Consider the following 70,146-nt stretch of genomic DNA (forward strand, 5'->3'; position numbering starts at 1 on the left):
TTCTGATGCTGTGAAGGAGTTAAATACACTTTACTGAGTCTGTGAAGTGTTTTGTTTTCACCCCTGCAGCCAGGGGTGAAACCTGAAATCTTACCCTGCGCGGAGCTCCATGACCCTGGGTAGAAGGCGCGACTTCATCCCCTTGAAGCCTAACAACTACAAATGTCACAAGTATCAGTAAAACTGGTGCCAGGAGGCTGGATGTAGGCCCAAGGCCTTGCAGGCCTTATTCTGATACTGTAAAGGAGTTAAATACACTTTCCTGAGTATGTGATGTGTTTTATTTTCACTCCTCCAGCCTGGGGCGAAGCCTGAAATCTTACCCTGCGTGGAGCTCCATGACCCTGGGTAGAAGGTGCGACTTCATCCCCTTGAAGCCTAACACCTGCAAATGTCACAAATATCAGTAAAACTGGTGCCAGGAGGCTGGAAGTAGTCCCAAGGCCTTGCAGGCCTTATTCTGATACTGTAAAGCAGCTAAATACTCTTTCCTGAGTATGTGAAGTGTTTTATGTTCACACTTCCATCCAGGGGTGAACCCTGAAATCTCACCCTGCGCGGAGCTCCATAACCCTGGGTAGAAGGTGCGACTTCATCCCCATGATGCCTCACACCTGCAAATGTCACAAGTATCAGTAAATTGGTGCCTGGAGGCTGGAAACACACCCAAGACCTTGCAGGCCTTGTTTTGATGCTGTGAAGGAGTTAAATACACTTTACTGAGTCTGTGAAGTGTTTTGTTTTCACACCTGCAGCCGGGGGTGAAACCTGAAATCTTACCCTGCGCGGAGCTCCATAAACCTGGGTAGAAGGTGCGACTTCATCCCCTTGAAGCCTAACACCTGCAAATGTCACAAGTATCAGTAAAACTGGTGCCAGGAGTCTGGAAGTAGGCCCAAGGCCTTGCAGGCCTCATTCTGATACTGTAAAGGAGCTAAATACACTTTCCTGAGTATGTGAAGTGTTTTATTTTCCCACCTGCAGCCAGGGGTGAACCCTGAAATCTCACCCTGCGCGGAGCTCCATGACCCTGGGTAGAAGGTGCGACTTCATCCCCTTGATGCCTAACACCTGCAAATGTCACAAGTATCAGTAAAACTGGTGCCAGGAGGCTGGAAGTAGGCCCAAGGCCTTGCATGCCTTATTCTGATACTGTAAAGCAGCTACATACACTTTCCTGAGTATGTGAAGTGTTTTATGTTCACACTTCCATCCAGGGGTAAACCCTGAAATCTCACCCTGCGCGGAGCTCCATAACCCTGGGTAGAAGGTGCGACTTCATCCCCTTGAAGCCTAACCCCTGCAAATGTCACAAGTATCAGTAAACTGGTGCCAGGAGGCTGGAAACACACCCAAGACCTTGCAGGCCTTGTTTTGATGCTGTGAAGGAGTTAAATACACTTTACTGAGTCTGTGAAGTGTTTTGTTTTCACACCTGCAGCCGGGGGTGAAACCTGAAATCTTACCCTGCGCGGAGCTCCATAAACCTGGGTAGAAGGTGCGACTTCATCCCCTTGAAGCCTAACACCTGCAAATGTCACAAGTATCAGTAAAACTGGTGCCAGGAGTCTGGAAGTAGGCCCAAGGCCTTGCAGGCCTCATTCTGATACTGTAAAGGAGCTAAATACACTTTCCTGAGTATGTGAAGTGTTTTATTTTCCCACCTGCAGCCAGGGGTGAACCCTGAAATCTCACCCTGCGCGGAGCTCCATGACCCTGGGTAGAAGGTGCGACTTCATCCCCTTGATGCCTAACACCTGCAAATGTCACAAGTATCAGTAAAACTGGTGCCAGGAGGCTGGAAGTAGGCCCAAGGCCTTGCATGCCTTATTCTGATACTGTAAAGCAGCTACATACACTTTCCTGAGTATGTGAAGTGTTTTATGTTCACACTTCCATCCAGGGGTAAACCCTGAAATCTCACCCTGCGCGGAGCTCCATAACCCTGGGTAGAAGGTGCGACTTCATCCCCTTGAAGCCTAACCCCTGCAAATGTCACAAGTATCAGTAAACTGGTGCCAGGAGGCTGGAAGTAGGCCCAAGGCCTTGCAGGCCTTATTCTGATACTGTAAAGCACCTAATACACTTTCCTGAGTATGTGAAGTGTTTTATTTTCACACTTCCATCCAGGGGTAAACCCTGAAATCTCACCCTGCGCGGAGCTCCATAACCCTGGGTAGAAGGTGCGACTTCATCCCCTTGAAGCCTAACCCCTGCAAATGTCACAAGTATCAGTAAAACTGGTGCCAGGAGTCTGGAAGTAGGCCCAAGGCCTTGCAGGCCTCATTCTGATACTGTAAAGGAGCTAAATACACTTTCCTGAGTATGTGAAGTGTTTTATTTTCCCACCTGCAGCCAGGGGTGAACCCTGAAATCTCACCCTGCGCGGAGCTCCATGACCCTGGGTAGAAGGTGCGACTTCATCCCCTTGATGCCTAACACCTGCAAATGTCACAAGTATCAGTAAAACTGGTGCCAGGAGGCTGGAAGTAGGCCCAAGGCCTTGCATGCCTTATTCTGATACTGTAAAGCAGCTACATACACTTTCCTGAGTATGTGAAGTGTTTTATGTTCACACTTCCATCCAGGGGTAAACCCTGAAATCTCACTCTGCGCGGAGCTCCATAACCCTGGGTAGAAGGTGCGGCTTCATTCCCTTGAAGCCTAACCACTGCAAATGTCACAAGTATCAGTAAATTGGTGCCAGGAGGCTGGAAGTAGGCCCAAGGCCTTGCAGGCCTTGTTCTGATACTGTAAAGGAGTGAAATGCACTTTACTGAGTATGCGAAGTGTTTTGTTTTCACCCCTGCAGCCAGGGGTGAAACCTGAAATCTTACCCTGCGCGGAGCTCCATAACCCTGGGTAGAAGGTGCGACTTCATCCCCTTGATGCCTAACACCTGCAAATGTCACAAGTATCAGTAAATTGGTGCCTGGAGGCTGGAAACACACCCAAGGCCTCGCAGGCCTTGTTCTGATGCTGTGAAGGAGTTAAATACACTTTACTGAGTCTGTGAAGTGTTTTGTTTTCACCCCTGCAGCCAGGGGTGAAACCTGAAATCTTACCCTGCGCGGAGCTCCATGACCCTGGGTAGAAGGCGCGACTTCATCCCCTTGAAGCCTAACAACTACAAATGTCACAAGTATCAGTAAAACTGGTGCCAGGAGGCTGGATGTAGGCCCAAGACCTTGCAGGCCTTATTCTGATACTGTAAAGGAGTTAAATACACTTTCCTGAGTATGTGATGTGTTTTATTTTCACTCCTCCAGCCTGGGGCGAAGCCTGAAATCTTACCCTGCGTGGAGCTCCATGACCCTGGGTAGAAGGTGCGACTTCATCCCCTTGAAGCCTAACACCTGCAAATGTCACAAGTATCAGTAAAACTGGTGCCAGGAGGCTGGAAGTAGTCCCAAGGCCTTGCAGGCCTTATTCTGATACTGTAAAGCAGCTAAATACTCTTTCCTGAGTATGTGAAGTGTTTTATGTTCACACTTCCATCCAGGGGTGAACCCTGAAATCTCACCCTGCGCGGAGCTCCATAACCCTGGGTAGAAGGTGCGACTTCATCCCCTTGAAGCCTAACCCCTGCAAATGTCACAAGTATCAGTAAACTGGTGCCAGGAGGCTGGAAGTAGGCCCAAGGCCTTGCAGGCCTTATTCTGATACTGTAAAGCACCTAATACACTTTCCTGAGTATGTGAAGTGTTTTATTTTCACACTTCCATCCAGGGGTAAACCCTGAAATCTTACCCTGCGCGGAGCTCCATAACCCTGGGTAGAAGGTGCGACTTCATCCCCTTGATGCCTAACACCTGCAAATGTCACAAGTATCAGTAAATTGGTGCCAGGAGGCTGGAAGTAGGCCCAAGGCCTTGCAGGCCTTGTTCAGATACTGTAAAGGAGTGAAATGCACTTTACTGAGTATGCGAAGTGTTTTGTTTTCACCCCTGCAGCCAGGGGTGAAACCGGAAATCTTACCCTGCGCGGAGCTCCATAACCCTGGGTAGAAGGTGCGACTTCATCCCCTTGATGCCTAACACCTGCAAATGTCACAAGTATCAGTAAATTGGTGCCTGGAGTCTGGAAACACACCCAAGACCTTGCAGGCCTTGTTCTGATGCTGTGAAGGAGTTAAATACACTTTACTGAGTCTGTGAAGTGTTTTGTTTTCACCCCTGCAGCCAGGGGTGAAACCTGTAATCTTACCCTGCGCGGAGCTCCATAACCCTGGGTAGAAGGTGCGACTTCATCCCCTTGAAGCTTAACACCTTAAAATGTCACAAGTATCAGTAAATTGGTGCCTGGAGGCTGGAAACACACCCAAGACCTTGCAGGCCTTGTTCTGATGCTGTGAAGGAGTTAAATACACTTTCCTGAGTCTGTGAAGTGTTTTGTTTTCACCCCTGCAGCCAGGGGTGAAACCTGTAATCTTACCCTGCGCGGAGCTCCATAACCCTGGGTAGAAGGTGCGACTTCATCCCCTTGATGCCTAACACCTGCAAATGTCACAAGTATCAGTAAATTGGTGCCTGGAGGCTGGAAACACACCCAAGACCTTGCAGGCCTTGTTCTGATGCTGTGAAGGAGTTAAATACACTTTACTGAGTCTGTGAAGTGTTTTGTTTTCACCCCTGCAGCCAGGGGTGAAACATGAAATCTTACCCTGCGCGGAGCTCCATAACCCTGGGTAGAAGGTGCGACTTCATCCCCTCACAGCTTAACACCTTAAAATGTCACAAGTATCAGTAAATTGGTGCCTGGAGGCTGGAAACACACCCAAGACCTTGCAGGCCTTGTTCTGATGCTGTGAAGGAGTTAAATACACTTTCCTGAGTCTGTGAAGTGTTTTGTTTTCACCCCTGCAGCCAAGGGTGAAACATGTAATCTTACCCTGCGCGGAGCTCCATAACCCTGGGTAGAAGGTGCGACTTCATCCCCTTGATGCCTAACACCTGCAAAATGTCACAAGTATCAGTACAACTGGTGCCAGGAGGCTGAAAGTAGGCCCACGGCCTTGCAGGCCTTATTCTGATACTGTAAAGCAGCTAAATACACTTTCCTGAGTATGTGAAGTGTTTTATGTTCACACTTCCATCCAGGGGTAAACCCTGAAATCTCACCCTGCGCGGAGCTCCATAACCCTGGGTAGAAGGTGCGACTTCATCCCCATGATGCCTCACACCTGCAAATGTCACAAGTATCAGTAAATTGGTGCCTGGAGGCTGGAAACACACCCAAGACCTTGCAGGCCTTGTTTTGATGCTGTGAAGGAGTTAAATACACTTTACTGAGTCTGTGAAGTGTTTTGTTTTCACACCTGCAGCCGGGGGTGAAACCTGAAATCTTACCCTGCGCGGAGCTCCATAAACCTGGGTAGAAGGTGCGACTTCATCCCCTTGAAGCCTAACACCTGCAAATGTCACAAGTATCAGTAAAACGGGTGCCAGGAGTCTGGAAGTAGGCCCAAGGCCTTGCAGGCCTCATTCTGATACTGTAAAGGAGCTAAATACACTTTCCTGAGTATGTGAAGTGTTTTATGTTCACACTTCCATCCAGGGGTAAACCCTGAAATCTCACCCTGCGCGGAGCTCCATAACCCTGGGTAGAAGGTGCGACTTCATCCCCTTGAAGCCTAACCCCTGCAAATGTCACAAGTATCAGTAAAACTGGTGCCAGGAGGCTGGAAGTAGTCCCAAGGCCTTGCAGGCCTTATTCTGATACTGTAAAGCAGCTAAATACTTTTTCCTGAGTATGTGAAGTGTTTTATGTTCACACTTCCATCCAGGGCTGAACCCTGAAATCTCACCCTGCGCGGAGTTCCATAACCCTGGATAGAAGGTGCGACTTCATCCCCTTGAAGCCTAACCCTGCAAATGTCACAAGTATCAGTAAATTGGTGCCAGGAGGCTGGAAGTAGGCCCAAGGCCTTGCAGGCCTTGTTCTGATACTGTAAAGGAGTGAAATGCACTTTACTGAGTATGTGAAGTGTTTTGTTTTCACCCCTGCAGCCAGGGGTGAAACCTGAAATCTTACCCTGCGCGGAGCTCCATAACCCTGGGTAGAAGGTGCGACTTCATCCCCTTGATGCCTAACACCTGCAAATGTCACAAGTATCAGTAAATTGGTGCCTGGAGGCTGGAAACACACCCAAGACCTTGCAGGCCTTGTTCTGATGCTGTGAAGGAGTTAAATACACTTTACTGAGTCTGTGAAGTGTTTTGTTTTCACGCCTGCAGCCAGGGGTGAAACCTGAAATCTTACCCTGCGCGGAGCTCCATGACCCTGGGTAGAAGGCGCGACTTCATCCCCTTGAAGCCTAACAACTACAAATGTCACAAGTATCAGTAAAACTGGTGCCAGGAGGCTGGATGTAGGCCCAAGGCCTTGCAGGCCTTATTCTGATACTGTAAAGGAGTTAAATACACTTTCCTGAGTATGTGATGTGTTTTATTTTCACTCCTCCAGCCTGGGGCGAAGCCTGAAATCTTACCCTGCGTGGAGCTCCATGACCCTGGGTAGAAGGTGCGACTTCATCCCCTTGAAGCCTAACACCTGCAAATGTCACAAGTATCAGTAAAACTGGTGCCAGGAGGCTGGAAGTAGGCCCAAGGCCTTGCAGGCCTTGTTCTGATACTGTTAAGGGTTAAATAGACTTTACTGAGTATGTGAAGTGTTTTATTTTCGCACCACAGCCAGGGGTGAATCCTGAAATCTTACCCTGCGCGGAGCTCCATAACCCTGGGTAGAAGGTGCGACTTCATCCCCTTGAAGCCTAACCCCTGCAAATGTCACAAGTATCAGTAAAACTGGTGCCAGGAGGCTGGAAGTAGTCCCAAGGCCTTGCAGGCCTTATTCTGATACTCAGGAAAGAGTATTTAGCTGCTTTACAGTATGTGAAGTGTTTTATGTTCACACTTCCATCCAGGGGTGAACCCTGAAATCTCACCCTGCGCGGAGTTCCATAACCCTGGGTAGAAGGTGCGACTTCATCCCCTTGAAGCCTAACCCTGCAAATGTCACAAGTATCAGTAAATTGGTGCCAGGAGGCTGGAAGTAGGCCCAAGGCCTTGCAGGCCTTGTTCTGATACTGTAAAGGAGTGAAATGCACTTTACTGAGTATGTGAAGTGTTTTGTTTTCACCCCTGCAGCCAGGGGTGAAACCTGAAATCTTACCCTGCGCGGAGCTCCATAACCCTGGGTAGAAGGTGCGACTTCATCCCCTTGATGCCTAACACCTGCAAATGTCACAAGTATCAGTAAATTGGTGCCTGGAGGCTGGAAGTAGGCCCAAGGCCTTGCAGGCCTTATTCTGATACTGTAAAGCACCTAATACACTTTCCTGAGTATGTGAAGTGTTTTATTTTCACACTTCCATCCAGGGGTAAACCCTGAAATCTCACCCTGCGCGGAGCTCCATAACCCTGGGTAGAAGGTGCGACTTCATCCCCTTGAAGCCTAACCCCTGCAAATGTCACAAGTATCAGTAAAACTGGTGCCAGGAGTCTGGAAGTAGGCCCAAGGCCTTGCAGGCCTCTTTCTGATACTGTAAAGGAGCTAAATACACTTTCCTGAGTATGCGAAGTGTTTTATTTTCCCACCTGCAGCCAGGGGTGAACCCTGAAATCTCACCCTGCGCGGAGCTCCATGACCCTGGGTAGAAGGTGCGACTTCATCCCCTTGAAGCCTAACACCTGCAAATGTCACAAGTATCAGAAAAACTGGTGCCAGGAGGCTGGAAGTAGGCCCAAGGCCTTGCAGGCCCTATTCTGATACTGGAAAGGAGATAAAAACACTTTCCTGAGAATGTGAAGTGTTTTATTTTCTCAGCTCAAGCCTGGGGTGAACCCTGAAATCTTACCCTGCGCGGAGCTCCATAAACCTGGGTAGAAGGTGCGACTTCATCCCCTTGAAGCCTAAAACCTGCAAATGTCACAAGTATCAGTAAAACTGGTGCCAGGATGCTGGAAGTAGGCCCAAGGCCTTACAGGCCTTATTCTGATACTGTAAAGGAGCTAAATACACTTTCCTGAGTATGTGAAGTGTTTTATTTTCACACCTGCAGCCAGGGGTGAACCCTGAAATCTCACCCTGCGCGGAGCTCCATGACCCTGGGTAGAAGGTGCGACTTCATCCCCTTGAAGCCTAACACCTGCAAATGTCACACGTATCAGTAAAACTGGTGCCAGGAGGCTGGAAGTAGGCCCAAGGCCTTGCAGGCCTTATTCTGATACTGTAAAGGAGTTAAATACACTTTCCTGAGTATGTGAAGTGTTTTATGTTCACACCTGCAGCCAGGGTTGAACCCTGAAATCTCACCCTGCGCGGAGCTCCATGACCCTGGGTAGAAGGTGCGACTTCATCCCCTTGAAGCCTAACACCTACAAATGTCACAAGTATCAGTAAAACTGGTGCCAGGAGGCTGGCAGTAGGCCCAAGGCCTTGCAGGCCTTATTCTGATACTGTAAAGGAGTTAAATACACTTTCCGGAGTATGTGAAGTGTTTTATTGTCACACCTCAAGCCTGGGGTGAACCCAGAAATCTCACCCTGCTCGGAACTCCATGACCCTGGGTAGAAGGTGCGACTTCATCCCCTTGAAGCCTAACACCTGCAAATGTCACAAGTATCAGTAAAACTGGTGCCAGGAGGCTGGAAGTAGGCCCAAGGCCTTGCAGGCCTTATTCTGACACTGTAAAGCAGCTAAATACACTTTCCTGAGTATGTGAAGTGTTTTATTCTCACACTTCCATCCAGGGGTGAACCCTGAAATCTCACCCTGCGCGGAGCTCCATAACCCTGGGTAGAAGGTGCGACTTCATCCCCTTGAAGCCTAACACCTGCAAATGTCACAAGTATCAGTAAAACTGGTGCCAGGAGGCTGGAAGTAGGCCCAAGGCCTTGCAGGCCTTATTCTGATACTGTAAAGCAGCTAAATACACTTTCCTGAGTATGTGAAGTGTTTTATTCTCACACTTCCATCCAGGGGTGAACCCTGAAATCTCACCCTGCGCGGAGCTCCATAACCCTGGGTAGAAGGTGCGACTTCATCCCCTTGAAGCCTAACACCTGCAAATGTCACAAGTATCAGAAAAACTGGTGCCAGGAGGCTGGAAGTAGGCCCAAGGCCTTGCAGGCCCTATTCTGATACTGGAAAGGAGATAAAAACACTTTCCTGAGAATGTGAAGTGTTTTATTTTCTCAGCTCAAGCCTGGGGTGAACCCTGAAATCTTACCCTGCGCGGAGCTCCATAAACCTGGGTAGAAGGTGCGGCTTCATCCCCTTGAAGCCTAACCCCTGCAAATGTCACAAGTATCAGTAAATTGGTGCCAGGAGGCTGGAAGTAGGCCCAAGGCCTTGCAGGCCTTGTTCTGATACTGTAAAGGAGTGAAATGCACTTTACTGAGTATGCGAAGTGTTTTGTTTTCACCCCTGCAGCCAGGGGTGAAACCTGAAATCTTACCCTGCGCGGAGCTCCATAACCCTGGGTAGAAGGTGCGACTTCATCCCCTTGATGCCTAACACCTGCAAATGTCACAAGTATCAGTAAATTGGTGCCTGGAGGCTGGAAACACACCCAAGGCCTTGCAGGCCTTGTTCTGATGCTGTGAAGGAGTTAAATACACTTTACTGAGTCTGTGAAGTGTTTTGTTTTCACCCCTGCAGCCAGGGGTGAAACCTGAAATCTTACCCTGCGCGGAGCTCCATGACCCTGGGTAGAAGGCGCGACTTCATCCCCTTGAAGCCTAACAACTACAAATGTCACAAGTATCAGTAAAACTGGTGCCAGGAGGCTGGATGTAGGCCCAAGGCCTTGCAGGCCTTATTCTGATACTGTAAAGGAGTTAAATACACTTTCCTGAGTATGTGATGTGTTTTATTTTCACTCCTCCAGCCTGGGGCGAAGCCTGAAATCTTACCCTGCGTGGAGCTCCATGACCCTGGGTAGAAGGTGCGACTTCATCCCCTTGAAGCCTAACACCTGCAAATGTCACAAATATCAGTAAAACTGGTGCCAGGAGGCTGGAAGTAGTCCCAAGGCCTTGCAGGCCTTATTCTGATACTGTAAAGCAGCTAAATACTCTTTCCTGAGTATGTGAAGTGTTTTATGTTCACACTTCCATCCAGGGGTGAACCCTGAAATCTCACCCTGCGCGGAGCTCCATAACCCTGGGTAGAAGGTGCGACTTCATCCCCATGATGCCTCACACCTGCAAATGTCACAAGTATCAGTAAATTGGTGCCTGGAGGCTGGAAACACACCCAAGACCTTGCAGGCCTTGTTTTGATGCTGTGAAGGAGTTAAATACACTTTACTGAGTCTGTGAAGTGTTTTGTTTTCACACCTGCAGCCGGGGGTGAAACCTGAAATCTTACCCTGCGCGGAGCTCCATAAACCTGGGTAGAAGGTGCGACTTCATCCCCTTGAAGCCTAACACCTGCAAATGTCACAAGTATCAGTAAAACTGGTGCCAGGAGTCTGGAAGTAGGCCCAAGGCCTTGCAGGCCTCATTCTGATACTGTAAAGGAGCTAAATACACTTTCCTGAGTATGTGAAGTGTTTTATTTTCCCACCTGCAGCCAGGGGTGAACCCTGAAATCTCACCCTGCGCGGAGCTCCATGACCCTGGGTAGAAGGTGCGACTTCATCCCCTTGATGCCTAACACCTGCAAATGTCACAAGTATCAGTAAAACTGGTGCCAGGAGGCTGGAAGTAGGCCCAAGGCCTTGCATGCCTTATTCTGATACTGTAAAGCAGCTACATACACTTTCCTGAGTATGTGAAGTGTTTTATGTTCACACTTCCATCCAGGGGTAAACCCTGAAATCTCACCCTGCGCGGAGCTCCATAACCCTGGGTAGAAGGTGCGACTTCATCCCCTTGAAGCCTAACCCCTGCAAATGTCACAAGTATCAGTAAACTGGTGCCAGGAGGCTGGAAGTAGGCCCAAGGCCTTGCAGGCCTTATTCTGATACTGTAAAGCACCTAATACACTTTCCTGAGAATGTGAAGTGTTTTATTTTCTCAGCTCAAGCCTGGGGTGAACCCTGAAATCTTACCCTGCGCGGAGCTCCATAAACCTGGGTAGAAGGTGCGGCTTCATCCCCTTGAAGCCTAACCCCTGCAAATGTCACAAGTATCAGTAAATTGGTGCCAGGAGGCTGGAAGTAGGCCCAAGGCCTTGCAGGCCTTGTTCTGATACTGTAAAGGAGTGAAATGCACTTTACTGAGTATGCGAAGTGTTTTGTTTTCACCCCTGCAGCCAGGGGTGAAACCTGAAATCTTACCCTGCGCGGAGCTCCATAACCCTGGGTAGAAGGTGCGACTTCATCCCCTTGATGCCTAACACCTGCAAATGTCACAAGTATCAGTAAATTGGTGCCTGGAGGCTGGAAACACACCCAAGGCCTTGCAGGCCTTGTTCTGATGCTGTGAAGGAGTTAAATACACTTTACTGAGTCTGTGAAGTGTTTTGTTTTCACCCCTGCAGCCAGGGGTGAAACCTGAAATCTTACCCTGCGCGGAGCTCCATGACCCTGGGTAGAAGGCGCGACTTCATCCCCTTGAAGCCTAACAACTACAAATGTCACAAGTATCAGTAAAACTGGTGCCAGGAGGCTGGATGTAGGCCCAAGGCCTTGCAGGCCTTATTCTGATACTGTAAAGGAGTTAAATACACTTTCCTGAGTATGTGATGTGTTTTATTTTCACTCCTCCAGCCTGGGGCGAAGCCTGAAATCTTACCCTGCGTGGAGCTCCATGACCCTGGGTAGAAGGTGCGACTTCATCCCCTTGAAGCCTAACACCTGCAAATGTCACAAATATCAGTAAAACTGGTGCCAGGAGGCTGGAAGTAGTCCCAAGGCCTTGCAGGCCTTATTCTGATACTGTAAAGCAGCTAAATACTCTTTCCTGAGTATGTGAAGTGTTTTATGTTCACACTTCCATCCAGGGGTGAACCCTGAAATCTCACCCTGCGCGGAGCTCCATAACCCTGGGTAGAAGGTGCGACTTCATCCCCATGATGCCTCACACCTGCAAATGTCACAAGTATCAGTAAATTGGTGCCTGGAGGCTGGAAACACACCCAAGACCTTGCAGGCCTTGTTTTGATGCTGTGAAGGAGTTAAATACACTTTACTGAGTCTGTGAAGTGTTTTGTTTTCACACCTGCAGCCGGGGGTGAAACCTGAAATCTTACCCTGCGCGGAGCTCCATAAACCTGGGTAGAAGGTGCGACTTCATCCCCTTGAAGCCTAACACCTGCAAATGTCACAAGTATCAGTAAAACTGGTGCCAGGAGTCTGGAAGTAGGCCCAAGGCCTTGCAGGCCTCATTCTGATACTGTAAAGGAGCTAAATACACTTTCCTGAGTATGTGAAGTGTTTTATTTTCCCACCTGCAGCCAGGGGTGAACCCTGAAATCTCACCCTGCGCGGAGCTCCATGACCCTGGGTAGAAGGTGCGACTTCATCCCCTTGATGCCTAACACCTGCAAATGTCACAAGTATCAGTAAAACTGGTGCCAGGAGGCTGGAAGTAGGCCCAAGGCCTTGCATGCCTTATTCTGATACTGTAAAGCAGCTACATACACTTTCCTGAGTATGTGAAGTGTTTTATGTTCACACTTCCATCCAGGGGTAAACCCTGAAATCTCACCCTGCGCGGAGCTCCATAACCCTGGGTAGAAGGTGCGACTTCATCCCCTTGAAGCCTAACCCCTGCAAATGTCACAAGTATCAGTAAACTGGTGCCAGGAGGCTGGAAGTAGGCCCAAGGCCTTGCAGGCCTTATTCTGATACTGTAAAGCACCTAATACACTTTCCTGAGTATGTGAAGTGTTTTATTTTCACACTTCCATCCAGGGGTAAACCCTGAAATCTCACCCTGCGCGGAGCTCCATAACCCTGGGTAGAAGGTGCGACTTCATCCCCTTGAAGCCTAACCCCTGCAAATGTCACAAGTATCAGTAAAACTGGTGCCAGGAGTCTGGAAGTAGGCCCAAGGCCTTGCAGGCCTCATTCTGATACTGTAAAGGAGCTAAATACACTTTCCTGAGTATGTGAAGTGTTTTATTTTCCCACCTGCAGCCAGGGGTGAACCCTGAAATCTCACCCTGCGCGGAGCTCCATGACCCTGGGTAGAAGGTGCGACTTCATCCCCTTGATGCCTAACACCTGCAAATGTCACAAGTATCAGTAAAACTGGTGCCAGGAGGCTGGAAGTAGGCCCAAGGCCTTGCATGCCTTATTCTGATACTGTAAAGCAGCTACATACACTTTCCTGAGTATGTGAAGTGTTTTATGTTCACACTTCCATCCAGGGGTAAACCCTGAAATCTCACTCTGCGCGGAGCTCCATAACCCTGGGTAGAAGGTGCGGCTTCATTCCCTTGAAGCCTAACCACTGCAAATGTCACAAGTATCAGTAAATTGGTGCCAGGAGGCTGGAAGTAGGCCCAAGGCCTTGCAGGCCTTGTTCTGATACTGTAAAGGAGTGAAATGCACTTTACTGAGTATGCGAAGTGTTTTGTTTTCACCCCTGCAGCCAGGGGTGAAACCTGAAATCTTACCCTGCGCGGAGCTCCATAACCCTGGGTAGAAGGTGCGACTTCATCCCCTTGATGCCTAACACCTGCAAATGTCACAAGTATCAGTAAATTGGTGCCTGGAGGCTGGAAACACACCCAAGGCCTTGCAGGCCTTGTTCTGATGCTGTGAAGGAGTTAAATACACTTTACTGAGTCTGTGAAGTGTTTTGTTTTCACCCCTGCAGCCAGGGGTGAAACCTGAAATCTTACCCTGCGCGGAGCTCCATGACCCTGGGTAGAAGGCGCGACTTCATCCCCGTGAAGCCTAACAACTACAAATGTCACAAGTATCAGTAAAACTGGTGCCAGGAGGCTGGATGTAGGCCCAAGACCTTGCAGGCCTTATTCTGATACTGTAAAGGAGTTAAATACACTTTCCTGAGTATGTGATGTGTTTTATTTTCACTCCTCCAGCCTGGGGCGAAGCCTGAAATCTTACCCTGCGTGGAGCTCCATGACCCTGGGTAGAAGGTGCGACTTCATCCCCTTGAAGCCTAACACCTGCAAATGTCACAAGTATCAGTAAAACTGGTGCCAGGAGGCTGGAAGTAGTCCCAAGGCCTTGCGGGCCTTATTCTGATACTGTAAAGCAGCTAAATACTCTTTCCTGAGTATGTGAAGTGTTTTATGTTCACACTTCCATCCAGGGGTGAACCCTGAAATCTCACCCTGCGCGGAGCTCCATAACCCTGGGTAGAAGGTGCGACTTCATCCCCTTGAAGCCTAACCCCTGCAAATGTCACAAGTATCAGTAAACTGGTGCCAGGAGGCTGGAAGTAGGCCCAAGGCCTTGCAGGCCTTATTCTGATACTGTAAAGCACCTAATACACTTTCCTGAGTATGTGAAGTGTTTTATTTTCACACTTCCATCCAGGGGTAAACCCTGAAATCTTACCCTGCGCGGAGCTCCATAACCCTGGGTAGAAGGTGCGACTTCATCCCCTTGATGCCTAACACCTGCAAATGTCACAAGTATCAGTAAATTGGTGCCAGGAGGCTGGAAGTAGGCCCAAGGCCTTGCAGGCCTTGTTCAGATACTGTAAAGGAGTGAAATGCACTTTACTGAGTATGCGAAGTGTTTTGTTTTCACCCCTGCAGCCAGGGGTGAAACCGGAAATCTTACCCTGCGCGGAGCTCCATAACCCTGGGTAGAAGGTGCGACTTCATCCCCTTGATGCCTAACACCTGCAAATGTCACAAGTATCAGTAAATTGGTGCCTGGAGTCTGGAAACACACCCAAGACCTTGCAGGCCTTGTTCTGATGCTGTGAAGGAGTTAAATACACTTTACTGAGTCTGTGAAGTGTTTTGTTTTCACCCCTGCAGCCAGGGGTGAAACCTGTAATCTTACCCTGCGCGGAGCTCCATAACCCTGGGTAGAAGGTGCGACTTCATCCCCTTGAAGCTTAACACCTTAAAATGTCACAAGTATCAGTAAATTGGTGCCTGGAGGCTGGAAACACACCCAAGACCTTGCAGGCCTTGTTCTGATGCTGTGAAGGAGTTAAATACACTTTCCTGAGTCTGTGAAGTGTTTTGTTTTCACCCCTGCAGCCAGGGGTGAAACCTGTAATCTTACCCTGCGCGGAGCTCCATAACCCTGGGTAGAAGGTGCGACTTCATCCCCTTGATGCCTAACACCTGCAAATGTCACAAGTATCAGTAAATTGGTGCCTGGAGGCTGGAAACACACCCAAGACCTTGCAGGCCTTGTTCTGATGCTGTGAAGGAGTTAAATACACTTTACTGAGTCTGTGAAGTGTTTTGTTTTCACCCCTGCAGCCAGGGGTGAAACATGAAATCTTACCCTGCGCGGAGCTCCATAACCCTGGGTAGAAGGTGCGACTTCATCCCCTCACAGCTTAACACCTTAAAATGTCACAAGTATCAGTAAATTGGTGCCTGGAGGCTGGAAACACACCCAAGACCTTGCAGGCCTTGTTCTGATGCTGTGAAGGAGTTAAATACACTTTCCTGAGTCTGTGAAGTGTTTTGTTTTCACCCCTGCAGCCAAGGGTGAAACATGTAATCTTACCCTGCGCGGAGCTCCATAACCCTGGGTAGAAGGTGCGACTTCATCCCCTTGATGCCTAACACCTGCAAAATGTCACAAGTATCAGTACAACTGGTGCCAGGAGGCTGAAAGTAGGCCCACGGCCTTGCAGGCCTTATTCTGATACTGTAAAGCAGCTAAATACACTTTCCTGAGTATGTGAAGTGTTTTATGTTCACACTTCCATCCAGGGGTAAACCCTGAAATCTCACCCTGCGCGGAGCTCCATAACCCTGGGTAGAAGGTGCGACTTCATCCCCATGATGCCTCACACCTGCAAATGTCACAAGTATCAGTAAATTGGTGCCTGGAGGCTGGAAACACACCCAAGACCTTGCAGGCCTTGTTTTGATGCTGTGAAGGAGTTAAATACACTTTACTGAGTCTGTGAAGTGTTTTGTTTTCACACCTGCAGCCGGGGGTGAAACCTGAAATCTTACCCTGCGCGGAGCTCCATAAACCTGGGTAGAAGGTGCGACTTCATCCCCTTGAAGCCTAACACCTGCAAATGTCACAAGTATCAGTAAAACGGGTGCCAGGAGTCTGGAAGTAGGCCCAAGGCCTTGCAGGCCTCATTCTGATACTGTAAAGGAGCTAAATACACTTTCCTGAGTATGTGAAGTGTTTTATGTTCACACTTCCATCCAGGGGTAAACCCTGAAATCTCACCCTGCGCGGAGCTCCATAACCCTGGGTAGAAGGTGCGACTTCATCCCCTTGAAGCCTAACCCCTGCAAATGTCACAAGTATCAGTAAAACTGGTGCCAGGAGGCTGGAAGTAGTCCCAAGGCCTTGCAGGCCTTATTCTGATACTGTAAAGCAGCTAAATACTTTTTCCTGAGTATGTGAAGTGTTTTATGTTCACACTTCCATCCAGGGGTGAACCCTGAAATCTCACCCTGCGCGGAGTTCCATAACCCTGGATAGAAGGTGCGACTTCATCCCCTTGAAGCCTAACCCTGCAAATGTCACAAGTATCAGTAAATTGGTGCCAGGAGGCTGGAAGTAGGCCCAAGGCCTTGCAGGCCTTGTTCTGATACTGTAAAGGAGTGAAATGCACTTTACTGAGTATGTGAAGTGTTTTGTTTTCACCCCTGCAGCCAGGGGTGAAACCTGAAATCTTACCCTGCGCGGAGCTCCATAACCCTGGGTAGAAGGTGCGACTTCATCCCCTTGATGCCTAACACCTGCAAATGTCACAAGTATCAGTAAATTGGTGCCTGGAGGCTGGAAACACACCCAAGACCTTGCAGGCCTTGTTCTGATGCTGTGAAGGAGTTAAATACACTTTACTGAGTCTGTGAAGTGTTTTGTTTTCACGCCTGCAGCCAGGGGTGAAACCTGAAATCTTACCCTGCGCGGAGCTCCATGACCCTGGGTAGAAGGCGCGACTTCATCCCCTTGAAGCCTAACAACTACAAATGTCACAAGTATCAGTAAAACTGGTGCCAGGAGGCTGGATGTAGGCCCAAGGCCTTGCAGGCCTTATTCTGATACTGTAAAGGAGTTAAATACACTTTCCTGAGTATGTGATGTGTTTTATTTTCACTCCTCCAGCCTGGGGCGAAGCCTGAAATCTTACCCTGCGTGGAGCTCCATGACCCTGGGTAGAAGGTGCGACTTCATCCCCTTGAAGCCTAACACCTGCAAATGTCACAAGTATCAGTAAAACTGGTGCCAGGAGGCTGGAAGTAGGCCCAAGGCCTTGCAGGCCTTGTTCTGATACTGTTAAGGGTTAAATAGACTTTACTGAGTATGTGAAGTGTTTTATTTTCGCACCACAGCCAGGGGTGAATCCTGAAATCTTACCCTGCGCGGAGCTCCATAACCCTGGGTAGAAGGTGCGACTTCATCCCCTTGAAGCCTAACCCCTGCAAATGTCACAAGTATCAGTAAAACTGGTGCCAGGAGGCTGGAAGTAGTCCCAAGGCCTTGCAGGCCTTATTCTGATACTCAGGAAAGAGTATTTAGCTGCTTTACAGTATGTGAAGTGTTTTATGTTCACACTTCCATCCAGGGGTGAACCCTGAAATCTCACCCTGCGCGGAGTTCCATAACCCTGGGTAGAAGGTGCGACTTCATCCCCTTGAAGCCTAACCCTGCAAATGTCACAAGTATCAGTAAATTGGTGCCAGGAGGCTGGAAGTAGGCCCAAGGCCTTGCAGGCCTTGTTCTGATACTGTAAAGGAGTGAAATGCACTTTACTGAGTATGTGAAGTGTTTTGTTTTCACCCCTGCAGCCAGGGGTGAAACCTGAAATCTTACCCTGCGCGGAGCTCCATAACCCTGGGTAGAAGGTGCGACTTCATCCCCTTGATGCCTAACACCTGCAAATGTCACAAGTATCAGTAAATTGGTGCCTGGAGGCTGGAAGTAGGCCCAAGGCCTTGCAGGCCTTATTCTGATACTGTAAAGCACCTAATACACTTTCCTGAGTATGTGAAGTGTTTTATTTTCACACTTCCATCCAGGGGTAAACCCTGAAATCTCACCCTGCGCGGAGCTCCATAACCCTGGGTAGAAGGTGCGACTTCATCCCCTTGAAGCCTAACCCCTGCAAATGTCACAAGTATCAGTAAAACTGGTGCCAGGAGTCTGGAAGTAGGCCCAAGGCCTTGCAGGCCTCATTCTGATACTGTAAAGGAGCTAAATACACTTTCCTGAGTATGCGAAGTGTTTTATTTTCCCACCTGCAGCCAGGGGTGAACCCTGAAATCTCACCCTGCGCGGAGCTCCATGACCCTGGGTAGAAGGTGCGACTTCATCCCCTTGAAGCCTAACACCTGCAAATGTCACAAGTATCAGAAAAACTGGTGCCAGGAGGCTGGAAGTAGGCCCAAGGCCTTGCAGGCCCTATTCTGATACTGGAAAGGAGATAAAAACACTTTCCTGAGAATGTGAAGTGTTTTATTTTCTCAGCTCAAGCCTGGGGTGAACCCTGAAATCTTACCCTGCGCGGAGCTCCATAAACCTGGGTAGAAGGTGCGACTTCATCCCCTTGAAGCCTAAAACCTGCAAATGTCACAAGTATCAGTAAAACTGGTGCCAGGATGCTGGAAGTAGGCCCAAGGCCTTACAGGCCTTATTCTGATACTGTAAAGGAGCTAAATACACTTTCCTGAGTATGTGAAGTGTTTTATTTTCACACCTGCAGCCAGGGGTGAACCCTGAAATCTCACCCTGCGCGGAGCTCCATGACCCTGGGTAGAAGGTGCGACTTCATCCCCTTGAAGCCTAACACCTGCAAATGTCACACGTATCAGTAAAACTGGTGCCAGGAGGCTGGAAGTAGGCCCAAGGCCTTGCAGGCCTTATTCTGATACTGTAAAGGAGTTAAATACACTTTCCTGAGTATGTGAAGTGTTTTATGTTCACACCTGCAGCCAGGGTTGAACCCTGAAATCTCACCCTGCGCGGAGCTCCATGACCCTGGGTAGAAGGTGCGACTTCATCCCCTTGAAGCCTAACACCTACAAATGTCACAAGTATCAGTAAAACTGGTGCCAGGAGGCTGGCAGTAGGCCCAAGGCCTTGCAGGCCTTATTCTGATACTGTAAAGGAGTTAAATACACTTTCCGGAGTATGTGAAGTGTTTTATTGTCACACCTCAAGCCTGGGGTGAACCCAGAAATCTCACCCTGCTCGGAACTCCATGACCCTGGGTAGAAGGTGCGACTTCATCCCCTTGAAGCCTAACACCTGCAAATGTCACAAGTATCAGTAAAACTGGTGCCAGGAGGCTGGAAGTAGGCCCAAGGCCTTGCAGGCCTTATTCTGACACTGTAAAGCAGCTAAATACACTTTCCTGAGTATGTGAAGTGTTTTATTCTCACACTTCCATCCAGGGGTGAACCCTGAAATCTCACCCTGCGCGGAGCTCCATAACCCTGGGTAGAAGGTGCGACTTCATCCCCTTGAAGCCTAACACCTGCAAATGTCACAAGTATCAGTAAAACTGGTGCCAGGAGGCTGGAAGTAGGCCCAAGGCCTTGCAGGCCTTATTCTGATACTGTAAAGCAGCTAAATACACTTTCCTGAGTATGTGAAGTGTTTTATTCTCACACTTCCATCCAGGGGTGAACCCTGAAATCTCACCCTGCGCGGAGCTCCATAACCCTGGGTAGAAGGTGCGACTTCATCCCCTTGAAGCCTAACACCTGCAAATGTCACAAGTATCAGAAAAACTGGTGCCAGGAGGCTGGAAGTAGGCCCAAGGCCTTGCAGGCCCTATTCTGATACTGGAAAGGAGATAAAAACACTTTCCTGAGAATGTGAAGTGTTTTATTTTCTCAGCTCAAGCCTGGGGTGAACCCTGAAATCTTACCCTGCGCGGAGCTCCATAAACCTGGGTAGAAGGTGCGGCTTCATCCCCTTGAAGCCTAACCCCTGCAAATGTCACAAGTATCAGTAAATTGGTGCCAGGAGGCTGGAAGTAGGCCCAAGGCCTTGCAGGCCTTGTTCTGATACTGTAAAGGAGTGAAATGCACTTTACTGAGTATGCGAAGTGTTTTGTTTTCACCCCTGCAGCCAGGGGTGAAACCTGAAATCTTACCCTGCGCGGAGCTCCATAACCCTGGGTAGAAGGTGCGACTTCATCCCCTTGATGCCTAACACCTGCAAATGTCACAAGTATCAGTAAATTGGTGCCTGGAGGCTGGAAACACACCCAAGGCCTTGCAGGCCTTGTTCTGATGCTGTGAAGGAGTTAAATACACTTTACTGAGTCTGTGAAGTGTTTTGTTTTCACCCCTGCAGCCAGGGGTGAAACCTGAAATCTTACCCTGCGCGGAGCTCCATGACCCTGGGTAGAAGGCGCGACTTCATCCCCTTGAAGCCTAACAACTACAAATGTCACAAGTATCAGTAAAACTGGTGCCAGGAGGCTGGATGTAGGCCCAAGGCCTTGCAGGCCTTATTCTGATACTGTAAAGGAGTTAAATACACTTTCCTGAGTATGTGAAGTGTTTTATTTTCCCACCTGCAGCCAGGGGTGAACCCTGAAATCTCACCCTGCGCGGAGCTCCATGACCCTGGGTAGAAGGTGCGACTTCATCCCCTTGAAGCCTAACACCTGCAAATGTCACAAGTATCAGTAAAACTGGTGCCAGGAGGCTGGAAGTAGGCCCAAGGCCTTGCATGCCTTATTCTGATACTGTAAAGCAGCTACATACACTTTCCTGAGTATGTGAAGTGTTTTATGTTCACACTTCCATCCAGGGGTGAACCCTGAAATCTCACCCTGCGCGGAGCTCCATAACCCTGGGTAGAAGGTGCGACTTCATCCCCTTGAAGCCTAACCCCTGCAAATGTCACAAGTATCAGTAAACTGGTGCCAGGAGGCTGGAAGTAGGCCCAAGGCCTTGCAGGCCTTATTCTGATACTGTAAAGCACCTAATACACTTTCCTGAGTATGTGAAGTGTTTTATTTTCACACTTCCATCCAGGGGTAAACCCTGAAATCTCACCCTGCGCGGAGCTCCATAACCCTGGGTAGAAGGTGCGACTTCATCCCCTTGAAGCCTAACCCCTGCAAATGTCACAAGTATCAGTAAAACTGGTGCCAGGAGTCTGGAAGTAGGCCCAAGGCCTTGCAGGCCTCATTCTGATACTGTAAAGGAGCTAAATACACTTTCCTGAGTATGTGAAGTGTTTTATTTTCCCACCTGCAGCCAGGGGTGAACCCTGAAATCTCACCCTGCGCGGAGCTCCATGACCCTGGGTAGAAGGTGCGACTTCATCCCCTTGATGCCTAACACCTGCAAATGTCACAAGTATCAGTAAAACTGGTGCCAGGAGGCTGGAAGTAGGCCCAAGGCCTTGCATGCCTTATTCTGATACTGTAAAGCAGCTACATACACTTTCCTGAGTATGTGAAGTGTTTTATGTTCACACTTCCATCCAGGGGTAAACCCTGAAATCTCACTCTGCGCGGAGCTCCATAACCCTGGGTAGAAGGTGCGGCTTCATTCCCTTGAAGCCTAACCACTGCAAATGTCACAAGTATCAGTAAATTGGTGCCAGGAGGCTGGAAGTAGGCCCAAGGCCTTGCAGGCCTTGTTCTGATACTGTAAAGGAGTGAAATGCACTTTACTGAGTATGCGAAGTGTTTTGTTTTCACCCCTGCAGCCAGGGGTGAAACCTGAAATCTTACCCTGCGCGGAGCTCCATAACCCTGGGTAGAAGGTGCGACTTCATCCCCTTGATGCCTAACACCTGCAAATGTCACAAGTATCAGTAAATTGGTGCCTGGAGGCTGGAAACACACCCAAGGCCTCGCAGGCCTTGTTCTGATGCTGTGAAGGAGTTAAATACACTTTACTGAGTCTGTGAAGTGTTTTGTTTTCACCCCTGCAGCCAGGGGTGAAACCTGAAATCTTACCCTGCGCGGAGCTCCATGACCCTGGGTAGAAGGCGCGACTTCATCCCCTTGAAGCCTAACAACTACAAATGTCACAAGTATCAGTAAAACTGGTGCCAGGAGGCTGGATGTAGGCCCAAGACCTTGCAGGCCTTATTCTGATACTGTAAAGGAGTTAAATACACTTTCCTGAGTATGTGATGTGTTTTATTTTCACTCCTCCAGCCTGGGGCGAAGCCTGAAATCTTACCCTGCGTGGAGCTCCATGACCCTGGGTAGAAGGTGCGACTTCATCCCCTTGAAGCCTAACACCTGCAAATGTCACAAGTATCAGTAAAACTGGTGCCAGGAGGCTGGAAGTAGTCCCAAGGCCTTGCAGGCCTTATTCTGATACTGTAAAGCAGCTAAATACTCTTTCCTGAGTATGTGAAGTGTTTTATGTTCACACTTCCATCCAGGGGTGAACCCTGAAATCTCACCCTGCGCGGAGCTCCATAACCCTGGGTAGAAGGTGCGACTTCATCCCCTTGAAGCCTAACCCCTGCAAATGTCACAAGTATCAGTAAACTGGTGCCAGGAGGCTGGAAGTAGGCCCAAGGCCTTGCAGGCCTTATTCTGATACTGTAAAGCACCTAATACACTTTCCTGAGTATGTGAAGTGTTTTATTTTCACACTTCCATCCAGGGGTAAACCCTGAAATCTTACCCTGCGCGGAGCTCCATAACCCTGGGTAGAAGGTGCGACTTCATCCCCTTGATGCCTAACACCTGCAAATGTCACAAGTATCAGTAAATTGGTGCCAGGAGGCTGGAAGTAGGCCCAAGGCCTTGCAGGCCTTGTTCAGATACTGTAAAGGAGTGAAATGCACTTTACTGAGTATGCGAAGTGTTTTGTTTTCACCCCTGCAGCCAGGGGTGAAACCGGAAATCTTACCCTGCGCGGAGCTCCATAACCCTGGGTAGAAGGTGCGACTTCATCCCCTTGATGCCTAACACCTGCAAATGTCACAAGTATCAGTAAATTGGTGCCTGGAGTCTGGAAACACACCCAAGACCTTGCAGGCCTTGTTCTGATGCTGTGAAGGAGTTAAATACACTTTACTGAGTCTGTGAAGTGTTTTGTTTTCACCCCTGCAGCCAGGGGTGAAACCTGTAATCTTACCCTGCGCGGAGCTCCATAACCCTGGGTAGAAGGTGCGACTTCATCCCCTTGAAGCTTAACACCTTAAAATGTCACAAGTATCAGTAAATTGGTGCCTGGAGGCTGGAAACACACCCAAGACCTTGCAGGCCTTGTTCTGATGCTGTGAAGGAGTTAAATACACTTTCCTGAGTCTGTGAAGTGTTTTGTTTTCACCCCTGCAGCCAGGGGTGAAACCTGTAATCTTACCCTGCGCGGAGCTCCATAACCCTGGGTAGAAGGTGCGACTTCATCCCCTTGATGCCTAACACCTGCAAATGTCACAAGTATCAGTAAATTGGTGCCTGGAGGCTGGAAACACACCCAAGACCTTGCAGGCCTTGTTCTGATGCTGTGAAGGAGTTAAATACACTTTACTGAGTCTGTGAAGTGTTTTGTTTTCACCCCTGCAGCCAGGGGTGAAACATGAAATCTTACCCTGCGCGGAGCTCCATAACCCTGGGTAGAAGGTGCGACTTCATCCCCTCACAGCTTAACACCTTAAAATGTCACAAGTATCAGTAAATTGGTGCCTGGAGGCTGGAAACACACCCAAGACCTTGCAGGCCTTGTTCTGATGCTGTGAAGGAGTTAAATACACTTTCCTGAGTCTGTGAAGTGTTTTGTTTTCACCCCTGCAGCCAAGGGTGAAACATGTAATCTTACCCTGCGCGGAGCTCCATAACCCTGGGTAGAAGGTGCGACTTCATCCCCTTGATGCCTAACACCTGCAAAATGTCACAAGTATCAGTACAACTGGTGCCAGGAGGCTGAAAGTAGGCCCACGGCCTTGCAGGCCTTATTCTGATACTGTAAAGCAGCTAAATACACTTTCCTGAGTATGTGAAGTGTTTTATGTTCACACTTCCATCCAGGGGTAAACCCTGAAATCTCACCCTGCGCGGAGCTCCATAACCCTGGGTAGAAGGTGCGACTTCATCCCCATGATGCCTCACACCTGCAAATGTCACAAGTATCAGTAAATTGGTGCCTGGAGGCTGGAAACACACCCAAGACCTTGCAGGCCTTGTTTTGATGCTGTGAAGGAGTTAAATACACTTTACTGAGTCTGTGAAGTGTTTTGTTTTCACACCTGCAGCCGGGGGTGAAACCTGAAATCTTACCCTGCGCGGAGCTCCATAAACCTGGGTAGAAGGTGCGACTTCATCCCCTTGAAGCCTAACACCTGCAAATGTCACAAGTATCAGTAAAACGGGTGCCAGGAGTCTGGAAGTAGGCCCAAGGCCTTGCAGGCCTCATTCTGATACTGTAAAGGAGCTAAATACACTTTCCTGAGTATGTGAAGTGTTTTATGTTCACACTTCCATCCAGGGGTAAACCCTGAAATCTCACCCTGCGCGGAGCTCCATAACCCTGGGTAGAAGGTGCGACTTCATCCCCTTGAAGCCTAACCCCTGCAAATGTCACAAGTATCAGTAAAACTGGTGCCAGGAGGCTGGAAGTAGTCCCAAGGCCTTGCAGGCCTTATTCTGATACTGTAAAGCAGCTAAATACTTTTTCCTGAGTATGTGAAGTGTTTTATGTTCACACTTCCATCCAGGGGTGAACCCTGAAATCTCACCCTGCGCGGAGTTCCATAACCCTGGATAGAAGGTGCGACTTCATCCCCTTGAAGCCTAACCCTGCAAATGTCACAAGTATCAGTAAATTGGTGCCAGGAGGCTGGAAGTAGGCCCAAGGCCTTGCAGGCCTTGTTCTGATACTGTAAAGGAGTGAAATGCACTTTACTGAGTATGTGAAGTGTTTTGTTTTCACCCCTGCAGCCAGGGGTGAAACCTGAAATCTTACCCTGCGCGGAGCTCCATAACCCTGGGTAGAAGGTGCGACTTCATCCCCTTGATGCCTAACACCTGCAAATGTCACAAGTATCAGTAAATTGGTGCCTGGAGGCTGGAAACACACCCAAGACCTTGCAGGCCTTGTTCTGATGCTGTGAAGGAGTTAAATACACTTTACTGAGTCTGTGAAGTGTTTTGTTTTCACGCCTGCAGCCAGGGGTGAAACCTGAAATCTTACCCTGCGCGGAGCTCCATGACCCTGGGTAGAAGGCGCGACTTCATCCCCTTGAAGCCTAACAACTACAAATGTCACAAGTATCAGTAAAACTGGTGCCAGGAGGCTGGATGTAGGCCCAAGGCCTTGCAGGCCTTATTCTGATACTGTAAAGGAGTTAAATACACTTTCCTGAGTATGTGATGTGTTTTATTTTCACTCCTCCAGCCTGGGGCGAAGCCTGAAATCTTACCCTGCGTGGAGCTCCATGACCCTGGGTAGAAGGTGCGACTTCATCCCCTTGAAGCCTAACACCTGCAAATGTCACAAGTATCAGTAAAACTGGTGCCAGGAGGCTGGAAGTAGGCCCAAGGCCTTGCAGGCCTTGTTCTGATACTGTTAAGGGTTAAATAGACTTTACTGAGTATGTGAAGTGTTTTATTTTCGCACCACAGCCAGGGGTGAATCCTGAAATCTTACCCTGCGCGGAGCTCCATAACCCTGGGTAGAAGGTGCGACTTCATCCCCTTGAAGCCTAACCCCTGCAAATGTCACAAGTATCAGTAAAACTGGTGCCAGGAGGCTGGAAGTAGTCCCAAGGCCTTGCAGGCCTTATTCTGATACTCAGGAAAGAGTATTTAGCTGCTTTACAGTATGTGAAGTGTTTTATGTTCACACTTCCATCCAGGGGTGAACCCTGAAATCTCACCCTGCGCGGAGTTCCATAACCCTGGGTAGAAGGTGCGACTTCATCCCCTTGAAGCCTAACCCTGCAAATGTCACAAGTATCAGTAAATTGGTGCCAGGAGGCTGGAAGTAGGCCCAAGGCCTTGCAGGCCTTGTTCTGATACTGTAAAGGAGTGAAATGCACTTTACTGAGTATGTGAAGTGTTTTGTTTTCACCCCTGCAGCCAGGGGTGAAACCTGAAATCTTACCCTGCGCGGAGCTCCATAACCCTGGGTAGAAGGTGCGACTTCATCCCCTTGATGCCTAACACCTGCAAATGTCACAAGTATCAGTAAATTGGTGCCTGGAGGCTGGAAGTAGGCCCAAGGCCTTGCAGGCCTTATTCTGATACTGTAAAGCACCTAATACACTTTCCTGAGTATGTGAAGTGTTTTATTTTCACACTTCCATCCAGGGGTAAACCCTGAAATCTCACCCTGCGCGGAGCTCCATAACCCTGGGTAGAAGGTGCGACTTCATCCCCTTGAAGCCTAACCCCTGCAAATGTCACAAGTATCAGTAAAACTGGTGCCAGGAGTCTGGAAGTAGGCCCAAGGCCTTGCAGGCCTCTTTCTGATACTGTAAAGGAGCTAAATACACTTTCCTGAGTATGCGAAGTGTTTTATTTTCCCACCTGCAGCCAGGGGTGAACCCTGAAATCTCACCCTGCGCGGAGCTCCATGACCCTGGGTAGAAGGTGCGACTTCATCCCCTTGAAGCCTAACACCTGCAAATGTCACAAGTATCAGAAAAACTGGTGCCAGGAGGCTGGAAGTAGGCCCAAGGCCTTGCAGGCCCTATTCTGATACTGGAAAGGAGATAAAAACACTTTCCTGAGAATGTGAAGTGTTTTATTTTCTCAGCTCAAGCCTGGGGTGAACCCTGAAATCTTACCCTGCGCGGAGCTCCATAAACCTGGGTAGAAGGTGCGACTTCATCCCCTTGAAGCCTAAAACCTGCAAATGTCACAAGTATCAGTAAAACTGGTGCCAGGATGCTGGAAGTAGGCCCAAGGCCTTACAGGCCTTATTCTGATACTGTAAAGGAGCTAAATACACTTTCCTGAGTATGTGAAGTGTTTTATTTTCACACCTGCAGCCAGGGGTGAACCCTGAAATCTCACCCTGCGCGGAGCTCCATGACCCTGGGTAGAAGGTGCGACTTCATCCCCTTGAAGCCTAACACCTGCAAATGTCACACGTATCAGTAAAACTGGTGCCAGGAGGCTGGAAGTAGGCCCAAGGCCTTGCAGGCCTTATTCTGATACTGTAAAGGAGTTAAATACACTTTCCTGAGTATGTGAAGTGTTTTATGTTCACACCTGCAGCCAGGGTTGAACCCTGAAATCTCACCCTGCGCGGAGCTCCATGACCCTGGGTAGAAGGTGCGACTTCATCCCCTTGAAGCCTAACACCTACAAATGTCACAAGTATCAGTAAAACTGGTGCCAGGAGGCTGGCAGTAGGCCCAAGGCCTTGCAGGCCTTATTCTGATACTGTAAAGGAGTTAAATACACTTTCCGGAGTATGTGAAGTGTTTTATTGTCACACCTCAAGCCTGGGGTGAACCCAGAAATCTCACCCTGCTCGGAACTCCATGACCCTGGGTAGAAGGTGCAACTTCATCCCCTTGAAGCCTAACACCTGCAAATGTCACAAGTATCAGTAAAACTGGTGCCAGGAGGCTGGAAGTAGGCCCAAGGCCTTGCAGGCCTTATTCTGACACTGTAAAGCAGCTAAATACACTTTCCTGAGTATGTGAAGTGTTTTATTCTCACACTTCCATCCAGGGGTGAACCCTGAAATCTCACCCTGCGCGGAGCTCCATAACCCTGGGTAGAAGGTGCGACTTCATCCCCTTGAAGCCTAACACCTGCAAATGTCACAAGTATCAGTAAAACTGGTGCCAGGAGGCTGGAAGTAGGCCCAAGGCCTTGCAGGCCTTATTCTGATACTGTAAAGCAGCTAAATACACTTTCCTGAGTATGTGAAGTGTTTTATTCTCACACTTCCATCCAGGGGTGAACCCTGAAATCTCACCCTGCGCGGAGCTCCATAACCCTGGGTAGAAGGTGCGACTTCATCCCCTTGAAGCCTAACACCTGCAAATGTCACAAGTATCAGAAAAACTGGTGCCAGGAGGCTGGAAGTAGGCCCAAGGCCTTGCAGGCCCTATTCTGATACTGGAAAGGAGATAAAAACACTTTCCTGAGAATGTGAAGTGTTTTATTTTCTCAGCTCAAGCCTGGGGTGAACCCTGAAATCTTACCCTGCGCGGAGCTCCATAAACCTGGGTAGAAGGTGCGGCTTCATCCCCTTGAAGCCTAACCCCTGCAAATGTCACAAGTATCAGTAAATTGGTGCCAGGAGGCTGGAAGTAGGCCCAAGGCCTTGCAGGCCTTGTTCTGATACTGTAAAGGAGTGAAATGCACTTTACTGAGTATGCGAAGTGTTTTGTTTTCACCCCTGCAGCCAGGGGTGAAACCTGAAATCTTACCCTGCGCGGAGCTCCATAACCCTGGGTAGAAGGTGCGACTTCATCCCCTTGATGCCTAACACCTGCAAATGTCACAAGTATCAGTAAATTGGTGCCTGGAGGCTGGAAACACACCCAAGGCCTTGCAGGCCTTGTTCTGATGCTGTGAAGGAGTTAAATACACTTTACTGAGTCTGTGAAGTGTTTTGTTTTCACCCCTGCAGCCAGGGGTGAAACCTGAAATCTTACCCTGCGCGGAGCTCCATGACCCTGGGTAGAAGGCGCGACTTCATCCCCTTGAAGCCTAACAACTACAAATGTCACAAGTATCAGTAAAACTGGTGCCAGGAGGCTGGATGTAGGCCCAAGGCCTTGCAGGCCTTATTCTGATACTGTAAAGGAGTTAAATACACTTTCCTGAGTATGTGATGTGTTTTATTTTCACTCCTCCAGCCTGGGGCGAAGCCTGAAATCTTACCCTGCGTGGAGCTCCATGACCCTGGGTAGAAGGTGCGACTTCATCCCCTTGAAGCCTAACACCTGCAAATGTCACAAATATCAGTAAAACTGGTGCCAGGAGGCTGGAAGTAGTCCCAAGGCCTTGCAGGCCTTATTCTGATACTGTAAAGCAGCTAAATACTCTTTCCTGAGTATGTGAAGTGTTTTATGTTCACACTTCCATCCAGGGGTGAACCCTGAAATCTCACCCTGCGCGGAGCTCCATAACCCTGGGTAGAAGGTGCGACTTCATCCCCATGATGCCTCACACCTGCAAATGTCACAAGTATCAGTAAATTGGTGCCTGGAGGCTGGAAACACACCCAAGACCTTGCAGGCCTTGTTTTGATGCTGTGAAGGAGTTAAATACACTTTACTGAGTCTGTGAAGTGTTTTGTTTTCACACCTGCAGCCGGGGGTGAAACCTGAAATCTTACCCTGCGCGGAGCTCCATAAACCTGGGTAGAAGGTGCGACTTCATCCCCTTGAAGCCTAACACCTGCAAATGTCACAAGTATCAGTAAAACTGGTGCCAGGAGTCTGGAAGTAGGCCCAAGGCCTTGCAGGCCTCATTCTGATACTGTAAAGGAGCTAAATACACTTTCCTGAGTATGTGAAGTGTTTTATTTTCCCACCTGCAGCCAGGGGTGAACCCTGAAATCTCACCCTGCGCGGAGCTCCATGACCCTGGGTAGAAGGTGCGACTTCATCCCCTTGATGCCTAACACCTGCAAATGTCACAAGTATCAGTAAAACTGGTGCCAGGAGGCTGGAAGTAGGCCCAAGGCCTTGCATGCCTTATTCTGATACTGTAAAGCAGCTACATACACTTTCCTGAGTATGTGAAGTGTTTTATGTTCACACTTCCATCCAGGGGTAAACCCTGAAATCTCACCCTGCGCGGAGCTCCATAACCCTGGGTAGAAGGTGCGACTTCATCCCCTTGAAGCCTAACCCCTGCAAATGTCACAAGTATCAGTAAACTGGTGCCAGGAGGCTGGAAACACACCCAAGACCTTGCAGGCCTTGTTTTGATGCTGTGAAGGAGTTAAATACACTTTACTGAGTCTGTGAAGTGTTTTGTTTTCACACCTGCAGCCGGGGGTGAAACCTGAAATCTTACCCTGCGCGGAGCTCCATAAACCTGGGTAGAAGGTGCGACTTCATCCCCTTGAAGCCTAACACCTGCAAATGTCACAAGTATCAGTAAAACTGGTGCCAGGAGTCTGGAAGTAGGCCCAAGGCCTTGCAGGCCTCATTCTGATACTGTAAAGGAGCTAAATACACTTTCCTGAGTATGTGAAGTGTTTTATTTTCCCACCTGCAGCCAGGGGTGAACCCTGAAATCTCACCCTGCGCGGAGCTCCATGACCCTGGGTAGAAGGTGCGACTTCATCCCCTTGATGCCTAACACCTGCAAATGTCACAAGTATCAGTAAAACTGGTGCCAGGAGGCTGGAAGTAGGCCCAAGGCCTTGCATGCCTTATTCTGATACTGTAAAGCAGCTACATACACTTTCCTGAGTATGTGAAGTGTTTTATGTTCACACTTCCATCCAGGGGTAAACCCTGAAATCTCACCCTGCGCGGAGCTCCATAACCCTGGGTAGAAGGTGCGACTTCATCCCCTTGAAGCCTAACCCCTGCAAATGTCACAAGTATCAGTAAACTGGTGCCAGGAGGCTGGAAGTAGGCCCAAGGCCTTGCAGGCCTTATTCTGATACTGTAAAGCACCTAATACACTTTCCTGAGTATGTGAAGTGTTTTATTTTCACACTTCCATCCAGGGGTAAACCCTGAAATCTCACCCTGCGCGGAGCTCCATAACCCTGGGTAGAAGGTGCGACTTCATCCCCTTGAAGCCTAACCCCTGCAAATGTCACAAGTATCAGTAAAACTGGTGCCAGGAGTCTGGAAGTAGGCCCAAGGCCTTGCAGGCCTCATTCTGATACTGTAAAGGAGCTAAATACACTTTCCTGAGTATGTGAAGTGTTTTATTTTCCCACCTGCAGCCAGGGGTGAACCCTGAAATCTCACCCTGCGCGGAGCTCCATGACCCTGGGTAGAAGGTGCGACTTCATCCCCTTGATGCCTAACACCTGCAAATGTCACAAGTATCAGTAAAACTGGTGCCAGGAGGCTGGAAGTAGGCCCAAGGCCTTGCATGCCTTATTCTGATACTGTAAAGCAGCTACATACACTTTCCTGAGTATGTGAAGTGTTTTATGTTCACACTTCCATCCAGGGGTAAACCCTGAAATCTCACTCTGCGCGGAGCTCCATAACCCTGGGTAGAAGGTGCGGCTTCATTCCCTTGAAGCCTAACCACTGCAAATGTCACAAGTATCAGTAAATTGGTGCCAGGAGGCTGGAAGTAGGCCCAAGGCCTTGCAGGCCTTGTTCTGATACTGTAAAGGAGTGAAATGCACTTTACTGAGTATGCGAAGTGTTTTGTTTTCACCCCTGCAGCCAGGGGTGAAACCTGAAATCTTACCCTGCGCGGAGCTCCATAACCCTGGGTAGAAGGTGCGACTTCATCCCCTTGATGCCTAACACCTGCAAATGTCACAAGTATCAGTAAATTGGTGCCTGGAGGCTGGAAACACACCCAAGGCCTCGCAGGCCTTGTTCTGATGCTGTGAAGGAGTTAAATACACTTTACTGAGTCTGTGAAGTGTTTTGTTTTCACCCCTGCAGCCAGGGGTGAAACCTGAAATCTTACCCTGCGCGGAGCTCCATGACCCTGGGTAGAAGGCGCGACTTCATCCCCTTGAAGCCTAACAACTACAAATGTCACAAGTATCAGTAAAACTGGTGCCAGGAGGCTGGATGTAGGCCCAAGACCTTGCAGGCCTTATTCTGATACTGTAAAGGAGTTAAATACACTTTCCTGAGTATGTGATGTGTTTTATTTTCACTCCTCCAGCCTGGGGCGAAGCCTGAAATCTTACCCTGCGTGGAGCTCCATGACCCTGGGTAGAAGGTGCGACTTCATCCCCTTGAAGCCTAACACCTGCAAATGTCACAAGTATCAGTAAAACTGGTGCCAGGAGGCTGGAAGTAGTCCCAAGGCCTTGCAGGCCTTATTCTGATACTGTAAAGCAGCTAAATACTCTTTCCTGAGTATGTGAAGTGTTTTATGTTCACACTTCCATCCAGGGGTGAACCCTGAAATCTCACCCTGCGCGGAGCTCCATAACCCTGGGTAGAAGGTGCGACTTCATCCCCTTGAAGCCTAACCCCTGCAAATGTCACAAGTATCAGTAAACTGGTGCCAGGAGGCTGGAAGTAGGCCCAAGGCCTTGCAGGCCTTATTCTGATACTGTAAAGCACCTAATACACTTTCCTGAGTATGTGAAGTGTTTTATTTTCACACTTCCATCCAGGGGTAAACCCTGAAATCTTACCCTGCGCGGAGCTCCATAACCCTGGGTAGAAGGTGCGACTTCATCCCCTTGATGCCTAACACCTGCAAATGTCACAAGTATCAGTAAATTGGTGCCAGGAGGCTGGAAGTAGGCCCAAGGCCTTGCAGGCCTTGTTCAGATACTGTAAAGGAGTGAAATGCACTTTACTGAGTATGCGAAGTGTTTTGTTTTCACCCCTGCAGCCAGGGGTGAAACCGGAAATCTTACCCTGCGCGGAGCTCCATAACCCTGGGTAGAAGGTGCGACTTCATCCCCTTGATGCCTAACACCTGCAAATGTCACAAGTATCAGTAAATTGGTGCCTGGAGTCTGGAAACACACCCAAGACCTTGCAGGCCTTGTTCTGATGCTGTGAAGGAGTTAAATACACTTTACTGAGTCTGTGAAGTGTTTTGTTTTCACCCCTGCAGCCAGGGGTGAAACCTGTAATCTTACCCTGCGCGGAGCTCCATAACCCTGGGTAGAAGGTGCGACTTCATCCCCTTGAAGCTTAACACCTTAAAATGTCACAAGTATCAGTAAATTGGTGCCTGGAGGCTGGAAACACACCCAAGACCTTGCAGGCCTTGTTCTGATGCTGTGAAGGAGTTAAATACACTTTCCTGAGTCTGTGAAGTGTTTTGTTTTCACCCCTGCAGCCAGGGGTGAAACCTGTAATCTTACCCTGCGCGGAGCTCCATAACCCTGGGTAGAAGGTGCGACTTCATCCCCTTGATGCCTAACACCTGCAAATGTCACAAGTATCAGTAAATTGGTGCCTGGAGGCTGGAAACACACCCAAGACCTTGCAGGCCTTGTTCTGATGCTGTGAAGGAGTTAAATACACTTTACTGAGTCTGTGAAGTGTTTTGTTTTCACCCCTGCAGCCAGGGGTGAAACATGAAATCTTACCCTGCGCGGAGCTCCATAACCCTGGGTAGAAGGTGCGACTTCATCCCCTCACAGCTTAACACCTTAAAATGTCACAAGTATCAGTAAATTGGTGCCTGGAGGCTGGAAACACACCCAAGACCTTGCAGGCCTTGTTCTGATGCTGTGAAGGAGTTAAATACACTTTCCTGAGTCTGTGAAGTGTTTTGTTTTCACCCCTGCAGCCAAGGGTGAAACATGTAATCTTACCCTGCGCGGAGCTCCATAACCCTGGGTAGAAGGTGCGACTTCATCCCCTTGATGCCTAACACCTGCAAAATGTCACAAGTATCAGTACAACTGGTGCCAGGAGGCTGAAAGTAGGCCCACGGCCTTGCAGGCCTTATTCTGATACTGTAAAGCAGCTAAATACACTTTCCTGAGTATGTGAAGTGTTTTATGTTCACACTTCCATCCAGGGGTAAACCCTGAAATCTCACCCTGCGCGGAGCTCCATAACCCTGGGTAGAAGGTGCGACTTCATCCCCATGATGCCTCACACCTGCAAATGTCACAAGTATCAGTAAATTGGTGCCTGGAGGCTGGAAACACACCCAAGACCTTGCAGGCCTTGTTTTGATGCTGTGAAGGAGTTAAATACACTTTACTGAGTCTGTGAAGTGTTTTGTTTTCACACCTGCAGCCGGGGGTGAAACCTGAAATCTTACCCTGCGCGGAGCTCCATAAACCTGGGTAGAAGGTGCGACTTCATCCCCTTGAAGCCTAACACCTGCAAATGTCACAAGTATCAGTAAAACGGGTGCCAGGAGTCTGGAAGTAGGCCCAAGGCCTTGCAGGCCTCATTCTGATACTGTAAAGGAGCTAAATACACTTTCCTGAGTATGTGAAGTGTTTTATGTTCACACTTCCATCCAGGGGTAAACCCTGAAATCTCACCCTGCGAGGAGCTCCATAACCCTGGGTAGAAGGTGCGACTTCATCCCCTTGAAGCCTAACCCCTGCAAATGTCACAAGTATCAGTAAAACTGGTGCCAGGAGGCTGGAAGTAGTCCCAAGGCCTTGCAGGCCTTATTCTGATACTGTAAAGCAGCTAAATACTTTTTCCTGAGTATGTGAAGTGTTTTATGTTCACACTTCCATCCAGGGGTGAACCCTGAAATCTCACCCTGCGCGGAGTTCCATAACCCTGGATAGAAGGTGCGACTTCATCCCCTTGAAGCCTAACCCTGCAAATGTCACAAGTATCAGTAAATTGGTGCCAGGAGGCTGGAAGTAGGCCCAAGGCCTTGCAGGCCTTGTTCTGATACTGTAAAGGAGTGAAATGCACTTTACTGAGTATGTGAAGTGTTTTGTTTTCACCCCTGCAGCCAGGGGTGAAACCTGAAATCTTACCCTGCGCGGAGCTCCATAACCCTGGGTAGAAGGTGCGACTTCATCCCCTTGATGCCTAACACCTGCAAATGTCACAAGTATCAGTAAATTGGTGCCTGGAGGCTGGAAACACACCCAAGACCTTGCAGGCCTTGTTCTGATGCTGTGAAGGAGTTAAATACACTTTACTGAGTCTGTGAAGTGTTTTGTTTTCACGCCTGCAGCCAGGGGTGAAACCTGAAATCTTACCCTGCGCGGAGCTCCATGACCCTGGGTAGAAGGCGCGACTTCATCCCCTTGAAGCCTAACAACTACAAATGTCACAAGTATCAGTAAAACTGGTGCCAGGAGGCTGGATGTAGGCCCAAGGCCTTGCAGGCCTTATTCTGATACTGTAAAGGAGTTAAATACACTTTCCTGAGTATGTGATGTGTTTTATTTTCACTCCTCCAGCCTGGGGCGAAGCCTGAAATCTTACCCTGCGTGGAGCTCCATGACCCTGGGTAGAAGGTGCGACTTCATCCCCTTGAAGCCTAACACCTGCAAATGTCACAAGTATCAGTAAAACTGGTGCCAGGAGGCTGGAAGTAGGCCCAAGGCCTTGCAGGCCTTGTTCTGATACTGTTAAGGGTTAAATAGACTTTACTGAGTATGTGAAGTGTTTTATTTTCGCACCACAGCCAGGGGTGAATCCTGAAATCTTACCCTGCGCGGAGCTCCATAACCCTGGGTAGAAGGTGCGACTTCATCCCCTTGAAGCCTAACCCCTGCAAATGTCACAAGTATCAGTAAAACTGGTGCCAGGAGGCTGGAAGTAGTCCCAAGGCCTTGCAGGCCTTATTCTGATACTCAGGAAAGAGTATTTAGCTGCTTTACAGTATGTGAAGTGTTTTATGTTCACACTTCCATCCAGGGGTGAACCCTGAAATCTCACCCTGCGCGGAGTTCCATAACCCTGGGTAGAAGGTGCGACTTCATCCCCTTGAAGCCTAACCCTGCAAATGTCACAAGTATCAGTAAATTGGTGCCAGGAGGCTGGAAGTAGGCCCAAGGCCTTGCAGGCCTTGTTCTGATACTGTAAAGGAGTGAAATGCACTTTACTGAGTATGTGAAGTGTTTTGTTTTCACCCCTGCAGCCAGGGGTGAAACCTGAAATCTTACCCTGCGCGGAGCTCCATAACCCTGGGTAGAAGGTGCGACTTCATCCCCTTGATGCCTAACACCTGCAAATGTCACAAGTATCAGTAAATTGGTGCCTGGAGGCTGGAAGTAGGCCCAAGGCCTTGCAGGCCTTATTCTGATACTGTAAAGCACCTAATACACTTTCCTGAGTATGTGAAGTGTTTTATTTTCACACTTCCATCCAGGGGTAAACCCTGAAATCTCACCCTGCGCGGAGCTCCATAACCCTGGGTAGAAGGTGCGACTTCATCCCCTTGAAGCCTAACCCCTGCAAATGTCACAAGTATCAGTAAAACTGGTGCCAGGAGTCTGGAAGTAGGCCCAAGGCCTTGCAGGCCTCTTTCTGATACTGTAAAGGAGCTAAATACACTTTCCTGAGTATGCGAAGTGTTTTATTTTCCCACCTGCAGCCAGGGGTGAACCCTGAAATCTCACCCTGCGCGGAGCTCCATGACCCTGGGTAGAAGGTGCGACTTCATCCCCTTGAAGCCTAACACCTGCAAATGTCACAAGTATCAGAAAAACTGGTGCCAGGAGGCTGGAAGTAGGCCCAAGGCCTTGCAGGCCCTATTCTGATACTGGAAAGGAGATAAAAACACTTTCCTGAGAATGTGAAGTGTTTTATTTTCTCAGCTCAAGCCTGGGGTGAACCCTGAAATCTTACCCTGCGCGGAGCTCCATAAACCTGGGTAGAAGGTGCGACTTCATCCCCTTGAAGCCTAAAACCTGCAAATGTCACAAGTATCAGTAAAACTGGTGCCAGGATGCTGGAAGTAGGCCCAAGGCCTTACAGGCCTTATTCTGATACTGTAAAGGAGCTAAATACACTTTCCTGAGTATGTGAAGTGTTTTATTTTCACACCTGCAGCCAGGGGTGAACCCTGAAATCTCACCCTGCGCGGAGCTCCATGACCCTGGGTAGAAGGTGCGACTTCATCCCCTTGAAGCCTAACACCTGCAAATGTCACACGTATCAGTAAAACTGGTGCCAGGAGGCTGGAAGTAGGCCCAAGGCCTTGCAGGCCTTATTCTGATACTGTAAAGGAGTTAAATACACTTTCCTGAGTATGTGAAGTGTTTTATGTTCACACCTGCAGCCAGGGTTGAACCCTGAAATCTCACCCTGCGCGGAGCTCCATGACCCTGGGTAGAAGGTGCGACTTCATCCCCTTGAAGCCTAACACCTACAAATGTCACAAGTATCAGTAAAACTGGTGCCAGGAGGCTGGCAGTAGGCCCAAGGCCTTGCAGGCCTTATTCTGATACTGTAAAGGAGTTAAATACACTTTCCGGAGTATGTGAAGTGTTTTATTGTCACACCTCAAGCCTGGGGTGAACCCAGAAATCTCACCCTGCTCGGAACTCCATGACCCTGGGTAGAAGGTGCGACTTCATCCCCTTGAAGCCTAACACCTGCAAATGTCACAAGTATCAGTAAAACTGGTGCCAGGAGGCTGGAAGTAGGCCCAAGGCCTTGCAGGCCTTATTCTGACACTGTAAAGCAGCTAAATACACTTTCCTGAGTATGTGAAGTGTTTTATTCTCACACTTCCATCCAGGGGTGAACCCTGAAATCTCACCCTGCGCGGAGCTCCATAACCCTGGGTAGAAGGTGCGACTTCATCCCCTTGAAGCCTAACACCTGCAAATGTCACAAGTATCAGTAAAACTGGTGCCAGGAGGCTGGAAGTAGGCCCAAGGCCTTGCAGGCCTTATTCTGATACTGTAAAGCAGCTAAATACACTTTCCTGAGTATGTGAAGTGTTTTATTCTCACACTTCCATCCAGGGGTGAACCCTGAAATCTCACCCTGCGCGGAGCTCCATAACCCTGGGTAGAAGGTGCGACTTCATCCCCTTGAAGCCTAACACCTGCAAATGTCACAAGTATCAGAAAAACTGGTGCCAGGAGGCTGGAAGTAGGCCCAAGGCCTTGCAGGCCCTATTCTGATACTGGAAAGGAGATAAAAACACTTTCCTGAGAATGTGAAGTGTTTTATTTTCTCAGCTCAAGCCTGGGGTGAACCCTGAAATCTTACCCTGCGCGGAGCTCCATAAACCTGGGTAGAAGGTGCGGCTTCATCCCCTTGAAGCCTAACCCCTGCAAATGTCACAAGTATCAGTAAATTGGTGCCAGGAGGCTGGAAGTAGGCCCAAGGCCTTGCAGGCCTTGTTCTGATACTGTAAAGGAGTGAAATGCACTTTACTGAGTATGCGAAGTGTTTTGTTTTCACCCCTGCAGCCAGGGGTGAAACCTGAAATCTTACCCTGCGCGGAGCTCCATAACCCTGGGTAGAAGGTGCGACTTCATCCCCTTGATGCCTAACACCTGCAAATGTCACAAGTATCAGTAAATTGGTGCCTGGAGGCTGGAAACACACCCAAGGCCTTGCAGGCCTTGTTCTGATGCTGTGAAGGAGTTAAATACACTTTACTGAGTCTGTGAAGTGTTTTGTTTTCACCCCTGCAGCCAGGGGTGAAACCTGAAATCTTACCCTGCGCGGAGCTCCATGACCCTGGGTAGAAGGCGCGACTTCATCCCCTTGAAGCCTAACAACTACAAATGTCACAAGTATCAGTAAAACTGGTGCCAGGAGGCTGGATGTAGGCCCAAGGCCTTGCAGGCCTTATTCTGATACTGTAAAGGAGTTAAATACACTTTCCTGAGTATGTGATGTGTTTTATTTTCACTCCTCCAGCCTGGGGCGAAGCCTGAAATCTTACCCTGCGTGGAGCTCCATGACCCTGGGTAGAAGGTGCGACTTCATCCCCTTGAAGCCTAACACCTGCAAATGTCACAAATATCAGTAAAACTGGTGCCAGGAGGCTGGAAGTAGTCCCAAGGCCTTGCAGGCCTTATTCTGATACTGTAAAGCAGCTAAATACTCTTTCCTGAGTATGTGAAGTGTTTTATGTTCACACTTCCATCCAGGGGTGAACCCTGAAATCTCACCCTGCGCGGAGCTCCATAACCCTGGGTAGAAGGTGCGACTTCATCCCCATGATGCCTCACACCTGCAAATGTCACAAGTATCAGTAAATTGGTGCCTGGAGGCTGGAAACACACCCAAGACCTTGCAGGCCTTGTTTTGATGCTGTGAAGGAGTTAAATACACTTTACTGAGTCTGTGAAGTGTTTTGTTTTCACACCTGCAGCCGGGGGTGAAACCTGAAATCTTACCCTGCGCGGAGCTCCATAAACCTGGGTAGAAGGTGCGACTTCATCCCCTTGAAGCCTAACACCTGCAAATGTCACAAGTATCAGTAAAACTGGTGCCAGGAGTCTGGAAGTAGGCCCAAGGCCTTGCAGGCCTCATTCTGATACTGTAAAGGAGCTAAATACACTTTCCTGAGTATGTGAAGTGTTTTATTTTCCCACCTGCAGCCAGGGGTGAACCCTGAAATCTCACCCTGCGCGGAGCTCCATGACCCTGGGTAGAAGGTGCGACTTCATCCCCTTGATGCCTAACACCTGCAAATGTCACAAGTATCAGTAAAACTGGTGCCAGGAGGCTGGAAGTAGGCCCAAGGCCTTGCATGCCTTATTCTGATACTGTAAAGCAGCTACATACACTTTCCTGAGTATGTGAAGTGTTTTATGTTCACACTTCCATCCAGGGGTAAACCCTGAAATCTCACTCTGCGCGGAGCTCCATAACCCTGGGTAGAAGGTGCGGCTTCATTCCCTTGAAGCCTAACCACTGCAAATGTCACAAGTATCAGTAAATTGGTGCCAGGAGGCTGGAAGTAGGCCCAAGGCCTTGCAGGCCTTGTTCTGATACTGTAAAGGAGTGAAATGCACTTTACTGAGTATGTGAAGTGTTGCGTTTTCACATCTCCAGCCCGGGGCGAAACTTGAAATCTTACCCTGCGCGGAGCTCCATAGCCCTGGGTAGAACGAGCTACTGTGTCCCCATAAACCTGTAAATTTCAAAATGTCATAAAAAGAATAAAACAAGCGCCTGGAGGCTAGAAATGGGCCCGAGACACTGAAGTCTTGGATCTGATAATGTAAAGGGCTTTATGTACCCTTTGAGTGAAGTATTTTTCCCACCTCCAGTCGAGGGGTAAATCCTGAAATATTACCCCAATTGGAGCACCCTGTGTAGAAAAAGTGACTTCGTCCCATTTGACCTAAAATTTTAGTATTTTTATTTTTATTTTTTATTAAACATTGTTAAAGGGGTGACTGGAGGCTACAAAATGGACCAGATACTGTGAAGGACGTTATTTCATTTTTGGGTGAAAAAAAATAAAAATATATGTATTTTATTAGGATTACGATTTTTTTTTTTTTTGGGGGCCCATCTCCAGCTGAGGGGGAAAACCTGAAATGTTACCCGAAGTGGAGCTCCATTGCCCCGGGTAGAAGTAGTGCCATGGTCCCCTTGAACCAAAATGTCAACAAAACAATAATAAAAAAAAAAAAGCACTAAAACAGGTGCTTAGAGTCCCGAAATCGGTCACAAAAAAAAATGAGGATCGCACACCCCATGGGCCTGCATGGGAACGCTCTATTTTACCGACTATTAAGCCCCCACGAAGTGGGGGCTTACAGCGCCCGAGCGAGAGACAAAAGTTAGAGGTAGCGCGGCCGTTCCGCCGCCCGGCCATCTGGTCGCGCAGCTCCGTGGGCCATCTGGTCGCGCAAATCGGCGACCAGATGGCCGGCCGCGCGGCCGCCGCCGCTAGCTCGAACCTTTGTCCCTCATTCGTGTTCTGTAAGCCCCCACTACGTGGGGGCTTAATAGTCGAGGGAAATGACCGGCCCTGGGCCGGGCCAAACTCGCCGTGGGTCCCCAGTCCAGGGCTCCAGGATGGCGGGCCCCCGGGCCGGGCTATACCCGCCTTAGGTCCCAAGTACAGAGCTCCAGAATGGCGGGCCCCTGGGCCGGGCTATACCCGCCTTAGGTGGCCAGTACAGGGCTTCAGGACAGCGGGCCCCGTGGGCGGGACTAGGATGGACGCGGGGCTCCAGGAAGGTGCCCTGGCCCCAGGACAGTGCCTTGCATGGCGGTTTCGGAGAAATGCCCCCCTCACCCGACCGGCTGTGGGCCTACAAAGCAGGCCTGCCCTGCGGGATCCCTAGTGCATAGATACAGCTCTCCCATGACATCGTGGTCGGCTCTTAAAAGAGCCTTTGGGTTGGTGTTTTTTTTTCTCTTTCTTTCCGTGGGCAAGTCGAGAGTTTAACCGCCGAATCCGTAGAGGGTGCGGCCCTGGCGCTTCAGGGCGTAAACGACATCCATGGCGGTGACGGTCTTCCTCTTGGCGTGCTCGGTGTAGGTGACGGCGTCCCGGATCACATTCTCCAGGAAAACCTTCAGCACCCCGCGGGTCTCCTCGTAGATGAGGCCGGAGATGCGCTTGACCCCGCCACGGCGCGCCAGGCGGCGAATGGCCGGCTTGGTGATGCCCTGGATGTTGTCCCGGAGCACCTTGCGGTGCCTCTTGGCGCCGCCTTTGCCGAGCCCCTTCCCTCCTTTGCCGCGTCCAGACATGTTGTCCTGTCGGTACTGTGACTGAGCAGAAATGAGGAAACAGCCAGCGACGGCTGCTTATATGGAGGAGCTGCGGCGGACCGGCTAGGGCGCTCCAAGCGGCCCACGTGACTCAACGGAAGGCGAGGGGGAGCCCGCCCCTGGACCGCCCTCTGCAGGGAGCGGGGGGCTGGAGCGGCCGTTGCCGTTTGAAAAAGAGCGCGCTCCCAGCCGCCTCTTTGTCGTGGGCTCAGCAGCTGCCGCCGGGGCACGGATCACAGTCAAGCACACACACACGCCTCCCTTCCCGGCCCCCACTCATCACCGCGGCCCGCCTAACCCTGGCGCTCGGTGCCCGCTCCCACTATGAACAGCAGGCTCTGAAATGTTTTAATGGAGCCAACACATTAACGGCCTCACCGGCACCACCCCGCTGTGTGCGGCCGCCCGCAACCCCGTAACACTGTCCACAGGTCAGGCCCGGTCGTGGCAAGTCTGTAAACTGCCCCTATAAACACGTATTTATTTATTTTTACAAAAAGATTATTCTCGTCGGCCTCAAGCTCGGTTTTGGGACGGGGGCAGCATTTATGTGTCCGTCCGAGGGCTTGGGCATCCCTCCTATGTAGCGACGGTGCGGGCGCTGCCGCGACTATGAAGCCTGCCAGAGTAACACCTTGGCACGGATACGCTCTTTGATGGAGTCTGTGGTTGGCCCTGAAAAGAGCCTTTGTGTTTAGGGTGTGTTTCCACGGTGGTCTGCGGGCCTTTACTTGCTTGCTTTGCCCCCTGCCTTGTGGCTCTCGGTTTTCTTGGGCAGCAGCACGGCCTGGATGTTGGGCAGGACTCCTCCCTGGGCGATGGTGACTCGGCCCAGCAGCTTATTCAGCTCCTCGTCGTTGCGGATGGCCAGCTGGAGGTGTCTGGGGATGATGCGGGTCTTCTTGTTGTCACGGGCAGCGTTGCCGGCCAGCTCCAGGATCTCAGCGGTCAGGTACTCCAGGACTGCAGCCAAATAGACGGGGGCACCGGCGCCCACCCTCTCGGCGTAGCTTCCCTTCCGGAGTAACCTGTGCACACGGCCCACGGGGAACTGGAGCCCGGCTCTGGAAGAGCGTGTCTTGGCCTTAGCGCGGGCCTTTCCTCCTTGCTTTCCGCGTCCAGACATGGCGATCGATGCAGGGGCTCACTCACACAACAGAGAGATTAGTACTGCTGTTCGGCTCGACTCCGGCGATATAAAGACTTCGGGTGCGTCTGATTGGTTGACAGCTAGGCGCTGATAGTACTTCTCATTGGAGGGAGGAGGGCTTCTGTTTCACCAATCAGAGACCCAGAACCGCAGTACACTAGGAGGTGGGGGGCTTGCCTTTGCCTGCCAATGAGAAGGGAGAGCAGAGAAGCAGCTACTTTACACGCCCAGCCTATAAATACAAGTGCCGGGCTCGCCTGGCCTTATTTCTCTCGGCTCCACAGGAAGCGGTGCAGATTGTCGACCATGCCTGAACCAGCCAAGTCCGCGCCGGCTCCCAAGAAGGGCTCCAAGAAAGCGCTCTCCAAGCCGCCCAAGAAGGACGGGAAGAAGCGCAAGAGGAGCAGGAAGGAAAGCTATGCAATCTACATTTACAAAGTGATGAAGCAGGTGCACCCGGACACCGGCATCTCCTCTAAGGCCATGGGCATCATGAACTCCTTCGTGAACGACATCTTCGAGCGCATCGCCGGGGAGGCTTCCCGCCTGGCCCACTACAACTCGCGGCGCACCATCACCTCCCGGGAGATCCAGACCGCAGTGCGTCTGCTGCTGCCCGGAGAGCTGGCCAAGCACGCCGTGTCGGAGGGCACCAAGGCCGTCACCAAGTACACCAGCGCCAAGTAAGGCTTCGAGGCGCATCCCCAACTAACACAACGGCTCTTTTAAGGGCCAACCACGTCCTCCCCTAAGAGCTAATGTGCTTCTATTATGACCGGAGAAATAAGTGTTTTAAAAGGTAATGTTGAGCGCACAAGACCCGCTCTCACGGGTCTTGCTGCAGACCGAGGGACGATGGAGCAGGCAACCCGTTTTTAATAAACATGTTTATATGAATGAGCCCTCTCTTTGGGACCAAGTCTCACGTAAGCACTGTAATGTAACGATGACGTTAAATGAGCGAGGGACGATGGAGCAGGCAACCCGTTTTGCCTGTTTAAATAAACCTGTTTATATGAATGAGCCCTCTCTTTGGTACCAAGTGTCACATAAGCACTGTAATGTAACGATGACGTTAAATGAGCCCACGGGCTTATTGTTTTCGGCGACCAGTTTTAGTGTGTGCGGGTGTCACGTTGTGTTTGTACTTTAAGACCAAGGGCAACGGCAATAATCCGCCCCTGGGCAAGCGCTCCCGAAATCGGACACATGAACCCGATGTACCGGGAGCACAGATGCCCCACAGCGCTGGCTTGTGACCAGCGGATCCCAACACAACCCTCCACCCAAACAAAGCTCTTTATTAAACGATGGACACATTGAAGATGCGATTGTGCACTGTGAACACGGAGTGCTCTGGTCACCCAGTGCCGGTATAAGTTACCCAGTACTCGTGGTACTCTCAGCCAGTCCACCCACCCTAACCTGTAGAACATGCCATGGCAGATAAGAGAAGCTCGTAGGTGACAGGGTGGTGGCCCTTAAAAGAGCCGTTGTGGTGGTTGTTCGGGTCGGCGTGTCTCCTTAGGCCCTCTCGCCTCGGATACGACGGGCCAGCTGGATGTCCTTGGGCATGATGGTCACCCTCTTGGCGTGGATGGCGCACAGGTTGGTGTCCTCGAAGAGCCCCACCAGGTAGGCCTCGCTGGCCTCTTGCAGGGCCATGACGGCGGAGCTCTGGAAGCGCAGGTCGGTCTTGAAGTCCTGGGCGATCTCCCTCACCAAGCGCTGGAAGGGCAGCTTGCGGATGAGGAGCTCGGTGGACTTCTGGTAGCGGCGGATCTCGCGGAGAGCCACAGTGCCGGGTCGGTAGCGGTGAGGCTTCTTGACGCCGCCGGTGGCAGGCGCGCTCTTGCGGGCAGCCTTGGTGGCCAGCTGCTTGCGAGGCGCTTTGCCGCCGGTGGACTTGCGGGCTGTCTGCTTGGTGCGGGCCATGGCGGGAGCGGTCTCTCTCAGCGACAAGCGAGGAAGAATGGAGTTCAAGCAGGCAAGAGCCCTATTTATGCACTCGAAGACGGAGGGCTGCTCTGGTTGGCTGAAGCGACCGCCCCACGTTTGAAAATAGCCCGCGGTGTGCAATGATTGGCCAATGAACCGGAGGCTGCAGCCTGTCTCTCCAATGAGCTGTGGAGAAAAAGACACCCTCCGATTGGATGATGTACGTTGGAGCCGTAGCCCGCGCTTGGGTCAGCCTTTGTCTCCGTGTCCATCCATAGTCACACGAACCACTCGCCCCCGGTCAACTGGGCGAGGAGCCCAGGATTTTATAAGTGTACTGCCCTTGGTCACCCTGGAACACGCCGCCGTTAACTGCGCTCGATTTCACGTTCACAATCGTCTGCTTTATGCAGACACCACTTCGAATCTGCCCGGATACAGTGAAAGCACCAAGGCACACGTTATTTCACATTTATTATAAACGGAGGTCTAATAAACTCCCAGACCCCCTTCTTTATTTGGTACACAGATTTCAATCCACGCAGCACCAAAAGAGCCGTTTACATGACCAAGATCACACACGGCACTCGCGTGCGGAAAGGTGCGCTATGGATTTACTGTGCCGTTTATTATTATAGAGAAGTGTGCACGCGGGGTGCAAGGGTGGGGACGAACAAGCTCTCTTCTGGACCGGGTGGATGGCTCTTAAAAGAGCCGTTGTGTTTGCAGTGTCTTGGTGCAAGCCCTTACTTCTTCTTGGGCGCTGCCTTCTTGGGCTTGGCTGCTTTGGGCTTGGCTGCCTTGGGTTTGACTACCTTGGCAGGGCTTTTCTTGGCCACTTTGGGCTTCGCCGCCTTGGCTTTCGCTGGGCTCTTGGCAGCCTTCTTGGCGGGGGCAGCCTTGGGCTTCTTGGGGCTCTTTGCTGCCGCAGGCTTCTTGACCTTCTTCGGGCTCTTCTTGACCCCCGCCGGAGCCTTTTTGGGCTTCTTGGCGGCAGGGGCAGCTTTCTTGGCCGCTGGTTTCTTGGTCTTGGCGGCCGCCTTCTTGGCCGCCTTCTTGCCCTCCAGCTGCTTCTTGTTCACCTTGAAGGATCCGGAGGCCCCGGTGCCCTTCAGCTGGGCCAGGGCGCCTTTGCTGACCAGGCTCTTGAGGGAGGCCTTGACCCGGCTCTTGTTCTTGTCCACATCGTAGCCCTCGGCGACCAGCCCCTTCTTCATGGCCGACAGGGAGACTCCCTTCCTCTCGGCAGAGGCGGTCACCACCTTCAGGATCAGATCGGCCACGCTGGGGCCGGAAGGCTTCTTGGCCTTGGAGGCCCCCGCTGTCTTCTTCTGCTGCTTTTTCTTGGGGGCGACCTCAGCGGGAGGCGCCGCGGCGGCTGGAGCGGTTTCGGCCATTGTAATGCGAGTCTCGGCGCGGGCGCTGTCACTGAACAGAAATGTCCCTCCCAAACCCGAGCCCCGTGAATATATACAGGGAGGAGCCGGCCTCTGATTGGTCCCGAGCAGACAGGGCTGTGCGAGGCACACTCGGCTCTTTGCTCCCAGCTGACTTTTGTGTTTCCTACCTTCGGATTATCCACGTTTTAAAACACAATCAGTTAAACACGCGCTTCCACGCATACATGACCAGGAGCCCAGCTTCGGCCCTCTCCCGGGCCTGCCCCCGTTTCGGATCCACCCCTCATCCCTGGCTTGTGATCCGCGGGGAGACTCGGCGCTCCCCCGACGGCGGGCGCCTCCATGCCTGAAATCCCGGGCTCCGGACCCCTTTTCCCCGGTCCTCTCTCGACTCCTGCGGCCGGGAGCGGCGGCCCGCGGGAGGGAGGGGGCTCCTGCAGGGAGCGGGCCCTGTGGCGTCACAGTGGGGCTGCGGGGGCCGCGGGGAGCGCGTTCTGGAACGGGCCGAAGTAACACAGGGCTCCGCCGGCCGAGCGCGGGGTGGAAACAATGCCAGGGAGCCCCTGGCACGGGGGCCAGGGGGCCCTCCCCGCGCGCCTGCACCCTCGGCTGTGGCACCCTCGGCTCGGGGCTTACAAGCAGCGGGGCACGGCCCTGGCTCCAGCCTCGCACGCATCACCAGGCGGCCGTGTGCTGGCAGCTTCACATGCAGGCAGAGAGCATTCACTGCCGAGCGCCGAGCCAGAGGAGGCGGGTGCAGACTCAATACAATAAATACACAGTGACACAATGAAGGAAGGCGGCCGAGTTAGGCCTACATGTTTTAAGACACCCCAAGTGAGAGCAGAGGGTGTGAATGCACCTGAAATGGTGACCCCAGTACCGGCATGGAGGCACTCTGCTGAGCTGATTTTTACAGCTGGAGCTAGGTGTACCTCTGAGGTGACATCTGTAGACAGAGTGAGTTACTGTATGTCAGACGCTGAGCCTATGACCGGGGAGGCCCACTGCGGAACTGAATAGTACAGTACAGAGTGAGGCCTGTGACTACCACTGTTCTACTGAGCCCTATCGCTGGAGTGGGGACCACTCCTGAATCCAATGGTATGTCACGAGGGAGACCTGAGACCAGAAATCATATTCTGCGCACTGTAGCCTGATCGAGGCCTGCTGCTAATTTGGATGGAGGTAGGGGAAGAAAACAAAACACTTCACAAAGTCCAGAACGCACATGAACACCATTCACAGTATCAGATCTTAGCCTTCAGGATCTCCGGCCCATCCCTAGCTTCCAGGTACATGTTTTAGTAATATTTGTGACATTTGGAGGTTTACAGCTTCAAGGGGATGAAGTCGCACCTTCTACCCAGGGTTATGGAGCTCCGCGCAGGGTGAGATTTCAGGGTTCACCCCTGGCTGGAGGTGTGAAAACAAAACAATCCACATAGTCACACCTCCAGCCAGGGGTGAACCCTGAAATCTCACCCTGCGCATAGCTCCATAACCCTGGGTAGAAGGTGCAACTACGTCCCCTTGAAGCTTATCTCCTCCAAAGGTCACAAAGTATCAGTAAAACTGGTGCCTGGAGGCTAGAAACACACCCAAGGCCATGCAGGTCTTGTTCTGATACTGTAACGGAGTTCACACCTCCAAACCTGAAATCGTACCCTGCGCGGAGCTCCATGACCCTGGGTACAAGGTGCGACTTCATCCCTTGAAGCCTAACACCTTAAAATGTCACAAAGTATCAGTAATACTGGTGCCTGGAGGCTGGAAGTAGGCCCAAGGCCTTGCAGGCCTTATTCTGATACTGTAAAGGAGTTAAATACACTTTCCTGAGTATGTGAAGTGTTTTATTTTCACTCCTCCAGCCTGGGGTGAAGCCTGAAATCTTACCCTGCGCGGAGCTCCATGACACTGGGTACAAGGTGTGACTTCATCCCCTTGAAGCTTAACACCTTAAAATGTCACAAAGTATCAGTAATACTGGTGCCTGGAGGCTGGAAGTAGGCCCAAGGCCTTGCAGGCCTTATTCTGATACGGTAAAGGAGTTAATTACACTTTCCGGAGTATGTGAAGTGTTTTATTGTCACACATCAAGCCTGGGGTGAACCCTGAAATCTCACCCTGCGCGGAGCTCCATGACCCTGGGTAGAAGGTGCAACTTCATCCCCTTGAAGCCTAACACCTGCAAATGTCACAAGTATCAGTAAAACTGGTGCCAGGAGGCTCGAAGTAGGCCCAAGGACTTGCAGGCCTTATTCTGATACTGTAAAGGAGATAAATACACTTTCCTGAGTATGTGAAGTGTTTTATTTTCACTCCTCCAGCCTGGGGTGAAGCCTGAAATCTTACCCTGCGCGGAGCTCCATGACCCTGGGTACAAGGTGTGACTTCATCCACTTGAAGCTTAACACCTTAAAATGTCACAAAGTATCAGTAATACTGGTGCCTGGAGGCTGGAAACACACCCAAGGCCTTGCAGGCCTTATTGTGATACTGTGAAGGAGTTAAATACACTTTCCTGAGTATGTGAACTGTTTTATTTTCACACCTGCAGCCAGGGGTAAACCCTGAAATCTCACCCTGCGCAGAGCTCCAAGACCCTGGGTAGAAGGTGCGACTTCATCCCCTTGAAGCCTAACACCTACAAATGTCACAAGTATCAGTAAAACTGGTGCCAGGAGGCTGGAAGTAGGCCCAAGGCCTTGCAGGCCTTATTCTAATACTTTAAAGGAGTTAAATACACTTTCCTGAGTGTGTGAAGTGTTTTATTTTCACTCCTCCAGCCTGGGGTGAAGCCTGAAATCTTACCCTGCGCGGAGCTCCATGACCCTGGGTACAAGGTGTGACTTCATCCCCTTGAAGCTTAACACCTTAAAATGTCACAAAGTATCAGTAATACTGGTGCCTGGAGGCTAGAAACACACACACGGCCTTGCAGGCCTTATTCTGATACTGTAAAGGAGTTAAATACACTTTCCTGAGTATGTGAAGTGTTTTATTTTCACTCCTCGAGCCTGGGGTGAAGCCTGAAATCTTACCCTGCGCGGAGCTCCATGACCCTGGGTACAAGGTGTGACTTCATCCCCTTGAAGCTTAACACCTTAAAATGTCACAAAGTATCAGTAATACTGGTGCCTGGAGGCTGGAAACACACCCAAGGCCTTGCAGGCCTTATTGTGATACTGTAAAGGAGTTAAATACACTTTCCTGAGTATGTGAAGTGTATTATTTTCACACATGCAGCCAGGGGTGAACCCTGAAATCTCACCCTGCGCGGAGCTCCATGACCCTGGATAGAAGGTGCGACTTCATCCCCTTGAAGCCTAACACCTACAAATGTCACAAGTATCAGTAAAGCTGGTGCCAGGAGGCTGGAAGTGGGCCCAAGGCCTTGCAGGCCTTGTTCTGATACTGTTAGGGGTTAAATAGACTTTACTGAGTATGTGAAGTGATTTGTTTTCACACCTCCAGCCAGGGGTGAATCCTGAAATCTTACCCTGCGCGGAGCTCCATAACCCTGGGTAGAAAGTGCGACTTCATCCCCTTGAAGCCTAAAACCTGCAAATGTCACAAGTATCAGTAAATTGGTGCCTGGAGTCTGGAAACACACCCAAGACCTTGCAGGCCTTGTTCTGATGCTGTGAGGAGTTAAATACACTTTACTGAGTCTGTGAAGTGTTTTGTTTTCACCCCTGCAGCCAGGGGTGAAACCTGAAATCTTACCCTGCGAGGAGCTCCATAACCCTGGGTAGAAGGTGCGACTTCATCCCCTTGAAGCTTAACACCTTAAAATGTCACAAGTATCAGTAAATTGGTGCCTGGAGGCTGGAAACACACCCAAGACCTTGCAGGCCTTGTTCTGATGCTGTGAAGGAGTTAAATACACTTTCCTGAGTCTGTGAAGTGTTTTGTTTTCACCCCTGCAGCCAGGGGTGAAACCTGTAATCTTACCCTGCGCGGAGCTCCATAACCCTGGGTAGAAGGTGCGACTTCATCCCCTTGATGCCTAACACCTGCAAATGTCACAAGTATCAGTAAATTGGTGCCTGGAGGCTGGAAACACACCCAAGACCTTGCAGGCCTTGTTCTGATGCTGTGAAGGAGTTAAATACACTTTACTGAGTCTGTGAAGTGTTTTGTTTTCACACCTGCAGCCAGGGGTGAAACATGAAATCTTACCCTGCGCGGAGCTCCATAACCCTGGGTAGAAGGTGCGACTTCATCCCCTCACAGCTTAACACCTTAAAATGTCACAAGTATCAGTAAATTGGTGCCTGGAGGCTGGAAACACACCCAAGACCTTGCAGGCCTTGTTCTGATGCTGTGAAGGAGTTAAATACACTTTCCTGAGTCTGTGAAGTGTTTTGTTTTCACCCCTGCAGCCAAGGGTGAAACATGTAATCTTACCCTGCGCGGAGCTCCATAACCCTGGGTAGAAGGTGCGACTTCATCCCCTTGATGCCTAACACCTGCAAAATGTCACAAGTATCAGTACAACTGGTGCCAGGAGGCTGAAAGTAGGCCCACGGCCTTGCAGGCCTTATTCTGATACTGTAAAGCAGCTAAATACACTTTCCTGAGTATGTGAAGTGTTTTATGTTCACACTTCCATCCAGGGGTAAACCCTGAAATCTCACCCTGCGCGGAGCTCCATAACCCTGGGTAGAAGGTGCGACTTCATCCCCATGATGCCTCACACCTGCAAATGTCACAAGTATCAGTAAATTGGTGCCTGGAGGCTGGAAACACACCCAAGACCTCGCAGGCCTTGTTTTGATGCTGTGAAGGAGTTAAATACACTTTACTGAGTCTGTGAAGTGTTTTGTTTTCACACCTGCAGCCGGGGGTGAAACCTGAAATCTTACCCTGCGCGGAGCTCCATAAACCTGGGTAGAAGGTGCGACTTCATCCCCTTGAAGCCTAACACCTGCAAATGTCACAAGTATCAGTAAAACGGGTGCCAGGAGTCTGGAAGTAGGCCCAAGGCCTTGCAGGCCTCATTCTGATACTGTAAAGGAGCTAAATACACTTTCCTGAGTATGTGAAGTGTTTTATGTTCACACTTCCATCCAGGGCTAAACCCTGAAATCTCCCCCTGCGCGGAGCTCCATAACCCTGGGTAGAAGGTGCGACTTCATCCCCTTGAAGCCTAACCCCTGCAAATGTCACAAGTATCAGTAAAACTGGTGCCAGGAGGCTGGAAGTAGTCCCAAGGCCTTGCAGGCCTTATTCTGATACTGTAAAGCAGCTAAATACTTTTTCCTGAGTATGTGAAGTGTTTTATGTTCATACTTCCATCCAGGGGTGAACCCTGAAATCTCACCCTGCGCGGAGTTCCATAACCCTGGATAGAAGGTGCGACTTCATCCCCTTGAAGCCTAACCCTGCAAATGTCACAAGTATCAGTAAATTGGTGCCAGGAGGCTGGAAGTAGGCCCAAGGCCTTGCAGGCCTTGTTCTGATACTGTAAAGGAGTGAAATGCACTTTACTGAGTATGTGAAGTGTTTTGTTTTCACCCCTGCAGCCAGGGGTGAAACCTGAAATCTTACCCTGCGCGGAGCTCCATAACCCTGGGTAGAAGGTGCGACTTCATCCCCTTGATGCCTAACACCTGCAAATGTCACAAGTATCAGTAAATTGGTGCCTGGAGGCTGGAAACACACCCAAGACCTTGCAGGCCTTGTTCTGATGCTGTGAAGGAGTTAAATACACTTTACTGAGTCTGTGAAGTGTTTTGTTTTCACGCCTGCAGCCAGGGGTGAAACCTGAAATCTTACCCTGCGCGGAGCTCCATGACCCTGGGTAGAAGGCGCGACTTCATCCCCTTGAAGCCTAACACCTGCAAATGTCACAAGTATCAGTAAAACTGGTGCCAGGAGGCTGGAAGTAGTCCCAAGGCCTTGCAGGCCTTATTCTGATACTGTAAAGCAGCTAAATACTCTTTCCTGAGTATGTGAAGTGTTTTATGTTCACACTTCCATCCAGGGGTGAACCCTGAAATCTCACCCTGCGCGGAGCTCCATAACCCTGGGTAGAAGGTGCGACTTCATCCCCATGATGCCTCACACCTGCAAATGTCACAAGTATCAGTAAATTGGTGCCTGGAGGCTGGAAACACACCCAAGACCTTGCAGGCCTTGTTTTGATGCTGTGAAGGAGTTAAATACACTTTACTGAGTCTGTGAAGTGTTTTGTTTTCACACCTGCAGCCGGGGGTGAAACCGGAAATCTTACCCTGCGCGGAGCTCCATAAACCTGGGTAGAAGGTGCGACTTCATCCCCTTGAAGCCTAACACCTGCAAATGTCACAAGTATCAGTAAAACTGGTGCCAGGAGTCTGGAAGTAGGCCCAAGGCCTTGCAGGCCTCATTCTGATACTGTAAAGGAGCTAAATACACTTTCCTGAGTATGTGAAGTGTTTTATTTTCCCACCTGCAGCCAGGGGTGAACCCTGAAATCTCACCCTGCGCGGAGCTCCATGACCCTGGGTAGAAGGTGCGACTTCATCCCCTTGATGCCTAACACCTGCAAATGTCACAAGTATCAGTAAAACTGGTGCCAGGAGGCAGGAAGTAGTCCCAAGGCCTTGCAGGCCTTATTCTGATACTGTAAAGCAGCTACATACACTTTCCTGAGTATGTGAAGTGTTTTATGTTCACACTTCCATCCAGGGGTAAACCCTGAAATCTCACTCTGCGCGGAGCTCCATAACCCTGGGTAGAAGGTGCGGCTTCATCCCCTTGAAGCCTAACCCCTGCAAATGTCACAAGTATCAGTAAATTGGTGCCAGGAGGCTGGAAGTAGGCCCAAGGCCTTGCAGGCCTTGTTCTGATACTGTAAAGGAGTGAAATGCACTTTACTGAGTATGCGAAGTGTTTTGTTTTCACCCCTGCAGCCAGGGGTGAAACCTGAAATCTTACCCTGCGCGGAGCTCCATAACCCTGGGTAGAAGGTGCGACTTCATCCCCTTGATGCCTAACACCTGCAAATGTCACAAGTATCAGTAAATTGGTGCCTGGAGGCTGGAAACACACCCAAGGCCTTGCAGGCCTTGTTCTGATGCTGTGAAGGAGTTAAATACACTTTACTGAGTCTGTGAAGTGTTTTGTTTTCACCCCTGCAGCCAGGGGTGAAACCTGAAATCTTACCCTGCGCGGAGCTCCATGACCCTGTGTAGAAGGCGCGACTTCATCCCCTTGAAGCCTAACAACTACAAATGTCACAAGTATCAGTAAAACTGGTGCCAGGAGGCTGGATGTAGGCCCAAGGCCTTGCAGGCCTTATTCTGATACTGTAAAGGAGTTAAATACACTTTCCTGAGTATGTGATGTGTTTTATTTTCACTGCTCCAGCCTGGGGCGAAGCCTGAAATCTTACCCTGCGTGGAGCTCCATGACCCTGGGTAGAAGGTGCGACTTCATCCCCTTGAAGCCTAACACCTGCAAATGTCACAAGTATCAGTAAAACTGGTGCCAGGAGGCTGGAAGTAGTCCCAAAGCCTTGCAGGCCTTATTCTGATACTGTAAAGCAGCTAAATACTCTTTCCTGAGTATGTGAAGTGTTTTATGTTCACACTTCCATCCAGGGGTGAACCCTGAAATCTCACCCTGCGCGGAGCTCCATAACCCTGGGTAGAAGGTGCGACTTCATCCCCATGATGCCTCACACCTGCAAATGTCACAAGTATCAGTAAATTGGTGCCTGGAGGCTGGAAACACACCCAAGACCTTGCAGGCCTTATTCTGATACTGTAAAGCAGCTAAATACACTTTCCTGAGTATGTGAAGTGTTTTATTTTCACACTTCCATCCGGGGGTAAACCCTGAAATCTCACCCTGCGCGGAGCTCCATAACCCTGGGTAGAAGGTGCGACTTCATCCCCTTGGAGCCTAACCCCTGCAAATGTCACAAGTATCAGTAAACTGGTGCCAGGAGGCTGGAAGTAGGCCCAAGGCCTTGCAGGCCTTATTCTGATACTGTAAAGCACCTAATACACTTTCCTGAGTATGTGAAGTGTTTTATTGTCACACTTCCATCCAGGGGTAAACCCTGAAATCTTACCCTGCGCGGAGCTCCATAACCCTGGGTAGAAGGTGCGACTTCATCCCCTTGATGCCTAACACCTGCAAATGTCACAAGTATCAGTAAATTGGTGCCTGGAGGCTGGAAACACACCCAAGGCCTTGCAGGCCTTGTTCTGATGCTGTGAAGGAGTTAAATACACTTTACTGAGTCTGTGAAGTGTTTTGTTTTCACCCCTGCAGCCAGGGGTGAAACCTGAAATCTTACCCTGCGCGGAGCTCCATGACCCTGGGTAGAAGGCGCGACTTCATCCCCTTGAAGCCTAACAACTACAAATGTCACAAGTATCAGTAAAACTGGTGCCAGGAGGCTGGATGTAGGCCCAAGGCCTTGCAGGCCTTATTCTGATACTGTAAAGGAGTTAAATACACTTACCTGAGTATGTGATGTGTTTTATTTTCACTCCTCCAGCCTGGGGCGAAGCCTGAAATCTTACCCTGCGTGGAGCTCCATGACCCTGGGTAGAAGGTGCGACTTCATCCCCTTGAAGCCTAACACCTGCAAATGTCACAAGTATCAGTAAAACTGGTGCCAGGAGGCTGGAAGTAGTCCCAAGGCCTTGCAGGCCTTATTCTGATACTGTAAAGCAGCTAAATACTCTTTCCTGAGTATGTGAAGTGTTTTATGTTCACACTTCCATCCAGGGGTGAACCCTGAAATCTCACCCTGCGCGGAGCTCCATAACCCTGGGTAGAACGTGCGACTTCATCCCCATGATGCCTCACACCTGCAAATGTCACAAGTATCAGTAAATTGGTGCCTGGAGGCTGGAAACACACCCAAGACCTTGCAGGCCTTGTTTTGATGCTGTGAACGAGTTAAATACACTTTACTGAGTCTGTGAAGTGTTTTGTTTTCACACCTGCAGCCGGGGGTGAAACCGGAAATCTTACCCTGCGCGGAGCTCATAAACCTGGGTAGAAGGTGCGACTTCATCCCCTTGAAGCCTAACACCTGCAAATGTCACAAGTATCAGTAAAACTGGTGCCAGGAGTCTGGAAGTAGGCCCAAGGCCTTGCAGGCCTCATTCTGATACTGTAAAGGAGCTAAATACACTTTCCTGAGTATGTGAAGTGTTTTATTTTCCCACCTGCAGCCAGGGGTGAACCCTGAAATCTCACCCTGCGCGGAGCTCCATGACCCTGGGTTGAAGGTGCGACTTCATCCCCTTGATGCCTAACACCTGCAAATGTCACAAGTATCAGTAAAACTGGTGCCAGGAGGCTGGAAGTAGGCCCAAGGCCTTGCATGCCTTATTCTGATACTGTAAAGCAGCTACATACACTTTCCTGAGTATGTGAAGTGTTTTATGTTCACACTTCCATCCAGGGGTAAACCCTGAAATCTCACTCTGCGCGGAGCTCCATAACCCTGGGTAGAAGGTGCGGCTTCATCCCCTTGAAGCCTAACCCCTGCAAATGTCACAAGTATCAGTAAATTGGTGCCAGGAGGCTGGAAGTAGGCCCAAGGCCTTGCAGGCCTTGTTCTGATACTGTAAAGGAGTGAAATGCACTTTACTGAGTATGCGAAGTGTTTTGTTTTCACCCCTGCAGCCAGGGGTGAAACCTGAAATCTTACCCTGCGCGGAGCTCCATAACCCTGGGTAGAAGGTGCGACTTCATCCCCTTGATGCCTAACACCTGCAAATGTCACAAGTATCAGTAAATTGGTGCCTGGAGGCTGGAAACACACCCAAGGCCTTGCAGGCCTTGTTCTGATGCTGTGAAGGAGTTAAATACACTTTACTGAGTCTGTGAAGTGTTTTGTTTTCACCCCTGCAGCCAGGGGTGAAACCTGAAATCTTACCCTGCGCGGAGCTCCATGACCCTGGGTAGAAGGCGCGACTTCATCCCCTTGAAGCCTAACAACTACAAATGTCACAAGTATCAGTAAAACTGGTGCCAGGAGGCTGGATGTAGGCCCAAGACCTTGCAGGCCTTATTCTGATACTGTAAAGGAGTTAAATACACTTTCCTGAGTATGTGATGTGTTTTATTTTCACTCCTCCAGCCTGGGGCGAAGCCTGAAATCTTACCCTGCGTGGAGCTCCATGACCCTGGGTAGAAGGTGCGACTTCATCCCCTTGAAGCCTAACACCTGCAAATGTCACAAGTATCAGTAAAACTGGTGCCAGGAGGCTGGAAGTAGGCCCAAGGCCTTGCAGGCCTTATTCTGATACTGTAAAGCAGCTAAATACACTTTCCTTAGTATGTGAAGTGTTTTATTTTCACACTTCCATCCGGGGGTAAACCCTGAAATCTCATCCTGCGCGGAGCTCCATAACCCTGGGTAGAAGGTGCGACTTCATCCCCATGATGCCTCACACCTGCAAATGTCACAAGTATCAGTACATTGGTGCCTGGAGGCTGGAAACACACCCAAGACCTTGCAGGCCTTATTCTGATACTGTAAAGCAGCTAAATACACTTTCCTGAGTATGTGAAGTGTTTTATTTTCACACTTCCATCCGGGGGTAAACCCTGAAATCTCACCCTGCGCGGAGCTCCATAACCCTGGGTAGAAGGTGCGACTTCATCCCCTTGAAGCCTAACCCCTGCAAATGTCACAAGTATCAGTAAACTGGTGCCAGGAGGCTGGAAGTAGGCCCAAGGCCTTGCAGGCCTTATTCTGATACTGTAAAGCACCTAATACACTTTCCTGAGTATGTGAAGTGTTTTATTTTCACACTTCCATCCAGGGGTAAACCCTGAAATCTTACCCTGCGCGGAGCTCCATAACCCTGGGTAGAAGGTGCGACTTCATCCCCTTGATGCCTAACACCTGCAAATGTCACAAGTATCAGTAAATTGGTGCCTGGAGGCTGGAAACACACCCAAGGCCTTGCAGGCCTTGTTCTGATGCTGTGAAGGAGTTAAATACACTTTACTGAGTCTGTGAAGTGTTTTGTTTTCACCCCTGCAGCCAGGGGTGAAACCTGAAATCTTACCCTGCGCGGAGCTCCATGACCCTGGGTAGAAGGCGCGACTTCATCCCCTTGAAGCCTAACAACTACAAATGTCACAAGTATCAGTAAAACTGGTGCCAGGAGGCTGGATGTAGGCCCAAGGCCTTGCAGGCCTTATTCTGATACTGTAAAGGAGTTAAATACACTTTCCTGAGTATGTGAAGTGTTTTATGTTCACACCTGCAGCCAGGGTTGAACCCTGAAATCTCACCCTGCGCGGAGCTCCATGACCCTGGGTAGAAGGTGCGACTTCATCCCCTTGAAGCCTAACACCTACAAATGTCACAAGTATCAGTAAAACTGGTGCCAGGAGGCTGGCAGTAGGCCCAAGGCCTTGCAGGCCTTATTCTGATACTGTAAAGGAGTTAAATACACTTTCCGGAGTATGTGAAGTGTTTTATTGTCACACCTCAAGCCTGGGGTGAACCCAGAAATCTCACCCTGCTCGGAACTCCATGACCCTGGGTAGAAGGTGCGACTTCATCCCCTTGAAGCCTAACACCTGCAAATGTCACAAGTATCAGTAAAACTGGTGCCAGGAGGCTGGAAGTAGGCCCAAGGCCTTGCAGGCCTTATTCTGACACTGTAAAGCAGCTAAATACACTTTCCTGAGTATGTGAAGTGTTTTATTCTCACACTTCCATCCAGGGGTGAACCCTGAAATCTCACCCTGCGCGGAGCTCCATAACCCTGGGTAGAAGGTGCGACTTCATCCCCTTGAAGCCTAACACCTGCAAATGTCACAAGTATCAGTAAAACTGGTGCCAGGAGGCTGGAAGTAGGCCCAAGGCCTTGCAGGCCTTATTCTGATACTGTAAAGCAGCTAAATACACTTTCCTGAGTATGTGAAGTGTTTTATTCTCACACTTCCATCCAGGGGTGAACCCTGAAATCTCACCCTGCGCGGAGCTCCATAACCCTGGGTAGAAGGTGCGACTTCATCCCCTTGAAGCCTAACACCTGCAAATGTCACAAGTATCAGAAAAACTGGTGCCAGGAGGCTGGAAGTAGGCCCAAGGCCTTGCAGGCCCTATTCTGATACTGGAAAGGAGATAAAAACACTTTCCTGAGAATGTGAAGTGTTTTATTTTCTCAGCTCAAGCCTGGGGTGAACCCTGAAATCTTACCCTGCGCGGAGCTCCATAAACCTGGGTAGAAGGTGCGACTTCATCCCCTTGAAGCCTAAAACCTGCAAATGTCACAAGTATCAGTAAAACTGGTGCCAGGATGCTGGAAGTAGGCCCAAGGCCTTGCAGGCCTTATTCTGATACTGTAAAGGAGCTAAATACACTTTCCTGAGTATGTGAAGTGTTTTATTTTCACACCTGCAGCCAGGGGTGAACCCTGAAATCTCACCCTGCGCGGAGCTCCATGACCCTGGGTAGAAGGTGCGACTTCATCCCCTTGAAGCCTGACAACTGCAAATGTCACAAGTATCAGTAAAACTGGTGCCAGGAGGCTGGAAGTAGGCCCAAGGCCTTGCAGGCCTTATTCTGATACTGTAAAGGAGTTAAATACACTTTCCTGAGTATGTGAAGTGTTTTATGTTCACACCTCAAGCCTGGGGTGAACCCTGAAATCTCACCCTGCGCGGAGTTCCATAACCCTGGGTAGAAGGTGCAACTTCATCCCCTTGAAGCCTAACACCTGCAAATGTCACAAGTATCAGTAAAACTGGTGCCAGGAGGCTCGAAGTAGGCCCAAGGACTTGCAGGCCTTATTCTGATACTGTAAAGGAGTTAAATACACTTTCCTGAGTATGTGAAGTGTTTTATTCTCACACTTCCATCCAGGGGTGAACCCTGAAATCTCACCCTGCGCGGAGCTCCATAACCCTGGGTAGAAGGTGTGACTTCATCCCCTTGAAGCTTAACACCTTAAAATGTCACAAAGTATCAGTAATACTGGTGCCTGGAGGCTGGAAACACACCCAAGGCCTTGCATGCCTTATTGTGATACTGTAAAGGAGTTAAATACACTTTCCTGAGTATCAGAAGTGTATTATTTTCACACCTGCAGCCAGGGGTGAACCCTGAAATCTCACCCTGAGCGGAGCTCCATGACCCTGGGTAGAAGGTGAGACTTCATCCCCTTGAAGCCTAACACCTACAAATGTCACAAGTATCAGTAAAACTGGTGCCAGGAGTCTGGAAGTAGGCCCAAGGCCTTGCAGGCCATATTCTGATACTGTAAAATAGCTAAATACACTTTCCTGGGTATGTGAAGTGTTTTATTTTCAGACCTGCAGCCAGGGGTAAACCCTGAAATCTCACCCTGCGCGGAGTTCCATAACCCTGGGTAGAAGGTGCGACTTCATCCCCTTGAAGCCTAACACCTGCAAATGTCACAAGTATCAGTAAAACTGGTGCCAGGAGGCTGGAAGTAGGCCCAAGGCCTTGCAGGCCTTATTCTGATACTGTAAAGGAGTTAAATACACTTTCCTGAGTGTGTGAAGGGTTTTATTTTCACTCCTCTAGCCTGGGGTGAAGCCTGAAATCTTACCCTGCGCGGAGCTCCATGAGCCTGGGTAGAAGGTGCGACTTCATCCCCTTGAAGCCTAACACCTGCAAATGTCACAAGTATCAGTAAAACTGGTGCCAGGAGGCTGGAAGTAGTCCCAAGGCCTTGCAGGCCTTATTCTGATACTGTAAAGCAGCTAAATACTCTTTCCTGAGTATGTGAAGTGTTTTATGTTCACACTTCCATCCAGGGGTGAACCCTGAAATCTCACCCTGCGCGGAGCTCCATAACCCTGGGTAGAAGGTGCGACTTCATCCCCATGATGCCTCACACCTGCAAATGTCACAAGTGTCAGTAAATTGGTGCCTGGAGGCTGGAAACACACCCAAGACCTTGCAGGCCTTGTTTTGATGCTGTGAAGGAGTTAAATACACTTTACTGAGTCTGTGAAGTGTTTTGTTTTCACACCTGCAGCCGGGGGTGAAACCTGAAATCTTACCCTGCGCGGAGCTCCATAAACCTGGGTAGAAGGTGCGACTTCATCCCCTTGAAGCCTAACACCTGCAAATGTCACAAGTATCAGTAAATTGGTGCCAGGAGGCGGGAAGTAGGCCCAAGGCCTTGCAGGCCTTGTTCTGATACTGTAAAGGAGTGAAATGCACTTTACTGAGTATGCGAAGTGTTTTGTTTTCACCCCTGCAGTCAGGGGTGAAACCTGAAATCTTACCCTGCTCGGAGCTCCTTAACCCTGGGTAGAAGGTGCGACTTCATCCCCTTGATGCCTAACACCTGCAAATGTCACAAGTATCAGTAAATTGGTGCCTGGAGGCTGGAAACACACCCAAGACCTTGCAGGCCTTGTTCTGATGCTGTGAAGGAGTTAAATACACTTTACTGAGTCTGTGAAGTGTTTTGTTTTCACCCCTGCAGCCAGGGGTGAAACCTGAAATCTTACCCTGCGCGGAGCTCCATAACCCTGGGTAGAAGGTGCGACTTCATCCCCTTGATGCCTAACACCTGCAAATGTCACAAGTATCAGTAAATTGGTGCCTGGAGGCTGGAAACACACCCAAGACCTTGCAGGCCTTTTTCTGATGCTGTGAAGGAGTTAAATACACTTTACTGAGTCTGTGAAGTGTTTTGTTTTCACCCCTGCAGCCAGGGGTGAAACCTGAAATCTTACCCTGCACCTGAAATCTTACCCTGCGCGGAGCTCCATAACCCTGGGTAGAAGGTGCGACTTCATCCCCATGATGCCTCACACCTGCAAATGTCACAAGTATCAGTAAATTGGTGCCTGGAGGCTGGAAACACACCCAAGACCTTGCAGGCCTTGTTCTGATGCTGTGAAGGAGTTAAATACACTTTACTGAGTCTGTGAAGTGTTTTGTTTTCACACCTGCAGCCGGGGGTGAAACCTGAAATCTTACCCTGCGCGGAGCTCCATAAACCTGGGTAGAAGGTGCGACTTCATCCCCTTGAAGCCTAACACCTGCAAATGTCACAAGTATCAGTAAAACTGGTGCCAGGAGTCTGGAAGTAGGCCCAAGGCCTTGCAGGCCTCATTCTGATACTGTAAAGGAGCTAAATACACTTTCCTGAGTATGTGAAGTGTTTTATTTTCCCACCTGCAGCCAGGGGTGAACCCTGAAATCTCACCCTGCGCGGAGCTCCATGACCCTGGGTAGAAGGTGCGCCTTCATCCCCTTGATGCCTAACACCTGCAAATGTCACAAGTATCAGTAAAACTGGTGCCAGGAGGCTGGAAGTAGGCCCAAGGCCTTGCATGCCTTATTCTGATACTGTAAAGCAGCTACATACACTTTCCTGAGTATGTGAAGTGTTTTATGTTCACACTTCCATCCAGGGGTAAACCCTGAAATCTCACCCTGCGCGGAGCTCCATAACCCTGGGTAGAAGGTGCGACTTCATCCCCTTGAAGCCTAACCCCTGCAAATGTCACAAGTATCAGTAAATTGGTGCCAGGAGGCTGGAAGTAGGCCCAAGGCCTTGCAGGCCTTGTTCTGATACTGTAAAGGAGTGAAATGCACTTTACTGAGTATGCAAAGTGTTTTGTTTTCACCCCTGCAGCCAGGGGTGAAACCGGAAATCTTACCCTGCGCGGAGCTCCATAACCCTGGGTAGAAGGTGCGACTTCATCCCCTTGATGCCTAACACCTGCAAATGTCACAAGTATCAGTAAATTGGTGCCTGGAGTCTGGAAACACACCCAAGACCTTGCAGGCCTTGTTCTGATGCTGTGAAGGAGTTAAATACACTTTACTGAGTCTGTGAAGTGTTTTGTTTTCACCCCTGCAGCCAGGGGTGAAACCTGAAATCTTACCCTGCGAGGAGCTCCATAACCCTGGGTAGAAGGTGCGACTTCATCCCCTTGAAGCTTAACACCTTAAAATGTCACAAGTATCAGTAAATTGGTGCCTGGAGGCTGGAAACACACCCAAGACCTTGCAGGCCTTGTTCTGATGCTGTGAAGGAGTTAAATACACTTTCCTGAGTCTGTGAAGTGTTTTGTTTTCACCCCTGCAGCCAGGGGTGAAACCTGTAATCTTACCCTGCGCGGAGCTCCATAACCCTGGGTAGAAGGTGCGACTTCATCCCCTTGATGCCTAACACCTGCAAATGTCACAAGTATCAGTAAATTGGTGCCTGGAGGCTGGAAACACACCCAAGACCTTGCAGGCCTTGTTCTGATGCTGTGAAGGAGTTAAATACACTTTACTGAGTCTGTGAAGTGTTTTGTTTTCACACCTGCAGCCAGGGGTGAAACATGAAACCTTACCCGGCGCGGAGCTCCATAACCCTGGGTAGAAGGTGCGACTTCATCCCCTCACAGCTTAACACCTTAAAATGTCACAAGTATCAGTAAATTGGTGCCTGGAGGCTGGAAACACACCCAAGACCTTGCAGGCCTTGTTCTGATGCTGTGAAGGAGTTAAATACACTTTCCTGAGTCTGTGAAGTGTTTTGTTTTCACCCCTGCAGCCAAGGGTGAAACCTGTAATCTTACCCTGCGCGGAGCTCCATAACCCTGGGTAGAAGGTGCGACTTCATCGCCTTGATGCCTAACACCTGCAAAATGTCACAAGTTTCAGTACAACTGGTGCCAGGAGGCTGAAAAGAGGCCCACGGCCTTGCAGGCCTTATTCTGATACTGTAAAGCAGCTAAATACACTTTCCTGAGTATGTGAAGTGTTTTATGTTCACACTTCCATCCAGGGGTAAACCCTGAAATCTCACCCTGCGCGGAGCTCCATAACCCTGGGTAGCAGGTGCGACTTCATCCCCATGATGCCTCACACCTGCAAATGTCACAAGTATCAGTAAATTGGTGCCTGGAGGCTGGAAACACACCCAAGACCTTGCAGGCCTTGTTTTGATGCTGTGAAGGAGTTAAATACACTTTACTGAGTCTGTGAAGTGTTTTGTTTTCACACCTACAGCCGGGGGTGAAACCTGAAATCTTACCCTGCGCGGAGCTCCATAAACCTGGGTAGAAGGTGCGACTTCATCCCCTTGAAGCCTAACACCTGCAAATGTCACAAGTATCAGTAAAACGGGTGCCAGGAGTCTGGAAGTAGGCCCAAGGCCTTGCAGGCCTCATTCTGATACTGTAAAGGAGCTAAATACACTTTCCTGAGTATGTGAAGTGTTTTATGTTCACACTTCCATCCAGGGGTAAACCCTGAAATCTCACCCTGCGCGGAGCTCCATAACCCTGGGTAGAAGGTGCGACTTCATCCCCTTGAAGCCTAACCCCTGCAAATGTCACAAGTATCAGTAAAACTGGTGCCAGGAGGCTGGAAGTAGTCCCAAGGCCTTGCAGGCCTTATTCTGATACTGTAAAGCAGCTAAATACTCTTTCCTGAGTATGTGAAGTGTTTTATGTTCACACTTCCATCCAGGGGTGAACCCTGAAATCTCACCCTGCGCGGAGTTCCATAACCCTGGATAGAAGGTGCGACTTCATCCCCTTGAAGCCTAACCCTGCAAATGTCACAAGTATCAGTAAATTGGTGCCAGGAGGCTGGAAGTAGGCCCAAGGCCTTGCAGGCCTTGTTCTGATACTGTAAAGGAGTGAAATGCACTTTACTGAGTATGTGAAGTGTTTTGTTTTCACCCCTGCAGCCAGGGGTGAAACCTGAAATCTTACCCTGCGCGGAGCTCCATAACCCTGGGTAGAAGGTGCGACTTCATCCCCTTGATGCCTAACACCTGCAAATGTCACAAGTATCAGTAAATTGGTGCCTGGAGGCTGGAAACACACCCAAGACCTTGCAGGCCTTGTTCTGATGCTGTGAAGGAGTTAAATACACTTTACTGAGTCTGTGAAGTGTTTTGTTTTCACCCCTGCAGCCAGGGGTGAAACCTGAAATCTTACCCTGCGCGGAGCTCCATGACCCTGGGTAGAAGGCGCGACTTCATCCCCTTGAAGCCTAACAACTACAAATGTCACAAGTATCAGTAAAACTGGTGCCAGGAGGCTGGATGTAGGCCCAAGGCCTTGCAGGCCTTATTCTGATACTGTAAAGGAGTTAAATACACTTTCCTGAGTATGTGATGTGTTTTCTTTTCACTCCTCCAGCCTGGGGCGAAGCCTGAAATCTTACCCTGCGTGGAGCTCCATGACCCTGGGTAGAAGGTGCGACTTCATCCCCTTGAAGCCTAACACCTGCAAATGTCACAAGTATCAGTAAAACTGGTGCCAGGAGGCTGGAAGTAGTCCCAAGGCCTTGCAGGCCTTATTCTGATACTGTAAAGCAGCTAAATACTCTTTCCTGAGTATGTGAAGTGTTTTATGTTCACACTTCCATCCAGGGGTGAACCCTGAAATCTCACCCTGCGCGGAGCTCCATAACCCTGGGTAGAAGGTGCGACTTCATCCCCATGATGCCTCACACCTGCAAATGTCACAAGTATCAGTAAATTGGTGCCTGGAGGCTGGAAACACACCCAAGACCTTGCAGGCCTTGTTCTGATGCTGTGAAGGAGTTAAATACACTTTACTGAGTCTGTGAAGTGTTTTGTTTTCACCCCTGCAGCCAGGGGTGAAACCTGAAATCTTACCCTGCGCGGAGCTCCATGACCCTGGGTAGAAGGCGCGACTTCATCCCCTTGAAGCCTAACAACTACAAATGTCACAAGTATCAGTAAAACTGGTGCCAGGAGGCTGGATGTAGGCCCAAGGCCTTGCAGGCCTTATTCTGATACTGTAAAGGAGTTAAATACACTTTCCTGAGTATGTGATGTGTTTTATTTTCACTCCTCCAGCCTGGGGCGAAGCCTGAAATCTTACCCTGCGTGGAGCTCCATGACCCTGGGTAGAAGGTGCGACTTCATCCCCTTGAAGCCTAACACCTGCAAATGTCACAAGTATCAGTAAAACTGGTGCCAGGAGGCTGGAAGTAGTCCCAAGGCCTTGCAGGCCTTATTCTGATACTGTAAAGCAGCTAAATACTCTTTCCTGAGTATGTGAAGTGTTTTATGTTCACACTTCCATCCAGGGGTGAACCCTGAAATCTCACCCTGCGCGGAGCTCCATAACCCTGGGTAGAAGGTGCGACTTCATCCCCATGATGCCTCACACCTGCAAATGTCACAAGTATCAGTAAATTGGTGCCTGGAGGCTGGAAACACACCCAAGACCTTGCAGGCCTTATTCTGATACTGTAAAGCAGCTAAATACACTTTCCTGAGTATGTGAAGTGTTTTATTTTCACACTTCCATCCGGGGGTAAACCCTGAAATCTCACCCTGCGCGGAGCTCCATAACCCTGGGTAGAAGGTGCGACTTCATCCCCTTGAAGCCTAACCCCTGCAAATGTCACAAGTATCAGTAAACTGGTGCCAGGAGGCTGGAAGTAGGCCCAAGGCCTTGCAGGCCTTATTCTGATACTGTAAAGCACCTAATACACTTTCCTGAGTATGTGAAGTGTTTTATTTTCACACTTCCATCCAGGGGTAAACCCTGAAATCTTACCCTGCGCGGAGCTCCATAACCCTGGGTAGAAGGTGCGACTTCATCCCCTTGATGCCTAACACCTGCAAATGTCACAAGTATCAGTAAATTGGTGCCAGGAGGCTGGAAGTAGGCCCAAGGCCTTGCAGGCCTTGTTCAGATACTGTAAAGGAGTGAAATGCACTTTACTGAGTATGCGAAGTGTTTTGTTTTCACCCCTGCAGCCAGGGGTGAAACCGGAAATCTTACCCTGCGCGGAGCTCCATAACCCTGGGTAGAAGGTGCGACTTCATCCCCTTGATGCCTAACACCTGCAAATGTCACAAGTATCAGTAAATTGGTGCCTGGAGTCTGGAAACACACCCAAGACCTTGCAGGCCTTGTTCTGATGCTGTGAAGGAGTTAAATACACTTTACTGAGTCTGTGAAGTGTTTTGTTTTCACCCCTGCAGCCAGGGGTGAAACCTGTAATCTTACCCTGCGCGGAGCTCCATAACCCTGGGTAGAAGGTGCGACTTCATCCCCTTGAAGCTTAACACCTTAAAATGTCACAAGTATCAGTAAATTGGTGCCTGGAGGCTGGAAACACACCCAAGACCTTGCAGGCCTTGTTCTGATGCTGTGAAGGAGTTAAATACACTTTCCTGAGTCTGTGAAGTGTTTTGTTTTCACCCCTGCAGCCAGGGGTGAAACCTGTAATCTTACCCTGCGCGGAGCTCCATAACCCTGGGTAGAAGGTGCGACTTCATCCCCTTGATGCCTAACACCTGCAAATGTCACAAGTATCAGTAAATTGGTGCCTGGAGGCTGGAAACACACCCAAGACCTTGCAGGCCTTGTTCTGATGCTGTGAAGGAGTTAAATACACTTTACTGAGTCTGTGAAGTGTTTTGTTTTCACCCCTGCAGCCAGGGGTGAAACATGAAATCTTACCCTGCGCGGAGCTCCATAACCCTGGGTAGAAGGTGCGACTTCATCCCCTCACAGCTTAACACCTTAAAATGTCACAAGTATCAGTAAATTGGTGCCTGGAGGCTGGAAACACACCCAAGACCTTGCAGGCCTTGTTCTGATGCTGTGAAGGAGTTAAATACACTTTCCTGAGTCTGTGAAGTGTTTTGTTTTCACCCCTGCAGCCAAGGGTGAAACATGTAATCTTACCCTGCGCGGAGCTCCATAACCCTGGGTAGAAGGTGCGACTTCATCCCCTTGATGCCTAACACCTGCAAAATGTCACAAGTATCAGTACAACTGGTGCCAGGAGGCTGAAAGTAGGCCCACGGCCTTGCAGGCCTTATTCTGATACTGTAAAGCAGCTAAATACACTTTCCTGAGTATGTGAAGTGTTTTATGTTCACACTTCCATCCAGGGGTAAACCCTGAAATCTCACCCTGCGCGGAGCTCCATAACCCTGGGTAGAAGGTGCGACTTCATCCCCATGATGCCTCACACCTGCAAATGTCACAAGTATCAGTAAATTGGTGCCTGGAGGCTGGAAACACACCCAAGACCTTGCAGGCCTTGTTTTGATGCTGTGAAGGAGTTAAATACACTTTACTGAGTCTGTGAAGTGTTTTGTTTTCACACCTGCAGCCGGGGGTGAAACCTGAAATCTTACCCTGCGCGGAGCTCCATAAACCTGGGTAGAAGGTGCGACTTCATCCCCTTGAAGCCTAACACCTGCAAATGTCACAAGTATCAGTAAAACGGGTGCCAGGAGTCTGGAAGTAGGCCCAAGGCCTTGCAGGCCTCATTCTGATACTGTAAAGGAGCTAAATACACTTTCCTGAGTATGTGAAGTGTTTTATGTTCACACTTCCATCCAGGGGTAAACCCTGAAATCTCACCCTGCGCGGAGCTCCATAACCCTGGGTAGAAGGTGCGACTTCATCCCCTTGAAGCCTAACCCCTGCAAATGTCACAAGTATCAGTAAAACTGGTGCCAGGAGGCTGGAAGTAGTCCCAAGGCCTTGCAGGCCTTATTCTGATACTGTAAAGCAGCTAAATACTTTTTCCTGAGAATGTGAAGTGTTTTATGTTCACACTTCCATCCAGGGGTGAACCCTGAAATCTCACCCTGCGCGGAGTTCCATAACCCTGGATAGAAGGTGCGACTTCATCCCCTTGAAGCCTAACCCTGCAAATGTCACAAGTATCAGTAAATTGGTGCCAGGAGGCTGGAAGTAGGCCCAAGGCCTTGCAGGCCTTGTTCTGATACTGTAAAGGAGTGAAATGCACTTTACTGAGTATGTGAAGTGTTTTGTTTTCACCCCTGCAGCCAGGGGTGAAACCTGAAATCTTACCCTGCGCGGAGCTCCATAACCCTGGGTAGAAGGTGCGACTTCATCCCCTTGATGCCTAACACCTGCAAATGTCACAAGTATCAGTAAATTGGTGCCTGGAGGCTGGAAACACACCCAAGACCTTGCAGGCCTTGTTCTGATGCTGTGAAGGAGTTAAATACACTTTACTGAGTCTGTGAAGTGTTTTGTTTTCACGCCTGCAGCCAGGGGTGAAACCTGAAATCTTACCCTGCGCGGAGCTCCATGACCCTGGGTAGAAGGCGCGACTTCATCCCCTTGAAGCCTAACAACTACAAATGTCACAAGTATCAGTAAAACTGGTGCCAGGAGGCTGGATGTAGGCCCAAGGCCTTGCAGGCCTTATTCTGATACTGTAAAGGAGTTAAATACACTTTCCTGAGTATGTGATGTGTTTTATTTTCACTCCTCCAGCCTGGGGCGAAGCCTGAAATCTTACCCTGCGTGGAGCTCCATGACCCTGGGTAGAAGGTGCGACTTCATCCCCTTGAAGCCTAACACCTGCAAATGTCACAAGTATCAGTAAAACTGGTGCCAGGAGGCTGGAAGTAGGCCCAAGGCCTTGCAGGCCTTGTTCTGATACTGTTAAGGGTTAAATAGACTTTACTGAGTATGTGAAGTGTTTTATTTTCGCACCACAGCCAGGGGTGAATCCTGAAATCTTACCCTGCGCGGAGCTCCATAACCCTGGGTAGAAGGTGCGACTTCATCCCCTTGAAGCCTAACCCCTGCAAATGTCACAAGTATCAGTAAAACTGGTGCCAGGAGGCTGGAAGTAGTCCCAAGGCCTTGCAGGCCTTATTCTGATACTCAGGAAAGAGTATTTAGCTGCTTTACAGTATGTGAAGTGTTTTATGTTCACACTTCCATCCAGGGGTGAACCCTGAAATCTCACCCTGCGCGGAGTTCCATAACCCTGGGTAGAAGGTGCGACTTCATCCCCTTGAAGCCTAACCCTGCAAATGTCACAAGTATCAGTAAATTGGTGCCAGGAGGCTGGAAGTAGGCCCAAGGCCTTGCAGGCCTTGTTCTGATACTGTAAAGGAGTGAAATGCACTTTACTGAGTATGTGAAGTGTTTTGTTTTCACCCCTGCAGCCAGGGGTGAAACCTGAAATCTTACCCTGCGCGGAGCTCCATAACCCTGGGTAGAAGGTGCGACTTCATCCCCTTGATGCCTAACACCTGCAAATGTCACAAGTATCAGTAAATTGGTGCCTGGAGGCTGGAAGTAGGCCCAAGGCCTTGCAGGCCTTATTCTGATACTGTAAAGCACCTAATACACTTTCCTGAGTATGTGAAGTGTTTTATTTTCACACTTCCATCCAGGGGTAAACCCTGAAATCTCACCCTGCGCGGAGCTCCATAACCCTGGGTAGAAGGTGCGACTTCATCCCCTTGAAGCCTAACCCCTGCAAATGTCACAAGTATCAGTAAAACTGGTGCCAGGAGTCTGGAAGTAGGCCCAAGGCCTTGCAGGCCTCTTTCTGATACTGTAAAGGAGCTAAATACACTTTCCTGAGTATGCGAAGTGTTTTATTTTCCCACCTGCAGCCAGGGGTGAACCCTGAAATCTCACCCTGCGCGGAGCTCCATGACCCTGGGTAGAAGGTGCGACTTCATCCCCTTGAAGCCTAACACCTGCAAATGTCACAAGTATCAGAAAAACTGGTGCCAGGAGGCTGGAAGTAGGCCCAAGGCCTTGCAGGCCCTATTCTGATACTGGAAAGGAGATAAAAACACTTTCCTGAGAATGTGAAGTGTTTTATTTTCTCAGCTCAAGCCTGGGGTGAACCCTGAAATCTTACCCTGCGCGGAGCTCCATAAACCTGGGTAGAAGGTGCGACTTCATCCCCTTGAAGCCTAAAACCTGCAAATGTCACAAGTATCAGTAAAACTGGTGCCAGGATGCTGGAAGTAGGCCCAAGGCCTTACAGGCCTTATTCTGATACTGTAAAGGAGCTAAATACACTTTCCTGAGTATGTGAAGTGTTTTATTTTCACACCTGCAGCCAGGGGTGAACCCTGAAATCTCACCCTGCGCGGAGCTCCATGACCCTGGGTAGAAGGTGCGACTTCATCCCCTTGAAGCCTAACACCTGCAAATGTCACACGTATCAGTAAAACTGGTGCCAGGAGGCTGGAAGTAGGCCCAAGGCCTTGCAGGCCTTATTCTGATACTGTAAAGGAGTTAAATACACTTTCCTGAGTATGTGAAGTGTTTTATGTTCACACCTGCAGCCAGGGTTGAACCCTGAAATCTCACCCTGCGCGGAGCTCCATGACCCTGGGTAGAAGGTGCGACTTCATCCCCTTGAAGCCTAACACCTACAAATGTCACAAGTATCAGTAAAACTGGTGCCAGGAGGCTGGCAGTAGGCCCAAGGCCTTGCAGGCCTTATTCTGATACTGTAAAGGAGTTAAATACACTTTCCGGAGTATGTGAAGTGTTTTATTGTCACACCTCAAGCCTGGGGTGAACCCAGAAATCTCAACCTGCTCGGAACTCCATGACCCTGGGTAGAAGGTGCGACTTCATCCCCTTGAAGCCTAACACCTGCAAATGTCACAAGTATCAGT

At 49.9% G+C, this 70,146-nt stretch overlaps 5 protein-coding genes across 5 annotated transcripts; 1 reads left to right on the forward strand and 4 right to left on the reverse strand.

The window, feature by feature from the left end:
* Window positions 1-40,670: 40,670 nt before the first annotated feature.
* LOC146768885 (histone H4) lies at window positions 40,671-41,261 on the reverse strand. The gene has a single exon (XM_085640648.1). It carries the CDS (start codon window positions 41,243-41,245, stop codon window positions 40,934-40,936), a length of 312 nt encoding a protein of 103 aa, XP_085496774.1. The 5' UTR covers window positions 41,246-41,261; the 3' UTR covers window positions 40,671-40,933.
* A 732-nt stretch (window positions 41,262-41,993) lies between these two features.
* LOC146768886 (histone H2A type 2-C-like) lies at window positions 41,994-42,392 on the reverse strand. Its single transcript, XM_085640610.1, has one exon. The coding sequence runs from the start codon at window positions 42,390-42,392 to the stop codon at window positions 41,994-41,996; it is 399 nt and encodes a 132-aa protein (XP_085496736.1).
* LOC146768887 (histone H2B 1.2-like) lies at window positions 42,384-43,806 on the forward strand. Its single transcript, XM_085640613.1, has one exon. The coding sequence runs from the start codon at window positions 42,606-42,608 to the stop codon at window positions 43,101-43,103; it is 498 nt and encodes a 165-aa protein (XP_085496739.1). The 5' UTR covers window positions 42,384-42,605; the 3' UTR covers window positions 43,104-43,806.
* Window positions 43,807-43,911: 105 nt separating this feature from the next.
* Window positions 43,912-44,652, reverse strand: LOC146768888 (histone H3). Its single transcript, XM_085640611.1, has one exon. It carries the CDS (start codon window positions 44,349-44,351, stop codon window positions 43,941-43,943), a length of 411 nt encoding a protein of 136 aa, XP_085496737.1. The 5' UTR covers window positions 44,352-44,652; the 3' UTR covers window positions 43,912-43,940.
* A 155-nt stretch (window positions 44,653-44,807) lies between these two features.
* On the reverse strand, window positions 44,808-45,787 carry LOC146768889 (histone H1.3-like). Its single transcript, XM_085640612.1, has one exon. The coding sequence runs from the start codon at window positions 45,749-45,751 to the stop codon at window positions 45,101-45,103; it is 651 nt and encodes a 216-aa protein (XP_085496738.1). The 5' UTR covers window positions 45,752-45,787; the 3' UTR covers window positions 44,808-45,100.
* Between the last annotated feature and the right edge of the window lie 24,359 nt (window positions 45,788-70,146).

The sequence above is a fragment of the Triturus cristatus genome, unplaced genomic scaffold, assembly GCF_964204655.1.
Source record: "Triturus cristatus unplaced genomic scaffold, aTriCri1.1 SCAFFOLD_292, whole genome shotgun sequence".
Lineage (NCBI taxonomy): Eukaryota > Metazoa > Chordata > Amphibia > Caudata > Salamandridae > Triturus > Triturus cristatus.

Excerpts from the sequence above, each read along its gene's own strand:
- LOC146768888 (XM_085640611.1), bottom strand. The coding sequence starts at position 44,351 with ATGGCCCGCACCAAGCAGACAGCCCGCAAGTCCACCGGCGGCAAAGCG.
- LOC146768887 (XM_085640613.1), top strand. The coding sequence starts at position 42,606 with ATGAGAAGGGAGAGCAGAGAAGCAGCTACTTTACACGCCCAGCCTATA.
- LOC146768885 (XM_085640648.1), bottom strand. The coding sequence starts at position 41,245 with ATGTCTGGACGCGGCAAAGGAGGGAAGGGGCTCGGCAAAGGCGGCGCC.
- LOC146768886 (XM_085640610.1), bottom strand. The coding sequence starts at position 42,392 with ATGTCTGGACGCGGAAAGCAAGGAGGAAAGGCCCGCGCTAAGGCCAAG.
- LOC146768889 (XM_085640612.1), bottom strand. The coding sequence starts at position 45,751 with ATGGCCGAAACCGCTCCAGCCGCCGCGGCGCCTCCCGCTGAGGTCGCC.